The sequence below is a fragment of the Haemorhous mexicanus genome, chromosome 4 (assembly GCF_027477595.1).
Source record: "Haemorhous mexicanus isolate bHaeMex1 chromosome 4, bHaeMex1.pri, whole genome shotgun sequence".
Taxonomy (NCBI): Eukaryota; Metazoa; Chordata; class Aves; order Passeriformes; family Fringillidae; genus Haemorhous; species Haemorhous mexicanus.
In genome coordinates this window covers 68165866-68237320 of record NC_082344.1, presented here as the reverse complement: position 1 = coordinate 68237320, position 71455 = coordinate 68165866, and the positions used below count along the sequence as shown (strand labels likewise).

Below are 71455 nucleotides of genomic sequence, written 5' to 3'. Positions count from 1 at the left end.
ATGTCACCTAGAGGCCAAAGCTCACTGCAGGACAGTCCAGTCACTGATAATGAGAAATAAAGAGAAGTTAGTGGTTGTGATCCTGGTGCTTAGATTCTAGATCTGAGTGAGCCATCACCTTGTGAGCCTAAAAGGCAAGCCCCTGTGGCTTCATCTGGGCTTCTGGGCTTTTGGCTCTTCAGCACCTGCTGGGCTTGTGCATCACTGGAGAGTGCATGTGCACAGCACATGTGATCTACAGAAACAGAGACATCACACAAGTTGTATATTTCTGTGTGATTACTTCAGTTTGGCACATTTGTCACAAGTCCAGTTCACTAATTCATTAGATTCAGAGTTGTCCCCAGGAATCCAGTTTGTGACCCTCAGAGCTTTGTAGCCAGAGAGAACCTTTACAAGAGAAACTGAACTTTTTCCTGTATCCATCCACCCTGTCTATTCCTGTGTACAATATTTTGCAGGTGTTCCAGACACTGCATAGCACTGGACAATCCTCCATGGTCCGTGACTGGGTGATGCTCTCTCTCTCTAATTTCACACAAAGAACACCCGTGGCAATGGCAATGTGGAGTCTTTCCTGTTTTTTTGTCAGTGCTTCCACCAGTCAATGGATTTCAGCAATGTATCCTAAAAAGATTGAATGTGTGCCATTTCTGGGTAATTATAGTGTAAAGCCTTGAAGGATAAGAGTACAAGTGTAAGACACAAAAAAGGCAGTTTTACTGCAGATAGTAATGGTGTGTATTGCTTTGTGCTGCTGGTACCTCGGGTTTGTAGGGAAAAAAGAGAAGATCTAAACAGATTATGAGAGTAAAGTTATCTAAAAGTACTGCTTTAAGATCAGTTCCTTTTGGCTATGCTAGTTGATTGGGAAAGTCCTTACTTTGAAGGACTTTTTAAAAGCTTTATCAAGATAGTATTGCTGTGACCTTTTAAAACTCTGTATTCCTTCTGCAAGATAAAATATATTGAAGAAAATGAAAGAAGCCGACAAACTCAAAATCAAGAGAATTATCCTCTACATCCAAACTGTATTTTGCAGTTATCACCCTGGCTGTGCACTGCAGTAATAGTGGGCTTTGGCAATGGAATTGCATTGGTCAAATAAATTGGAACAGACTTGTTCCTACCTACCTATCTATCTATCTATCTATCTATCTATCTATCTAAAAAATATGTGTGTGTTATATTAGTGCTGGGTTTATTTAAAAACAAATAAACAAAGCCCTGAAACAAACAGAAAAATCACTAGTGCATTTTGTGTGCAGACAAAAAAAATGGCCATTTGTCATGTTTGAGACATTCTAATGACTCCCAACCTCAGCAGTGCTTTTTGGCTCTCAGCAGTTGCTGATTGCATCATTTGCTCCAATGGATAAAGAAAACTACTGCTAGCTTGAAATTAATTTCTGAGGATAAGAAATTGTGTGATGTTAAGGAAGAAATAGGATTTATGTAGTAGCAGTTAATTTCCAGATGACAGCATTTTGCACTTGAGCATTGTTGGTGAACTTAAGAATAAGCTGTTTTAGTGGAGAGCAGAGTTTAAACTGCTAAACTAAAAGAGAGGCAATGTCTGTCCTTTTATGACCTTAACTTGTATTTCAGTCTTCCACATATTATCAGCAGAATGGGAAAATCAGAGCAGGTGGATGTTAACATCTTCTGTTTGGTGGCCATAGACTTCTACCGACACCAGATCGATGAAGAGTTGGATCGGAGAGCCTTCCAGTCGGTGTTTGAGGTGGTGGCATCTCCAGGAACCCCATACCATCGCCTGCTGACCTGTTTGCAAAATGTCCACAAGGTCACAGCATGTTGAACATCCTGATGTGTAGTGGAACTGCATGACTAGTGTTGGAATATGAGTTACGAGGAATGCAAGATGAAGAAAATACCTGGGGTTGCATTTGTGATAAATACGGACCTGTCAGTTTTCCTTCCAGCATGCATGGACAAGTGCTCTGCAGCACTGGAAATCACCTGAGAAGTCAAGTGTAGTTGTTGTTGACACCAAGCACCTCTAAGTGGAATGAAGTATGTCAGTGTTTTTCAAGTGATGTTGGGGACTAAAGAAGCCACACATCCAAGCTGTAAAATATGAGCTAGTACCACATGCAAGGTATCTGGTATTCCTCTTCTTCCCAATATGCAGCTGAAGCCACTGTGGTGCAGCCAGTGAAGCACTGATAGACTGTTATTGCAACATGCAGTCATTAGCCAACTTCATAGTTTTATGTACCTGTATATACTGTTGTGTAGTACAGAATAGAATTTGTTTCCTAATGTCGCTCCCAAACAAGGAAAAGAGAATTTCTTTTATGATTTACACTTCCAGCATGTAATTTCTCTCTGGATTTTCTGATATCCAGTGGTGTATGTGTTGGTGATACCAGAGATATAGTGCACATACGTAACCACGCGTTTTTCTTTTTTCTTCTCAGGATTTCAAATTTGAGTACAATATATCAGTGAAAGAAATTTTAACTTAAATATTTCTATATTATGTACAGTATGTAAATTGTAAGATGTGTGGTGCATGAGCTGTGCTGTAATGGGAGATGAACAAAAGCCATGCTACTGAATGTCTTGACATCTGTATTGTCCTCATTTTTTTTTCCTCATTCTTGAATTCATGTTCCTTTTGGAAATCCATCTTAATGTACAGATTACATCTTGTTTTGCATCTCACTTTTTCTTCAAGTGCTTTAAAACTGGAATATGTTGAATAATTTGTCTTGAGAAACTGTACTAAGGAGGCATTCTTCTGATCCACTTTACTGTAGCTTCTTTGTAATTCCTTAATTTTGAGGCATAATGGTAAAAAAGAGGACTAGTCACTCTCAATCAAACTTTAGATACCTAAGAAACTGCTCTTATTTGCTGCACAGCATTTTCAGAGACAAAATGGTGCAAGCTCCCCAGTAGTCAACAACCATTTGAGCTTTCCTAACTGAGACCATGGAGTCATCTGGACCACTCTCATGTGAACAAATATGTGGTAGCAGTAAAGAATCAGAAGGCTGCTGTGGTCTACTTTGGGACTGGCTATAGTGTTAGATTACACAACCTCTTTTATTACCTGTTGTATCCATAATGCTTTAGACACAAAACACAATGATCCATGAATTTCAGGACACTACACAGGGCCAGATTTAGCTTTTACTCACCACCCAGGGAATGCCATTGATTCCTAAGCTTTACATGAGGAAATCTAGCACAGCATTTGTCTCTAGTTGTATTTAAGTCTTTCATGATATAGAAATGATACCTTGGTTCTCTGTCAGATCCTACATTCAACCTCTCTTCATTTTCTTATCACACCTTTTGGTGACACTTGGAAAAATGAGATAGTGTTGTCAGGAGGAGCATGTACTGTATGTATTTCTGTATATAATGTATATGTTGAAATTATACACATGTGACAACATTTAATGTATACAGATGTGTATATTTGTATTTATTAAACCCATGTATTTAAACTAATTCCAATCTAGACCAAAAATTGTTGCTTCTGCCCTTAAATTGATTACAAAGGAATTGTCCACTGGTGTCGCTTCCTTTTAGAAACTGGTAGAGGAAATTGATAGTATGGGCAGTAGAAACAACTGTAGATGTTGCTGTATTTAGCTCTCTACAGGTCTTATTATCTAGAGCAATTATTTCTGTCCTTAGTTGGGTTACTCTTCTTCCTTGGGCCACAGCACTGTGGTGATTTTTAAAAGAAACTGAACAGGGTTTCAGAAAAAGGTTTAATAAAATAGATACTGTTTGAAAGTTTTTGAGTTATATTGGAAATTATCTTAATTCTGATAAAAGTCTAATTCCAGGCCGTGAGATATAATGCCCTGTGTTTGCATTAAGGGGTAGTATAGATCACTCTTCCCTTTTGTAATCACCAATAATCGTTTTGTACTGTAAACCCACACACCAGTCAGTTTTTGTATGATATATAGTTTAAGTGAAGATATTTTTGTAAGCTATTTTCCAGAATTTAAAATAGATTTTAATATATTTTTAAAGCATCAGGTTAGTCAAATTCTCACCATATAACAGTATATGTTGTGTTATGAAACTGTTAAATTCTTCATAATTTTAAGCTCCTCATGATTAACACAGACCAGCTGATTACTTTACCTTGGGATCACAGGAGCTAGATCCTTTCTGAAACTTTCCAAACCAGCTTGGGACTTGCTACAGAATCTTTCAAGCCAGTGAAGAAATACATTGAATTAAGCAGTCAGCACAGCTGGGCCAAAAACATTAGATGTGACAGATTCCCGTTCCTCAAATGCCTCTTGCCAGCCTTAGAGCAAGTACTTGCATTACCTGAATCAAGACAAGCTCTAGAGCTGATGCACTCAGTTCTAACCTCACACAGATTCACTGGTAATAACTTCACCTGTTTGAACCTCTCTTGGAGATTTGTGTTAGTGTATGTACCTCCTGTAATGTGTCCCAAGTGTCTAAAGAAGGGCACCTCCTCTTAGGAAATTCTCTGTGACCTGAAGGAGTTTAGCTTAAGGGTCTTCCTAGTGTGGGAGCACACTGCAGTAGAGCTTCAGTTCAGACATTTCACTGCAGCACACTTTCTTCTCTTCTTTCTAGACATTCTTTCCACACCCTCAGTTCTTTGGGAATGAAATCATACCCAAAATCACTCCTGTCTGCTTTTAGTGACACGAGCCACAAGGTGTGCCATAGGGGTAGTGTAACAGCAGAACAGTGGCCATTAAGGGATTCTGATGTTGCATTTAAAGGAAATAAAAATACTGCTTGTCCTTTGAGACTGACTCTATGCAAGATTTTATTTCACAATGTTTTTAACTTGCTGTAAACAGAAAGCTAATTCTGAAAATCAGAAAATTTTTTCATTGAGATCAGGGTAGAAATGTGTTTGGTTTTTAGACATAAATTTGTTGTCCTGGCTAAACAAAGCAGACAGCATCTTTAATGTGCTTTGCAGTAAAAGTGGCTTCTTTGCAGCCTTACAAGATGAGAGGTATGGCATGACTGGGAGCATACTTGGGACAGATTAATATTTAAAACTTCAGTTACAATTCAGTTGTCAAAGAAACTACATTACTAAATCTATAATGTGGCCCTCCCCTAAGAGCACTCTATGCCAGCCAACTTGTTACAAATAGCTTTTGGACCAGCTACCCACTGACCCATTAAATAAAGTTTGCTTTGTGTTTCATTTCAGCCTGCCCCCTCCCTTGTGCTAAGTGCAAGAGTGAGGAGTTGCAAACAACAACTTATTGTAAACCTGTTCTTATTTGTGGGATTCAAAGTGGTTTTTTTACTATTTATGTTGTTTTCCGGTTGCAATTGAATGTGAGTTTATTGAAATCTTCTCTGAAGTGTATACTCAGATGTCATTTCTTGCCTAAAGCACCTAGTAGATGACTGTGTGTTATTTTTGCTTTGGTAGGAATGCCTTCTTAGCACCAAGACATTGCTTGTTTTTCAACCACCAGCAGCATTCTGAAAGCACTGAGTAATGAGTGAACAGATTTTGGTCAAATCAGGGAGGAACAAGTGGAACCTTTTGGGTTAAAAGTAATTTGTTGATATCTAGTAGCTTTGCCTTAAGAGCATTCTGTCTTGCCATTCTCCTTTTTCAGAAGCTGTTAACTATATAGCAGATAAGGAGGTTGTGTTAAAAGCACTGCAAAGACACTTCTCCAAGAGCAGCAGACCTGGTTTGTCTTAGGAGTTTGTGGAGCTGTCAGAGTTGAGCATTTATGCTTCCATAATATAAGAAATTTTAGGGTATAGTGAGCAATAAATAATAGCAATAAGCAGTTTAGTTAAATTCAGTCATTCAGGATCTTACCCGGTCTTTGAAAGGGATGGGAGAAGATGGGGAACTAATTGAGTACATTCATTGTGTAAATCAGACTTTTTCCATGTACAATCCCAACTAAACTTTCTGCTAAAGACAGAAATCAACTGAGGGACAATGGAAGGTGCTTTGCTCTTAAAACAGTTTTGGTTATAAGGACACAATTGCTGAAAGTTACAAGAGGGCAAAATACTTTGCTCGTTTTTAAGTAGTTCAAGTGTTTTAAAGTGATAACAAGCTGCTGTAAAAACTAGAGTAAGCAATGTAGCAAAATCTGGAGGAAATTAATGATGTTAATTTAACCTAATACAGAGATTTTGGGTGAACTCATTGTGCATGCTACCTAAAGTATCCATTTAAAAATCTTGAGAATCCCACAGTCATACCCAGGAGAGCTTCTACGGTATATCTTGATAAAGTTTTTAGCTGCATTCAGGTAACTGGGTATAAATGCTGCAGAGCATTTGTGAAGCATGTGCTGCTTTAGTCATGTGCATTTTGTGTGAGCTTATCATTCCCATCAGTCCGTGTATACACGCCATCGAGTTGGATAAACTTGACAAGGATAAGGTAACGCACCCTGTGGTGGGATATAGTTTGAGGGCAATGATGAGCAAAAGCTTGGAGCCCCAACCTGAAGAGCAATTGTACTCAAGGGAAAAGAAAAGCATATAATTTTAGATGTATGTTTAAGTTTAAAGACAAAATGCTGAAAATACTGCACATTGAAACTAAAAGAGAAAATAAAATGCAACTATTACTGTAAGTGATTTTTCTCTGGTTATTTAAAAAGAAGGGCTTGATGCATTCTTACTACAGTTTTTCCCCAGTATCTCCTCTTTTCAGCAACTATCAAATACTGAGTATTATTAGGATATGCAGGAATACTTGAACTCTCTGGAAATGTAGCTACGCTGCACAATCACAGTGCTGTTTGCAATTAACCAAGAGCTATCACGGCTGAGCTTTTAATTGTATCTAACAGTCATGCTTGCCAAAACTTCTCTGGGATTCTAGATGAGATCAGAAAAGGCAAAATTCAAGTGTACAGCTGTATTTGTGAATGAGAGTGTATTTATCCACAGCAGTCCTGGGGAGGGATAATGTTACACAGGAGAAGAAATGGTTTAACTTGCTGAAGCTTGGTTTCCCAGCTGTTGGGCTTGCATCTTAAAAGAAATTTCTGGGTGGTCCTGCTGCTGAACACTGGAGGATCTCTTGCAGTACTCAACGGCTCACAGACATCTTGTTTTGATTAACTTTGCAGCACTTGGCTGTTCCCTGGAAACTCTGGCATAAAGTTTGAAGTAGTAGCTTAATGTAGAAAGCACGTGCTGGTTTTGTCCTGAGTCAAAGTAACTTCTTTTACATCTTGTTGTTCCTTGTCGGCGTTGGTGGCGGCTGATCCACCGCTGTGTCACCTTTTAGTGCAGCCGTGGAGCTGAGGGACAGAGCTGTGCTGTGGTAAGTGCCTTTGTCTGCAGAACTGGACACTTGTTTGAGCCATAAAGTCTTCATCTTTTTGTCACTCAGAGGAGAAAAAACATTTAATTTCTGGAAATATTACCCCTAAAGATGAATTGCCAGGCGCAGGCAGATGAAGTATTGCACTTAGTAGACTAGAACTTTTTAATTTGCTAGAACTTTTTTGCTTTCCCCACTGCCTTTCCTGCCCTGTACAGGTATTATGCTTTATTCTCTGCTTTTTAGGCAGTGCAGCTGTAAAGAGTATTGCAGCCATCATTTGGGAATTGGCATGGCTCCACCCCAGTTACAAGACAAAAGGCTTTGATTGCCTGTAGAATTAAACATAATTATACCATAAGTTTTGCATAACTGTTTGAAGAGATGAAAAGATTTGTAACTTGTAGGTTTGTTAAAAAGTTGGAAGTAGAAACATGAAAAAGTTCATACAGTTTATATAGAATGTTATCTTTGGAGTGAGCCAAGCCTTCTGCTCTTCTATTGCGGCCGTAATTCCACCTTAATTTTCTTTCTGATCTTTCCCATGGTGTACACATCCAAATATGGCAGAGCAGTCCCTTACCCCAGGTGCTATTTTCTTATCCTTCAAGCTGCAAACGTCATGGGTAGATTTTGATCAAGTGCAACCTTATTGTTTTATCTCATTATTTACATTTTGGAGTTCTTTCAGCCAGGCTGCAGTGTTTGGGCTCCAAGCAAAATGCATCCCTGAGGACTGGGTTTGACCAGGTACCAGCTGCCCACAGAGCTGTGAGCCAGATTAAGTCAGGCCATTTAAATACAAGGTTTTTGCTAGTCTAGCTCATCTTGAATTCTATGCACTGTAAAACTTCAAGTCAGTGTTGAAATAACTTCTCCAAATTAGAATCTTAGTCTTTTCCACCCCTTTCTTCCCCTGAGGAAGAGGCACTAAATGTGTTTTCATCCCTGTCTTGCTGTTAAATGGCTCTAGGATTGAAGCATCTGTCTTGTCCAATGGAAAGGCAAGTGTAAAGCTTGCTCACTTAACTTTTCTTGGTGTGTCTTGGTAATGTTGACATTTCAAATATCATCTTTGGCATTTGATTTAACATCTATGAAAATACACAATTCATTGTTTAACTTTTATTTCAGGCAAGTTTGGGCAGATACTCTTAATTACACTTTGTTCATAGTAATTTTTCTTTGCCTTCTTAACTGAGTCAAACTACCACTGTTTTAAATGAACACTGGATGCTGCAGATCTGGGAGGTATTTTTAAGTGCTTTCCAGGCTTCTGATCCTTCCATCTCTTGGTAATGTGGCTTAAGCTCATTCCTTCTCCTCCTGTCTTCTTTCCTCTGCCTTGGCTGCCAGAGTAAATATTTCACCTGTTGAATGCTTTAAAATAAAAGTTGTATGTCATCAATAGATTGGTATGTGACTAACAGGATAAGGCTGAGTGATCTGAAGTACCTGGAGTTTATTAATTAATTGGGAGTCCTGAAGAAGTGAACCTTTAGAAGGAGAGCAAATAACCTGCAACTTTTTTGCTACCTAAGTAGCAATCTAAGAATATTGTTCAGATGTTTACCTTCATCAGTGCCAAAATCAAATGCTTTCACAAATGTTTCAATCTGTACTTTACTGCTTTTGTGGTTGTCTTGGGGATGGTTCTATCTGTGCTTACTGAAGCAACATATTTATATACTGCAGTTATTTAAATGTGAGCTTGTGGATAATACCTGTTCCCATTGCAGTGTGATCTGATAATATTACCAAAAAAAAGTGAGAAACATGATCTGGCAGCTGGGAAACTTGCAGGCAGCACTAACAGTAATAGTGAAAGGACCTGCTGCTTCAAAAAACATTATCTGGGACCAAGTCACACTCTCAGTGGTAAACAGAGGCTTGTGTTGTGCTGACAGGTTAATTTTCCAACTCTCCCACTGTGGGGGTTGAGAGTATTCCTGTGTGGGAAAGATTCAGCAAACCTGGTCTGATTTGAGTTGAGTTGTCTCAGATGACAGGATTAAGCAAATCTATGCTTCTTAGATCCATAAAAATCCAAACTGCACATTGTGCCTTTGACAGCAATGATGAGTCCAGGGGTGATGCTGGAGCATTGTAAGAAGTCACGTTGAGTTATCATGTTACACTTGGAAAGATTGCTGCCCCATGGCTACTGGGGAAAGTATGAGGTGCTCAGTTTGCTGCAGAGAGACTTAGAGTGCCCAAAGTTCTTTTGTGATTTTGCTGATGGGTTAAATATAGTCCGATTGGTTATTAATTATTAACTTAGTGAGCTCTGCCTCTCCTTTGTCTGTGCTGCTTTTGTTCTCAGTTTGACTGCATTAACTCTGGAGGAAACATAAATGCCAGTCCCAAATTAACAATGATTAAATTGTATTATTCTCTGTAGCTTAATTACATGAAAAAAAATCAGGACAGGAGATCAAATTTATTATTTCATGTGTTCTCGGTCATGTTTTATTGGCTATAAAATCTCATGTAGACAGGATAACTTTAGAAGCTGAGTAGCATAAACAAGAATTTAGCCCTAAATTACATATTTTGAAGAGATTTTCAAAGCCTGTCATGAGATGGGCATTCATTCAGAAGAAAATAATTTAAAGTTAACATTTTAGCAGGGCCCAAAAAGGGGTAGTGATGAGGGTTGTCTGACATATGTTTTTTCCCTTGTGCTTTTCTGCTCTAAAGCTCCAGGATGTGATGCAGGAAGAAAGGATAGGATTTGTGCAGCAGCCTGGTGTGTGCTTTTTGTGAGTAAAGGGCCTTTTGTCTGCTGAGGGCCAGTTATGAACAAGGAAAAGTATCCATGTTTGTTAAAAAATTCCCAGCCACCAGCATTTGCATGGTGCATTGCTGCCTGTTGCAGGTTGTTACTTTTTCTCTGTGAAAATATCTGATATATCATCACTGGCTATATCTTATATAATATATCACCATCCAGGCAGTTTGTGGACCTTGAAGAGGTCTCCTTGGAGACCAAACAGCTGTGGTGCACCCAAGGACAGAGAAGCATTTATGACACTTTTAAGGGCATTGCAGGACAGAGCCAGGATGGTTCCTCCTGGGAAAGGGAGGCTTCATGTAATGTGATTGCAAGATTCAGCCCAGGGACCAAGGGATGGTAGGAAAGAGCATCTTCTCATTCTTCACCTTCAATGGCTTTGTCCACTTCACCATAATATGCCTGAAAATGTTGAAGGTTCCTGTTATTAAAGGTGGGAGAGCATTTTTGATGTTGCTCCCAGCTTTTGTGTTTAGCTTCCTCTTGCACTATGGGTGTTCATAGAGCAGCAAGGGAAAGAAACCCATTTTCAGTAAGCTGTGGTAGTAAGTTTGTTGAGTTATGAGTGAGTCTTGGGTCTTCAAAGAGACAGGAGCAGTTGTTGTTAAGTTGTTTATGGCATGAATACATCAGCCTCAAAGGCAGAGAGTTCAGAGTATTGAAATCTGTGCTAAAAGCTTCTGGCATAGAGTCCTGATGTTCCCAGCAGAAGCTACTGTCACCTTTTTTTGCACTCCAATATTGGGGGATTTTATTAATAAATCATCCAATCAGCTAAAGACACAATTCTAAAACATCCTTCCTACACCCCTCTGAGGTTAATTCTAATGTCTGAAAGTAGTGCCAGTTCTTACACAAAATTTACCCATATAGTTCTATCTGTTCACACAAATAGTTCTCTCTGATCTATCTGGAAATGCAAGCAAGGTTCTGCTGTGTTTTCATTATGTCTGGAGCTAAGTTAATTTTGTGAAAGGTATCACTACTGAACTTAAAACTAGGCTTTAGGGCTTTTTACTAGCTATCACAGCCTCTTTAGGTACTTAAGATATATTTCTACTTACTTAGAACTAAAACTTACACTCTTACTTTAATATATTTATTATTATATTATATTAATATAATATATTATTAATATGTGCTTTAATATATTTCAGTTTCTCTAAAGGTTCCAATTCAATCCCTGCAATCCTTTCTCTCTCTGAGGGACTCAGAGAAGCTTCTATTTCATGCATTCCAACATAAGTTGAAAGAAGGTTGCAAAACTTGAAACTGCTTCTTAGTAGTGTACTTTTTCCTTCGAATTAGACCTTGAGTGTTCCTTTATATTTGATTATGAAAAGAATAAATACTTAATTTTTTCTTTGAACTACAATTTTCCCTGCAAATTACTATTCCAGAGTCAGCCAGAACTGTCTTTCTTCTTTTTATACAGGTGCCTTTCATCCACTTGAGGAAAGCAAATATGCTTTTTTTTTCTTCTTCTGAAAATCAAAAATACTAAAAGTTTTTCTCCTTTTTCTAGTTACAGTTGCATCTCCACATATTGCTGCACTTTTCTCTAGTGAGAGTCTGATGATTTGAATTTTCACAGGTAATATTCTTGCCTTATTTGATTTCTTGATCACATTCCAGAAAGCTTCTTCTTTGAAAAGGTGCTACTTTTAAGTTACACAATTTTGCTGTACCAGGGTTCATTGCAACATGAAGGCTTATCAGGCACATGTGGCAGTTTTTGCAGGGGTCCCAGGATCAGGGAAGAGATGAGAATCTTGACTTCATGTTTCAGAAGGCTGATTTATTATTTTATGATGTATTAAAACTATACTAAAAGAAGAGAAGAAAGGATTTCATCAGAAGGCCAGCAAGGAAAAGAATGGAATGATTAAAATCTTGTGACTGACCAGAGAGTCTGAGACAGCCGGACTATGATTGGCTGTTAATTAAAAACAACCAACATGGACCAATCAAAGATGCACCTGTTGCATTCCACAGCAGCAGATAATCATTGTTTACATCTAGTTTCTGAGGCCTCTCATCTCAGGAGAAAAATCCAGGCAAAGGGATTTTTCAGAAAATATCATGGCGACAGGCCCGGGTTTCCCAGATCCTCCTGCTGGGGGACAGAAGTGATGATGTTCCCAGTCCTCAGGAACCTCCCCTGATGGCCACAGCCTGTGTGACATCAGCCAGGTTCCTCAGCCCCATGGATGCAGCCCACACCATCCTGTGCACTTGTGTTTGCCTCTCTTCTCTGAATGTTCCCCAGTTTCATTCTCTCCCTCTGAGCTTGAGCCTTTGTGGCTCCAGATCTTCCCATGGGTGGAATGGGGGTTCCTGGAATCCTCCACCAAATTTGGTGCTCCTGGACATGAACTTTGGTTTTCATTTTCCTTTCAAAAACATGCCTTTATAATGTTTTTAGTACTTAAGAAGAATGCTGAAGCCAGGCTTTTCTCCCACAGCCCAACAGAGTGCAGGCACAGCCCCACCAGCCCATAGGCCCCCATCCCTGCAGGTCTGCTCCACGCTGGGGCTCCTGCCAGCTGCCTTTGAGGGACAGCCTGTCAGGGACTGTTGGTGACAGATTAAAACCTGAATTCACAGCCAGGTGCTGAAGTGGCCTCTTCCTGAGGTAAAGGCTTTTGTAGCTTTTCCAGTTCACTTTGAGCACTCCTGCCTTTCCTGCTCGCACGGTTTAGCTTTGACTTTCTTCTCCTTATCTGTCACTAGAGAGTAATTGTCCCTTTCATAGGGACCTTGCTTTAACCTTGAACAGCAGTGCCCGTGGCACCTGATGTGCATTATGAACTATGTATACTGATGAAAGAGTGAGGAACAGTCCTAATGTCTTCCTTGATGTTTTCTTTTAAAATCCGTTTCAAGGAGCCCTTTCAGATGGGACATGAAAGCTCCCCCTTTATTATAAAATTCCTTATGAAATATTTTTGTTTTGAAAAAAAGACAGATTTAGAATAGTAGGGTAAAAGCATAGTCTTATCAGGCTGAAGCTGCAATATCCAAGCTGTTTCCAGTTGCTCTTATCTCTCCTTTCATCTGGTTCTAAACATCAAATGGGCATTTCATTATTAAATGCATACAGAGCCTTTCATTCTGGGGGATACTCCTGTACACACTCCAGTGGGGATTTTTGCAGTATGTGGTAACTTACAAGCAAAAGGTAGATGTTTTTATGACAATACTCTGACAGGGAGTGCTGCAACAGGAGTCTGTGCTGAAGAGGGAGAACTCTGCTTCCAGGACATGGCTGAGGAGACTCACTGAATCACAGTATGAGCGAGGCTGGAAGGGACCACAGTGGGCATCTGGTCCCACGCTGCTGAAGCAGGGACATCCCAGAGCACATGGCACAGGATTGTATCCAGAGAGTTCTGGAATATCTCCAGGGAGGGAGACCCCACACCCTCTCTGTGCAGTGTGTTCCAGTGCTCAGAACAGTGAAGAAGTTCTTCCTCATATTCAGGGGGAGCTTCTGTGCATCAGTTTCTGCTCATTGCCTCTTGTCCTGCTGCTTGGTACCCCTGAGCAGAGCCTGATCCATCCTCTTAACACCTTCCTTGGAGATACTGGCAGACACTGATGGGGTCCCCTCTCAGTCTGAGGCTGAACAGGCTCAGCTCCCTCAGCCTTTCCTTACAAGAGAGACTCTCCAGAGCCTTCAGCATCTTTGTCACTGGACCCACTCCAGGATCTCCATGTCTCTCTTGTCCTGAGGAGCCCAGAACTGGACACAGCACTCCAGATGTGTCCCACCAGGGCTGAGCAGAGGGGCAGGATCACCTCCCCTGACCTGCTGCCACTGCCCCTCCTGACTTACCCCAGGACTCCATTGGCCTTCTTAGCCACAAGGACACCCTGCTGGCCCATGGACAGCTGGTGTCCACCAGGACCCCCAGGCCCTCCTCTGCAGAGCTGCCTTCCAGCAGGTCAGCCCCAGCCTGGGCTGCTCCACGGGGTTGTTCCTCCCCAGGTGCAGCACCCTGCATTTGCCCTTGCTGAATTCCAGAAGGTTCCTCTCTGCCCATCTCTCCAGCCTGTTGAGTTCCCTCTGAAGGGCTGCACAGCTCCTTGGGGTACTGGCCACTCCTCCCAGCTTTGTGTAGGCAGGGAACTTGCAGAGGAAGATCCTCTGCAAGTTCCTTCATCAAATTTATTGATAAACAATAAATTTCATCCTGTTCCTTCATCAAAATTATTGATAAACAAGCTAAACAGCACAGGGCCCAGTACAGCACCCTGGGGGACACCACTGGTGACAGGTCTCCAGCTAGACCCTGTGCCACTGCTCATGACCCTCTGGATCTGCCACTCAGCCAGTTCTCAATGCACCTCACTGCCCACAGCTCCTGAGTTTGCCTACGAGGATGTTGTGAAGCCCTGCTGAAGTCAAGGTAGACAAAATCCATTGCTCTCCCCCCAGCCACACAGGCAGTTGTTCTTTGTAGGAGGCAGTCCTAAAGGCTGATTTAGCTTTAGTGAATCATGCTGGCTGCTGATCACCACCTTGTCTTCCACGTGGATATATGGCCTGGGCTCACAGGAATAAAACTGAGTTGTTGTTCTGGAGCAGGTACCTTTTCGTGCTTGCACCCAGTGGCAGGCATGTGCTGTTGTATCTATCTGTGCATACAACCAGAAATTCAGAATTGCTTTGGGAGTGGAGGGCACACTGAAGGCTCCTTAGGCTTTCTGCCTCAGCTGGAAAAGAAATGGGTGCAGAAACTGAGCTTTATTCAGCTTACAAGAGTAAAGCTGCAGAACTGCCAGACATGCAGAAAAAGGAAAAGCAAGAAAAAGAGTAGATGTGTTGTTAAGGGTAATGAGCAATGCACATTCTCTAGCAGGATTAGGATGGGAACAGGAATAGACTTGCCAAGCTAAAGGAAAATCCTATTTTTGAAAAATGAAGGGAAAAAATCCTTTAATGAGTTTTGATAGGAAAATTGACAAGTATTAACAAGAATCAGGAAAAGTAGCAGTTAAATGGCCAAGCTATGCAAGACGTTCACAAATCTTCAAGATGAACTCAGCAGTGATTAAGGGGAATAAAAATTTGAGCAAAAATGCTGCAGAGTACTTGAACTTGGTGTTAGCTCACTGATGTCTGTGATTCTTGCTGGTGGTGTTTGTAGAAGTATAATCTGGGCAGATGTGAGCCCAGAGATCCCTGCAGTGCTGCCCTTGCAGAGCCAAGGCCAGGGTGAGAGGTCCCAGTGAGGAGCAGGGTGTGTTAGTTCTGCCCCAGCACTGCACTGATGTTTGACAGAGCATGGCTACAGCAAACTTTCTTCTGCCCAGAATATCACACATGGATTCTCCTGCCCATCTCCCACAGCCTGCAGGGCCAATGGGGAACTTCTGGGAAGGAAGGGATGCAAGCAAAGGAAATCTGTGAGGTAGCTCAGAGACAATGGAAAGTGCTTTGAGCAGAGCTCCTCTGTTTGTGCAAAGGCAAGACACAAAGACAAAAAGAAAGTAAAATGCAATAAAATGAATAAAGTTAGAGAAGAGGCACAAGTGGTGGCTTGGAGAATCAGACTGTACAGGCAGGAGAAGTGCAAAGCAGCAGAAATGCTCAGTGGAGAGCACAGCAGTGCCATGTGCTCAGGGAAGGCAGCACTGCTGCCATCAGCACAGAGGGCAGGGATGCAGAGATGGACAGGTGGGATCCAGGGCCTTTTGAAATTCCAGCATGCTGGGATTACAGGTCATGCCAAAAATACAGCACTGCTTGACACATGTGAAAGTTGAAACCTACCTATATTAAACTGTGGCCAAATTGTTTTAGCAACACGTATCCAGACAAAGCAGATACTAGTAATTCATGGAATAGTGAAAGCAGCATCCTGAATTCAGTATTTTCTCTAGGCTGGAAGTTCCTCTAATCACCTCCTGTGTGATGTAATAGCTGCACTTGATTAGCAAAAAATAAATGTGGAGTGAAGGAAGCAGCACAGGAAAACAGATCCAGCCCCTGCCTTTGGAGGGCACAGAGGTGAAGGCAGCAGCAGAGAATGGGGATTTATGCAAGTTCTCCAGGGAAGGCAGGGCTTTCCCATGAAAAGCCTTCTTGACCTGAGGCCAAAGACTTCAACAAAGAAGAGACTTCTGCTCCTCATACTACCTTTTTTTCTCTCTCTTTTCTTCCCTGAAGAAAAAGAGGACTGGTGAGTGATCTAAGATTAAAGGTGCAGTGTTGCAATTTTGGGGCATTATGTCAGTTGTGAGAGATCAGACTGTGAATTAGGGGAAAAAAAGTCAATTCAGAGGCATTACCAGAAACCCCTTTATTAGAAAGCCCAGACATAATCTTTGATAAACCCATGAATATTTGCCAAGCAAAAGAAATTCCCCAGTGCATATGAAAGCTTAAGAGACAGCAGGCAGTGCTCTGAGCATGATGAAAAATTAAAACCATTACAAGAGAGAGACCTGGGGTAGTATGTCCTGCAGAGCTAAAACACTGATCCCCAGGGAGCTGCAATGCCAGCCAAGCAGCAGCCCAGTTCTGGGGGAGAAAAAGAGGAAAAATCTGCCACAGATTGTGTAGTTTTGCTGCAGGTGTGCAGCGTGGGCCAGGAGAGGAGGGCTGGCAGGGAGGGCTCCTTGGCAGGGGGAGCTGATGCTGCTGCAGCAGGAGATCATCAGCCTGAAAGGAAAATTGGGCTCTTGTGGAGCTGGATGCTGTGTGCAAGCCAGTGTGAAGTTAGCAATACTGAAAGGGATTCACAGTCAGGAGAAAGGAAATAGATGAAATTCAGGGTTAAAGCTGTACATTTATCCCTGCAGAGGGAAGATGGCAACAAGCACACATAACAAATGGGGAAAGTTACAGTTTGCTTGCTAGGATGTTAAAAGACTGTGCCATCCTCCTGAATCCATGGGGGAAAATTATTGCTGTGTCTGGGGAGTCTGAGGAGCAAGGAAATTGCTTAGCAAGGTAACAGAAAGTATCCAGAGAACTCAGGCTTTAGCTCTGATTCTGAGAGAAGGATCAGTCTCAGCTAAACTGACCTTTTAGTGGCCAGTTCACAGGCACACACTTCGTGCTGCCAGCTCAGGCACTGGAGTCACTGTCCAGCACTCCTTGCAGACACACCCTGTGCATGAAGCTGTGTCTGAGAGCAGTGTCCCAGCCTCCCACTCCAGGCACTGGGATGGTCACAAAGGGGAGACAGATGCCAACAAGGCTGTGGCCAAACCCCAGCTCTGCCCACCTGTCCCTACAGCTGTACCTGCTTGCTGTCAGCAGTACAAACCCTAGGAACACCCAGAGCCTTGCCCTGGTTTGCTTCCAAGCTGGGCTGCAGCTCTGGGAAGGCTCCTTTCACATTCTTTCACACAGGGAAAATCCACCAGGAGCCCTAGGTGATGAGGGGTGGAGAGGACAGCAGCTGCCTTTCACGAGTGCTGTGCTGGCTGGGTTGTGTCCAGGCAGTTTGTCAGCACTGCCTACAGGTACCACTATCCCTGCCCTTAGTTACCCACCAGTAAATCTTCTCTGAGGCAGTAATATGAGTTACTTAAATCTTTTCTGCTGCTTTTATTTAGCCTGGTTTGAGTTGCCAAACAGCTTATTACACTTTGCACTAAACCCAGAGCAGCTGTGCAAGGCGACCCCCCCCCCCCCAGGCCATGCATCCAGCTCTGGGATGGCAGGCACCAGCCACTGGTGAGTTTGGAAAGGGTTTTGAAATGGTTTGTGAAACCCCCCATCGTGTCCTGGTCACTAGTGGGCTGTTCCTGCTGAGCCCAGCCTCTGGCTGGGGCTGGGATGATCTCCAGCCAGCTGCAGCATGGTCAAGCCCAGAGCTGCACCCCTCTGGTGTGGGGGGAGCTCTGCCTCTAGCTTCAGTCAGCATTTCCAAGTCCTGTTAAACCTGAATAACCACAATCAGGACTCTTGCTTCAAATACATTGAGTGATAATGAGGGTTCCCAAAGCTCTAGTGAAGTAAATTTGTCTCTTCAGGATACTGCTCATGCACCAGGATTTTTTTTCCTTTATGAAAGAAATGGATGTATGGATTATAGCTGATAGTGTTAGTGTCTACTCTTAATTTTCATACTTTCACACTGACTACTGCAGATAGTTAAAGGTTTGTGTGAAGGGTGTATTTACAGCTATTCAATCCCAGGACTCTCACAGGGAGGTTTCAGTATGCAAAGTTCCCTACCCTCCCATATACCAACAGCCAGTGACTGCCAGATCACATCTGCATTAAAAGTCACATTGTTTTAAGTGAAGCTTTGAAATTGTCAGTTAAACTAAAGTTAAACTTTGAAATCTATTTAATTACACTGGTGTAAAACCGTTTGTGGATGCTCCTCTGTGCTTTAATTGAAATCTGATTTGCAGTGTTTTTCCTTTTGGAAAAGCTGATTCTGTTTAAGAGTATCCACATGGGTTTGCAATTGGTTTCAATAAATAGAATTAAAACCAGGTTTGGCTTAAATTGCTGCAAGTTTTAATGCAAACAGGGCCTCTGCAAAACTGAAAATCCCCCAATTATTCTGGAGCATTCCTCTCCTCTGTGAGACTGAACATTTTCATGAGCGCCGTGTGGAGGTTCTCCAGTATCCAACCTTTTCCTGAAACAAGCAACCTACTTGGAGTTTAGCAGCCTCTCCCCAGCCCCTGACTGGCTCTTGTGCTTCCAATCAGGCTCAGAGGAAACATTTAAACACTCAGCCCCTTTGCTCAGCCTCCCTGGCTCTGCTCAGAGCAGGAATCAGCCATGCAACTCAGCCCAGGTAAGGCCACACTTCACCATCCCCATTGCAGCCACATTACATTTAACAGGATTTTCCCCTCTAAGTGCCCTGATTTACTCTTTGCCCCCTCGCTGCACAAGGAGAGGAGGAGAGGAAACCCCTCCCGTGCCCCAGGAAGGCAAAGGCATGGTGAGAGCAACTTGCACACAGCTGCAGCTTCACCTGGTGCAGCTCCCAGCAGCAGCTGTCCTGGAGGAGAGCTGAGGCTGGGGTGGGAGAGGCTGGGGATGGGACAGGAAAGCTGCCAGGTGCTCTTGAGTCAGCCCAGGTCCTTATCCCAGCTCTGCACAAGGCTGGGGAGGATACTTTGGGCATGTGGCAGCTGCCCTGCTCACCCTCTGTGCAGCTGGGTGCTGTTCCCCCAGCACTGGGTGATGCAGGGGCAGGGCTGCCACCCACGGATGAGCAGAACCTTTGAAAATCCAGGGGAGCACGAACCTCCTAAAAACCTCCTCTCCTCCATCTCCACCTGCTGTTAAATTACCCCGATGCCTGAGTGTAATCTCCTGGCTGCCCATGAATTACTCAACACGGCATGCTGGATCCTTAGCTGCAGGACAGTTTTTCCAGTTGTTTGTTTTGAAAGCTCTTAAGAGCAATATACTATCAGCTGAGGTTTCTAATTAACTCTGAATAGCTAGTCTGCTGCCACTCAAGTATAATTCTCATTAGCATCTCAGCTAACAAGCTTCAGTGTTTGCCCTCCTAATTAGCTGCTAGTTAGAAGCCTTTCCCTATGCTAAGATGTGCTGTTGTTAATTGCAGCTCCAATTGCTTTTACAGCAAACTCCTGAGAGGCTGCTCAGGCTCTGGTTTGTGAAGCCTGATAGGGATCAGAGTCTGGGATACTCAGCCACAGGTTCTGTGCTCTGCTCTAGGTGTGTGTCTTTATCACGTGTTGTGCAGGGAGAAGGGGGGACAGAGCCACAGCTTTTAACAGGAACGAGGAAGTATTTTGCCTTTTAAACACGTGGTAGAACTCGAAATGAGTCTGCTTAAAGCAGAGTGCAACTTTCACCGCTAATACTGCATAAATGGCTTCCCAGGGCTTTCCCCCCCCCTGCAGCTGTCCATACAATGGCTGATTTTCTGTGCCCTGGGTTTCTAAGGGTTCCTGAGTGCCCACAAAATGCCCTATTGCTGCTGCCCTCAAAAGCCAGTGGATTTGTCTGTTGCCCAGACACAGTTTGTCAGGTTGGCTATTCCTCCTGGGATGGTATTTCTGTGGAATGCTCTCAGCACGGTTTAATGTATGCCTGCGAGCCGGGTTAACCCCTTAGTCCCCACTCCCAGCACTCACAGTTGTGTCAGTGGGCTGGAGCTGTGCCCTGCAGAGCAGAGGGATGGGCTCAGGGGAGCAGGGGCAGGGCAGGGGGATCCCCCTGGAGCACGCAGAGCAGAAAGATGAGTCTTGAGTTGCACAGAGCACCTGAAGCTGTCAAGTGCTTGTTCCGTGGAAGTAAATCCATTCTGTGCCTCTTCTAATCACACATTTACTTCTCAAAGTGGGGAAAATATTGCTCAGCTTGGGGAGATTTACTGGTAGGCTGTTTGCTGCAGACATGCCCAGAGCCCACCTGTTACCACCCCCTACTGAAACCCACTTTTTGCTGAGCCTTCTGAAATGGGTTTAACACATCCCGTGCATCCTGCTGCACTGAAACCAAATACTGAATTTTACCATGGGGTGCCTGGATCCTTCTACCTTGGTAACTTTTTCCTTCTCTTTTTCAAAACTGAGTAGTAAGGTTTTGGTGTTACCAAGACAAATTAGAAGGTTCAGGTGAGTCCTTGTCTTGGCAGAATGACTGTAATCCTGTGATACCTTATCATGCTGTGACTGGAGGGTCTAGAGAACCCTTGCATGCAGCAGAGTCCCCCTGAAGCAACATGCAGGTGCAAGGATGTGCCCCATCAGTCCAACTGTGGTATCCAATTATCTTCTAGAAAGAGAGAAACTCTGGTAATGAATGTGCTTATGGTTCATAACTTAAAAATTTAATGTAAGTATGGACTACTCACACTAATAGAATAGATTTAATTAGTTATAGGTCTTTCAAATCTGCTTTAGAAAAACATGTAAGAGCTTTAGATGGACCTGAGGTAAGTGGGCAAGTTGAAAGGGTGAGAGTGTGTTGACACAATGTTGCATGTCTGGTGCTGCTCATGTCAGGTCTTATATTCTGGTGCCAAATGATTCATTGTGATTTTTTCAGCCAAAAAAAAAAAAAGAAATCAGAATTTAAAACACAGTCCTTGATGAGAAGCTGAATTTTTGATTTGACTTCCTATATCCAATTAATGTGTTGGAAAGTGGGAGTAATGATGGTGAGCAAATCTCAGTGTTTGAATCTCTTTCAGTTATGTATCAAAGAGGCATATTTAAATGAGCTGCTTAACCTCTGTTATCTGTAAAACTGGATTCCAAATCACAAATATGTCATTTACTGTGCTGTACTTCAGTTACAGATGGCACCATAAAGTGAAGCACATGATATGATAGAAGTTTTTTTAGAAGCTTTAAAGCAAAACTTGAGTTTGGATTTAGGGAAAGAAAAGAAATATTTCCAATGAGGGATCTGTAGAATAAGTAATAAATACAGATAAGGGATACAAGGGATTGATCAAAGGTAGCAGAAAGAAGAATTCAGAACAAAGGGTTATTTTGGTAAAGCAGAGAAAGGCATAAAGCATTAAAGTGAAAGTTTCTAGATGTACCATCTATGTCCAGCTACTGAGGGGCTTTACTTTCGGGAGAAAAACCCCAAACCAATCAAAAGAACCCTTCCAGATCCAAACTGTGCAGATGGTACCACCATGTTAGGGTGAGCTGTCAGACACCAATTTGTATGTCTTGCCATTTGTGATAATAATGTAATTCCTTCTTGTAGTAATGTCAACTTTGTGAGGACTTTGATGCTCTTAATTTCTGTGAGGAAAAGCCACCAGAGACCACGAGAGCCTGGGTTGTAACAACTACTGCCCTTGCAAATTGCTGAACAGATAAAGCCAAGTGTGGAAGGCATCTCATGGTCTCTGTCCTCTTTTACATGGTCTGCCCTAAGTATTTTTGTCAGCAAACTAGTTTATGTAGCATTGGCTTATTGCCAGATTTGTCACATAAACTGTTTTTCTTGATGTGATTATAAGCAAAATTGGTGTCATGATCTTTTTTCTCAAGGCAAGCAATAAATTAAATTGTGGGATAGAAAAAGGGTGACAAAGTACCATTTATGCTGACAGCATAGAAAGAATAATGTTGAAACAACTCATAAACACACTGATTGAGTAGGTCCCTCTACCTTGACTCCATTTGGTTCAGAAAATGTTCATGAGGTTGTTTGAGTCTGGAAATGGAAAGGATCTTCTAATCCCAATATCCTAATAGTTCTTTCTTCTAACAAGGCTGATCCAGGCCATTCCTTACAGCAGAACAGCCTTTCTGCACAGATCGTTAGAGAGGGCATCCCCTCAATTATTTATACTACACATACCAGGTGTGCTGATTATGAAACTTCCCTTGAGGCTCCAGAAGGAAATGAAATCCTAATAAATGCATGAGATAGCAGAACAATGCTAGAATCTCCTGGATGAAAATCAGTCATCTGTGTCAGTGATCCTCCTTACAGAGGTTTTCAGGAAGCATTACAAAAGCTAATCTTCTTAGGCTTGTCATCCAAACTGTCCTGGAGGTGTGAAGAAACTGTCCTTCCAGGGAACTTCAATTCTCTGGTGGGAAACAAAGGAAAAAATGGCTAGAGGTATACATTTCTTGTCCTGGGGAGGTGTGGAGGTGGCAGTGTTGATGCTGATGTTGACTGTGTTTGATTTGGTATCGTTGCAGTGATGACTGAAACATGGTCATGAAACTCTCTGGAAAATTCTCCATCAAAATGCTGGCTGAGGAAATGTGAGGGCTCTGTTTTGGGAATATGGACTGCCCTTGCCTTGGCAAGTGGAGCAATTTAATTTGGAGGAGAGACTGGTGTTTGTTTGAAATGTTTGTTCTCCAGAGAGATCAGTGAAGTCCAAGGGAAGAAAGGGCCTTGCTCTGCAGAGGTGAATAGAGAAATACCAAAGACACTGAACTGAGGATCAGAAAAGGAGAGAGACCTTGATGTGAGAGACAGCAGGGAAAGCAATGCAGGGGTGTAAAACAGCATAAAATTGTTCTATGATTCTGTGATTTAATGTAATGGGGAAAGGACAATGCTGATTTAAGCCCAAAGCAATGTGCAATGAGCATGACAAACTCTGTTCTTCTGTCCCTGTGCCAGCAATACAATTTTTAAGAGGTGGAATAGGTAAATATATGAATGATTATATGAATTTTGCTGTTCAAAGGAGCAGCTAAAAGGGTAAGATACTTGCAGAGAACAGGCAGCTGGTGAGAAAACTTTATAATATGAGCTCGAAGAAGTGAGTATCCTCTTCCATCAAAAGGATTGAGGAGGACTCTGAAAAGCTGGTGGTGTTCAGTAGAAGAGCAGAATGATGTTAGGAGTGCAAAGACGTCTTTCAGAAAGTGCAGGTTGTGTTTGAACAGAGAAAATAGAAAAGAGCATACAGACAAGTTAAATAAGGCAAGTTAAACAAGGCAGGTAAAATCAATTTTGAGGAGCAACTTGCAAAACGTATCGAAACAATGAGAAAACCCCTTCAAACACATGAAGGGCAGGGAGCCTGTCCATCAGCAGGCTTGATAGGCAATTGCAGGGTCATAGGAACACTCAAAGTACACAGGGCTGTTACAGCAAGGCTAAATAAATCTTTGCTTTGCTGTTCATTATAAAACATCTCAGGGAACTCTCTTTTCTGGAGAATTTTGGTATCTGAAAGCATTTAAAAGTGTGTTTTAAACTGAAGTGTCAGCAGAACAGGTTTAGAACAATTGGATAAATGCGTAATACTTTTGGTAAAAATAGGTGGTAGCCATGGTAGCCACCCAAGAGTCCCAAATGTGGAGTTTTTAAATTAATGGTTTCCTTTGATATGAACTAAATAACTGAAGTGGCAAGTGAAGGTGGCAAATGCAACTGAAGTTTAAAGGGCTGGCTACACTGCTAAATCGAGCCTGCCCTGATCAAATTTATGGAAAATGAAGACTTGTAAATATGACATTTGGGTCAATGTAAAAATGAATTTTGTAGAAAGAAGCTGTCCCATATCTGTGTGTTTTGAAGCCCAGCAGCCCTTGTGCAGAGGTGATTCAGCTCATAAGGCACAGGTCCCTTAGCAATAGTCATCAAACCCCCTAAACAGTCAAGATATAAAAGGGAATGTGTTCCTGTAGTTTTGAACTGGTCATGCTTCTAATTAGGGAAAGGTAAAACAGAGGGTGGGGACTGAGTCATCCTTTTTCAAATTGCAGGACATCACCAGGTGGTGATGAACCTCTGTTGGGGTCTCTATTGTTTAATTACCTACTAAAGCTCAAGGGAAAAAAGGAGAATTGACAAACTCACCAGTAAGAAATTTTCAAGGTAGGTTAGAATTAAAACTGGCTGTGAATATTCTCCATTTTCTCACCTAATCTAGACATCTGCAAAGAAATGCAGAAAGGGAAAAGAAGCATACACAGGCATCCATTCAGGAAAATATCTTGTGGTCATTGTGAGTAGTTCTTGGGTGGTATCAGCTCAATCCTTAGGAGTGCTCAGGATGATAAATGGGATGTAAAAGACTTCAAAGAAGACATAAAATAAAACCAGGAAAAGGTTTGTGTGTAAATCCACGATGTACCCAAGTGTGAGAACTGTGTCTGGAATAGAGGAGAAGTAGAAATAGGATATATGAAAGCTGCAAGAATGGTCATAGGCACAGAAGGGTTTCTCTGCCAAGAGATTTAAACACAGGTTGGAAAGGACCCCTGTGATCACCGTGTCCAGACTCTCCTCCTGCTGGCACCATGGCACTCAGCTTTTTCATGTGTTTCATGTGTTTCTCAAATGCTGCCAGAGAACTGTCTGGTCCCTGAATGCATAAAGCTTGTTCAGCTCTGCCTACATGTCAGGAGACAGCTGTCCTACTCTTGTTACACCACCTATTGTGCATTCCCCCCTTGTTCAGCAGTGTCACTCATCCTGAAAACTGAGCTAGATTCTAAAACAATTTTTTTTGGGTTGCATCTGAATTATCTATCATATCCACTGAAAAGCTGCCCAATTTTCCCTTCCCCGTCTCTTTTATGTTTGTGAAAATCCTTTTTCATATTTATTTTGACATCAGGGAAGGGATATTTTTGAATTTTGGCATCTGTGGGACATATGGGGAGAGGTAAGCATGTAAAGTGTCTGATGTCTCTGCTGTTTCCCATAGCCCTCATTAAAGGAAGGAAGGTACAGAGGAAATTTTTGCTCATACTGTTCAGAGAGATGGTTGAGACAATCACGGGGAGAAAAGAGTTCATGGTTGTTTCTGTTGCAGAATAGTTAGGCTGACAAAATCCCTCATATAGCCATAGTTAAAGGAATTCTTCCTTTTTGTTATATAAATTTTCCTTACTTTATCTGAGAAACAATTCACATACCAGTGAATCCCCTTTTTTCTCATACTAAAAATCAAGTCTGTGCAATAATGAATCAGTCACAAGAAGAGCACTACCTCACTGCAGCCAGATACAATTTTAATTGAGGATATCTCTTTTAAGTGGGCCAAAATTATTTATATAATCCAGGTAGGAAAAAAATTCCTTCATTTTCACTGCTTGGTGCAGGTTGTTTTCTTGCTTGTAAAGTTCTTGAAACACATCACAAATCAGTGGAAGATGCAATCAGTGGTCCACATAACCATTTTAGATCTACATTATTACAATATATCCTAGGGACTGTTCTATGAGAGTCAGGGCAACTGCTGGGAAGGCTCTGGGCTCTCTGTCTGTGTCAGAAGAGAAAAGGTGAGCTGCTGTCCTGGTCTATGGAAAATACACTTGTAATTCTGGTGCTGCTTCTTGTTTGAAGCACACAGATTTATCTTGGTTAGTGCCAGGCCCAGAGAAGGCATCAATTTGGATCAAATCAAGTAGTATTTAGAATTTGATGCATTTGTTTCAGAGGCCAGACCAGCCTCCTGATGAAGCACCCCTTCTGTCTAGGGACATAGCCTGAATCTCAGTAGAAGCTGTTTTAGCATTCCTTGGGAGTTTCTGCTTCTTAGGGCTGCTGAGTGCTGAACCAACACCCACTGTCTAGATTATGTGGAGATCTCTGGTGACTGACCTAGACAGAAGTGTGAACTAGAGGGGATATTTTGTCAGATTTTGGTTGCATTTTGCAACCACAGAAGCAACTGTGTTGTTGACAGAGCTCTGCAGTGAATGTCCTTCTCACTAGAACATCTGCCCAGGAGCTGGGCTGAAGGGCTGGGAGGTGCTGTAGGCTGGCAGAAGGACAGCCTGCTCAGGGCTGTGGGAGAGCTCCACAGTGCTGTGTGGGAGTGTTGGATTTTCCTCACATGATCTTTGCTTCCTTTCACATTTTGGGAGGATGATGGTGGTCAGTCTGAGAAAGCAAATGCTGCCAAATCGTGGGAAGTGAAATTAATGCCAAGCTCCAGCGCCAGGTAGGAAAATTCTCAGCTGAGATGGGAAAGAGGAAGAATGCAGGGCAATAGGAGCTTGCTTGCCTCTGAGTTAGGGGTGGTGGTGGTGCCAGCCTTGGGCAGCCCATGCTGGGAGAGGGGCACAGTGGGCACAGAGGCTTTCCTCACAACGGGGTTCAGAGGAGGGTGATGGTGTGTGCAGCAGGGTTTTCTGCAGTCTGGGTTCTCTTTCTTTGTGGTGCAGAACACACACTGACACATAACACAGCAACTGCTGTGGATATCAGGCAAGCTTTGATCTGCACCTTGGTGTTCTGTGGAGAAAAAACAAAGCCTGAGTTCAGATAACCCCTGTGGGCTGTGGATCCATCCTGTGAAGTGCACGTGGGAAATCCTTCCCAACAGGCAGAGGGTACAGTTTGTTCAAGCTGAGCATATTTAGAGAGAGTACTAATTACAAAAGCACAACCCAACCCTGATTTGGGGCCAGTAAAACTGCACTCTGTATTGGCATGTGGTGTAATTAATTTTTGGATATTTGATTAAATAATGTGATAGTGCAAGGAGGATTGTCTGGCATTGCTCTCTAAAAGACAAAAGCAATATTAAATTTTGTAAGGCTCCCACACAACTGCAAATGCTGAAAAAAAATAACTGTAGCATGCTCTGGAGACACAGCAGTGTGGAATTTCTTCTGTGCCATCAGGTGCTTGGCTGGATGGATCATAAGCTGTCTGTGTCCTTATGTTCAGACTTAGCAAAATGCAGGATTCCCTCTTCTTTTCCCTTAGATTGAAAATTCAAAAAAAAAGGACTTGCAAAGAATTTAATCTCTGTGCAGCTGTGTACTTTTTCCTCACACAAGTGTCCCCAGCACTTTGTGATGCTCTAGATACAGGATATGAAATTCCAGCAGCAGGAGTGCTCAGAGCTGCGGGGGGCCAGTGAGGAGGTTGTGTTCCTTGGCACAGATTTTTTAATTGTCACCTTGCTAAGGTGAGTGGGAAATTCTGTCTAAAAATCATCAGTGTGGAATGACAGAGAGCTTTACCTCTCACTTTCTTAGTCTGTGGGAGGAAGTTTAGGGCACTTGCTGTTCACTTTTAATGCTGCTGGATAAACTAATGACTGTGTCACTGAGATGAGTCTGAAATCTAAATCAAAGTCTTGTGTCAGATTTTATTTCTGAATGGGCCTGAAACAAATTCTGGAGATCTTGTACACATCTACCTACAAAACTATCTTGCTAAATATCTAAAATGAATTGTAAATATTTCCATTTTCTCAGCCTATTCATCTATCCCTATTTAGAGGGATACCTCCTCTATTTTGTCAAAAAGTACCACTTTTCTACCTCGTACCTCCTATTTTTAGGGTTAGTCTGTTTCTGTGAGATTAAAATGTATTCATTTTCTCAAAATACTTATTTGCAACTTCCAAATAGTGCTGCCTGCCCTTCTCTTCTCCCAAATGTATATCTAAAGAATTGGAAGAATTGGAAGATTTGAAGAAAATCAGGCTCACACTATTTAAAAACACACGTGTAGACTTGCTCTTTAATTAAAGCCTTTTTCCTAACAAAAAAATGTAGAGCTAGCTGATACTTTATTGTGTTGGGCTGTAATAAAAACACATTGGCTAGCAACGTGCTTTTAACAGCTACTCTCAAAATTCCTTTAAGAAATGCCTTCAGTTAAACTTTTGCAGCTAAGCTCTTTTACTTTGAGGATGAAGAAGGTGCAAGAAGCTAACTAGGCACTCAGTCATTGGGAAAACTTACAAAACTTTCCATAGCCTATTGTACTCCAGAGGGTTTTATGATCTGCTTAGCAGTCAAGGAGCCCAGACTCTTTCTAACCTCAGCTTAAACAAATGTTTAAAAATTCAAGGTAAAAGCACTTTGGTGGCGATAAGAGAGATTTTAGTTTGACATTTTAACCCTAAAGTGAGGTGAGGGCTTCAAATGGTGGGAGCAGATGTTGTTTGCAGGATCTGGTTCCCTCCACAGTCCTTTCCTTGCTGTCTGCTCAGACTCCTGGAGACCCTTTTCCCACCTGTATCCCCATGCCAGCTCTCACGCTGTGTCCCGTGAGCAGCTCCCACACTCTGCAGGCTCCAAACCCGGCCAGGTGAGTCAAACCTGCCCCTGCTGCTCAGGTCTGAGCTCACAGCCCTGCACTTGCTGCTTAAGATACAAATGATTGGTGTGGTGGTTTTCATATAATAACTTAATGGTTTTAATATTCATCTCAGAAGTGGTCGAACTTGGGTTTGGGTCCTCCTTCTCCCAAGGGATATTCAAATCCACCTGTCCCTTCCCAGGCTGTAGGCAACCTCTCAGCCCTTCCTATTGAAGTTGTGCCATGGTGCAGAGAAGGATTTGCAGACCCAGAGAGAAGCAAGTGGGGGCCTGACTGTTGCCTACCTAAGGGAGGTGGGGAGCAGGTATCTGGCAGCATTCCCAAGGCTGCTTACTATATAATTTGCATTAAAACATCTCTGGATAAAAATCAAAACCAGCCCTGGAGGCAGAGTCCAAGCCCACTGCCTCTATCCACAGGGAGAGGCTGCAACCACCTTGCCCTGGCAGCAGGAGCTGTTTTGGTGCCACCCCAGCCACACCCTCTTGCCCCAGCCACACCTTAAATGGAACTCGAGTCACTGCTCCCTCACACCCACCCCAGAGCCAGCTGAGGAGAGCTGGCTGTGCCCAGGACTCCCCAGACCTGAGGGGGCTTCACAGGCACCAGTGCTGAGAGGTTCAGCTTGGCCACAATGTCTGGATCTCAGCACGGAGGAAAGGAAACTTGAGGTACCCAAAAATCTTCTTCTGTTGAAAAAGTTGATTCTTATGGACTGTTGGGTTGGAGGAGGGGAGAAGTCATGGCTCATTTAGCTCTGCATTTTAGACTTGGAATTTCCTGTTGTGATATTCTTCAGGTCCCTGTGTGGCTTTGAGGACCTTGCCTGAAGTGAGTTGAGGGTGTTTCATTGTGAGATGTGACTGAAGGATGTGCAAGGTTAACTTCAGCTCTGGAGTGTCCAATTCTCTTCTGAAAATTACTTCAGTTTCACAGTCATTTAGAAGCTTTAGAAATTTCCCCCTTTGCTTGACTCTGCCTTCTCCTTGTGTAAAACAGCAATTACAGTACCTTCAGGACCCACCAAATGTTAAAGGAAGATTTGTGATCCTCTGAAGGGCAGCACTGAGTGTTAACTTACTAATGGAGAAGTTGGGCAGATGAGAAAAGTCAGGAAAAATTAAACCTGCTGGTGCCCTTGGTGAGACTGGAATGACTTTTAAAGAGACATCTTTGGTTGGCAGTGGTGAGATGTGCAGATGAAACGTCTGTCATATTCTTTAGGCTTCAAGTGAGCAGCTTTCAGGGCACAGGTATGAGTTTGTGAAGGCTTATGGGCTGGTTCAGGTTACTTATGATGGGACTGGGGAATGGGGAAGGCCTTTGTTGGTGCAGTTTGAAAGGCTAGAGTTTGAAAACTAAACCATACCAAACCCACCTCTCTAGACCTTTTCAAGATAGCCCTGGCAGAGTGTGGTTGACCCTCTGGGTTGGTAGGAAATGTCCCCTCAGTCCCCTCCCCACGTGGAGCCTTGTCCTGCCAAACTCTCTCTCCCCAGATGTGAAGCCCAGCTCTGGGTCTGTGATCTGCTGTGAGGAGTCCTGCGGTGACTTTAAGGCTCATGGAGGATCTCCTGTTCCTAGGACAGCAGGTACTGAAGCTTTTCTTCCACACCATAAGGTTCTTACAGTTATAAAAGTGCAGGTTTGTGGGTTGAGCCTGTGCTTTCCTTCTGCCCCTCTGAAAAGCTGGGGAAGGGAATGGAGCCAAGTGGTTCAGAGCTGCAACTTGTGGGTGTGTAGAAGGTGCTGTGCTGTCTTCTCTTCATCCAGAGGAGGCCAAGCTGGTCACTGTTTCAGTCCCTTGTGGGGAGTCACTTCACTCAGGAGGTCGGTGCCTCCTGGTCAGAGGAGCCCTTGATGTGAACCTGCTCTCTGTGATCACCCACCTGAGTTTTCAGGGTTTAACTGGCCAGGCTTTGTCCTTGAACCATTTGGCTCCTGATGGAAGGAAGGCTCTGAGGGTGCTCTGTGGATGGATCAGTTCATAGATTTTAGCCAGGAGGATGAAGGGGTGTATTTTAAAATGTGTTGGCCTTTTTCTTCAGTTTTAAGAGTCCAACAACTATTTGTGCCTCATGGGGAACAGGCCTTCTTGCAGGTCCATACTGGACTTATTATTTCCCCAAGCTTTTACCTGCAGAATTCCCTGATGAGAATATTGCTTTAAAGACAGGCAAAATAATTTCTTTTTTGGTGATGCTTATGTAACACTACAGGACACAGAAAAACAACTTGTGGCATGGTTTTGGTTTTTAGTAGTCTTGGTTTTGTCCTGAGATGGTGCAGTCTGTAAGGACATGAAATGCATTTCTGAGTGTTTGGAGGGAAAATATGAGGCTCTTCCACTTTGTGAGGTTTAATGTGCCTGTAGAGACCTTTCTCTGGGCTCTGTGGTGAGCCATGTCTGGTCTTTCTTCAGCTGTTCTTTCTTCTCCTCTTCCAAGACTTACATAGGAATAGCTATTGTTGAAAGCAACCAGGTAAAATAATGTGCATGTGTGTCTATATTAGTATGAAAACTGTGTGTATTTATATGTGTGTAAATAAATAGCAACACAGATGTTGGCTCTCTGTCAAGTTCAAATGAAAACCTTATTCACAAGATTTGCTTACAGTTCTGCTGTGCTTTCATACTGAATTGAGCAATTGGGAATGAAAGACAGTCGGTTTTTTTACCATTTCTGAGAGCACTGCAATCATATTATGTTAATAGTCTAAACCAAAGCTGATCTTGCTTTCTCACATTGGAGCACTTTGAAAGTATTGAGAGGCATCTAAATTATCTTAAAAGTGAGAATGATTCCAGAAACTTTGGCTGATTCCAGAAACTCACACTGCCTGTAGTATTTTAAATGCTTAGATAGGAACTTGTATGTGATGCCTGCCTTAAGGAGTTCTCACTTGTAAGATAAAAAAACATTGGGAGAGGCAGAATAGAATATTGCACAAAAATATTTCTAAAACATTTACAGTAATGAGATGTATACAATACTCTCTAAATAATTCTGATAGTTCTGGTGACCAGCATTCAGGGTTTTCTTCTGCTTTTACAGTAGAAGAGGCTTCAAAATGTGTATTTTTTTCAAGCCAAACACTAGTAAGTGTAAGTCTGATCCTGCTTTTGGTACCATGAATTTTATTACTGAGTGAAGTGTCTGGTTCTGCCATTCCAAGGGGTGTTTTCTTTTGCTTCAAAACGAAAAAAAATATAGCTTTTTGGACCTTTCTTTCAGCTTTCATGTCTGGATAAATGACTCCTTTAACCCTGCAGAAGGCAGGCACTGCAGAAAAAGTACATTAAGTTTTTCATCTGGGGGTCTGCCATGCCCCAGTGGTTATGGCTTTCACCCCGAGGCTGGAGGAAGGCTGGATGTCAGTTGTTGTTATCTGATAGCTGTGTACAATGCCCAGAGAGGCGCTGGCCGGATCAGAGGTCAGGGATGCAGCTACAGATCTGCTGATGGAAGAATTTGGCTATTGTGGAAGCAGGTTAAAGCAGGGATCAACACAAGCTACACTGGCTGGTAATTGGTGGCTGCTTGTGGTATTCTCCAGATTTCAGGCAGAGAAGATCAGAGAATTCCACAGGGATATTTTGTGTAACATCAAGCAGCTCTTGTCAGACTTGCTCCTTTGTTTTCAGGAAGGCAGGATGTTATTTTGGAAAACACTTATCACCATTTTGCTAGGCTGTTTTCTACAGCCAAAGAAATGGATAAAGGTTGGTCTTGTCTCATTTATAGAGAATGTCTGAAGCCCTCATTTCTCACATGTCTGTTGGGTTGTCCAGTCACTCCAGCTTGTGTGCTCAGTGGTCCTGCCAGATCAGCACTTCACTTAAGTTCTCCTTAATGGATTCGCAAAAAGTGATAAAACACTCCAGAAGAGGCCTCAAGGAATGATTAGTTTAATCTTCAATTAATTCCTGCTGAGACTTGATGAGAAATCATTTGACAGAGTAGGTATGAGCTTTAATATAATCTGCCTGTCCAGTTATCATGAAGTGCAGTGTGCAGAGAGGAAAGAAGCTGCAAATGGAGAAAAACATGACACGAGCCCTGAATGTTTTAGACTGCTGCCTGTGATGCATTTTTGGTCTGCTTGAGTGGCTTCAGCCACTGGGATATTGCTACTGGGCATGAAAGTCAGCGTGGGGAATATTTTCATCTGCACAGCTGGTGAGATGCTGACAAGAGGCAGTGGTACTTTTTCTGCCCTTGCTTGGCAAGGATCAGGCTGTTGAGCTCTTTTAAAACCACAGCAAAAGAGGAGCTAAAGCCAGTCCAAGTAGTTTTTACAATAAGGGGAGTGAGGTGGGAGGAGAAGAGGGCTGACTTTTTAAGTCTTTTGGAGTTGGCCAATTGCCTCTAATAGCAGTTGCATGAGAAACACACCGTGTCCTCCTGTTTGCACAGAGAATGGAAAACATTGGCCACTAAAAGAGAATGAGACACTGTGCTGTGAACTGGTTTGATTTTCTGTAAATTGTTTAGTCTTGTTTCTCTGCAATCAGATGGTGGTTACGTGTTTCTTTGTTTAGGTCCCTTGTCCTAAAGTCATTAAAGCTGCATTTTATAACAAAAGAATCCCAACCTTCTGAGCAATTGAAGACTTGCTAAGAACATGGGGATCCTTCTGGCTGTGCAGAAATCTGTCAAGTGAATGTTCAGGGATGAAACAAAATTAGAATTCCCTGGTGCCATTCACATCTGCCACGGATTCCCTTCAGACAGCTTGTCTGTACTTGCATCTTCACGCTGTGTGTCTCCTGCATCTGGGTGGTTTCAGGTTCCATACACTTCAGGTCTGCACTTCCCCCTCAAACATCCCAGCTAGGTTTCTTACTTAAGCTGTATATGCCTGATCCCCTGCGAGGCTCAGCTGGAAACAGTTTCAGCTCTCCAGTACTGAAAATCTGGTCCGTAGCTCTTCAGTTTTGTTACTCTTCAGAAAAATCTTTGCTGACTTACTGAAGGCAGTTTTTCTGCCAAAAAGAAGTAATTTGAGTGCTTGCTAATTTGCCATAGGCGAACTGAGGCCAGTTAATCCATAATTTAAATTAATCCTTTTGATTGCATAATTGACTCAGCTGAGAAATGGATGATGGCAGGTATACTGTCACTCCTTTTGGTGTAGTCTTAGCTTTGCTTGCATTCACATCTGCATCAGGGGAAGTTCAGATTGGACATTAGAAAGGGATTCTTCACTGAGAGGGTGGTCAGTCTGAACAGGCTCCCGGGAAGGTGGTCATGGCACTAAGCCTGGCTCAGTTCAAGGAGTGTCTAAACTATGCTCTTGGTGTTATATGGTTCGGTTTTTGATAGTCCTGTGAATAGCAGGGAGTTGAAGATCCTGATGGATCCTTTCCCTATTGAAATAGCCTATGATCCTGTGAATAACCCCATTGCACTGGGTATTTATAGCCAAGCAAATGATGCTGTTTTCCCTGCACAGACCTACACTTGGGGCACATCCTCTGGGCTACAACACTGAATGCCACCTTGAATGAAAGGCACCAGGCAGGACTTTAAAACCACTGGTGGTACTGGACAGCTGGTCTTGAATCTAGAGAAGTTTGCATCCAAATGTGTTTTTTGGGTGTGCATTAGTTCAGGAGAACTTATGAAAGGAGGCAGATGGGCTTCCTCAGGCTGGCCAAAATGCTCCTGTGCCAGCTGGGAAATGTGTCCTTGGCTGATGGGTTTGCTGGCAGCATTGTACTGCAGCCACGAGAGGAAGCAAGGACACGTTCCTTGGTTTAGTTTAAGCCAGAACAATGGATCAGAGTGGCATGCTAAGGCTGGAATATAAACCAAACCCTGGCGGGTGGAGAGTGATTGGAGCAGAGCAGTGTGTGATAAACAGCAGAGAGCCAATGTGAGGGGAAAACAGCTGGGAGAAGCCAGGAGTCAATGAGGAACGTTACAGCAATTGCAGTGCAGGCGAAGGCAGCCAGGGGAGATGTTGGGTCCTGGCTGGAGGGGCACACTTGGAGGTGAGAGAGGTGGATGATCCCTCCTGGCTTTTTCTGGGATGACCAGGGAACAAGACTCTATCCTTTAACCAAGAGGGATTGATGCCTTAAGCTTTAGCTTTCATATTTCCAGATTCTGTACTGCATTAGTATATAACTCTGAACTTCATATAAAGTGTTAGCAGGTTCTCACAGTTCAGTCAGACAAAACAATCCTTTTCCAGCCCAAGAACCAAAGACACCACTGCAGCTTCAGGTCCAAAAAGTATAAACAACAGTGAATTGAGGAGAGCAATCTGGGAAGATGGCACTTCATAACCTGCATCTGTAATTGGACAATTAACCCCAATACATAAATGGACCAAACCTTATAAAAGTGTGAAAACTCATGACTCAGAGTCTATACTGGATGGAGCCACAGCCCAGCTCTTGTATTGCCCAAGGTGTACCCTTTGAAGGCCTTTTACAAATACCTATTTTATTCCTTTAACACCATCTAGCCTCTGTTCTAGGTAGCCTCTGAAGGCATCAGGATCACAGGACCCCAAATACTGCACACCTGTGTGTTAAAAGGGGCAATGTTAGACATGCATATTGCAATAAACCTTTCTGCATTGAGATGGGTTCTCCTTCTGCCTATCACAAGAGCTGAGAGTTGATGCTAAAGTTCCCAATCCTGTCTTTGTCTTGGAGATGCTACCCAGCACTGTGGTAGCTGAAGAATTTGTGTGGATCATCTGCACAAAGGCAGAAGTCATCCTTTTGGGGCAAGGATGTGCAAACACAGACCACAGAGGGCTTGATAGGCCCCATCAATAACTCTCAGAGAAACTTAACTCCCCTGAAAGAGTTTGAGCGTGGCATTGGGAATAAAGTGTAGTTCACTCAGAGGATGTGTATGCTTCCTGTGTCAGGACATGGATGCTGTGGGAAGGGTGACATTGCTGTCAGCCCATCCCAGAAATGGCATCTGCCTCTTATGGTCTCAGCTTCCATCAGCAACCACTGAAGCAGATATGCTTGTTTTCTATCACAGCATGAGGGTGCTGGTGAATTTGATCTTATGCTTTTGGCAGCTCTCAGATGGGACAGGCTTTTAAGGATACTTTTAAAAGTACTGTCTGAACTTTGTAGGTTGCAGCACTTTTCTTGAATTTCCATTCCTGAGGCTGCTTTGCAGTAATACCCAAAACACCATTTGCATTTTAGTATTTAAATCTTTTATGAACTGATATGAAAATCTCCAGTGCCCTAAATATTTTATCTGAAATATTTTTTTTAAATCTTTAAATTTTCCTCTAAGGGGCTGGAGAGCTGAATGAACCTTTTTAGGGAAAAGGGCTGCAGCTAGGGGTAGGCTTGGGTCCCCAAGTAGAAATGCAAGATAGGCAGGAGCTTTTCTGACTTTGTCCATTTGGCAGACAGCTTAAGATTTTAATGCTTTTTATTTTGAAAACCTGCGGGTGATTAAACTGCAGAGCAGCAGGAGCTAATCCCATGGTGCGAGGTGTTCCCGGGAGCTCACCTGGAGCGTGGCTGTGGCCTGAGGGCAGCGATGGCAAGGGGCTGCTCCAGCCTTCCCACGTCCATTGCCAGCCCTGGCAGGGAGTCAGGGACAGGCAGTGAGGGGATGCACACAGCTGGAGGTGGATGCAGCCGGCTGCCAAGCCAGTAGCAGGCTGTGAGCAGCGAGGCCGGGCTTCAGCGAGCGGATTGCCAGCAACTTGCACTGCAGCTCCTCTGAGCTTGCTGGAAAAGGGCCCACACGCTCTTCTTCGGGAAGAGCAGCGAGCTGGAAGCCGCTTGCGGAAGGCAGCGCTGCCGCTCGCTCCCGAACCCGCCGGGCCGGAGCCCCGCTCGCTCCCGAACCCGCCGGGCCGGAGCGCTGAGCCCCCGAACCCGCCGGGCCGGAGCGCCGCTCGCTCCCGAACCCGCCGGGCCGGAGCCCCCGAACCCGCCGGGCCGGAGCCCCGAGCCCCCGAACCCGCCGGGCCGGAGCGCTGAGCCCCCGAACCCGCCGGGCCGGAGCCCCGCTCGCTCCCGAACCCGCCGGGCCGGAGCCCCGCTCGCTCCCGAACCCGCCGGGCCGGAGCGCCGCTCGCTCCCGAACCCGCCGGGCCGGAGCGCTGCGCTCCCGGCGCTCGGCTCCCTCCCTGCCCGGGCCGGGGCTGGCCCCTCGCTGGAGGATCGATCATCGATCACCTCCTCCCAGCCTTTATGTGAGCACCACTGCCTCCCACGCCGCAGCGAGCACGGGCTGACACCGGCAGCGCTCGGTCCTGCGGGGCACGGCGATGCTGTCAGCAGCAGCAGGAGGCGGCGATGGAGCAGCTGCCTCAGCGCTGTGTTCGCGACACGGCTTTCTCCTCCTGCCCTGCTGAGTCATGGGAACGGCGCTCGGCACAAGGCACACTTGCGCACGACAGGGATTATTTTTCTTCTTTTGTGATATATCTCAAATCCAAACTGGATTAACTCACGGTTTGTCTAAAGCAAAGTGTTTAGGACAGGTTCTCAGAGGAATTTGCTTCTGGAAGAGCAATATTTGCATAGCACTGTAGCAGCAGTTTTTAATGAATTAGACACTTTTCAGCATGTAATTTGCTCAAATGTGCTAAAAACCAAACCAGGCAGGAGGACTTATTGACTAACCCCAGTAAGTAAGCAGGGCCAAAATAATTTTTTTTCAAGTGGGATTTGGGAAACCATTCATTGGGAACTGAGCGATTTTCATTGTAATATGATTTGTTGCTTGCTTGCCAGAAAAGGAGTATGTCTGATACTACATTCTGCAGAGTTGTTCCATATGCTAAAGGACCTGCAAATTATTTTGTAAGAGTAAGGAAATCTAGGAAGTTCTCTGTTTGTTATAAACTGGGAGTATGACACATGTAGAAGTGATGTACTTTGTTTTCAATATTATATAACTAAATGTTTAATAATATGGCCTGTCTTTTACTGTATGCTTGAAAATTTAGGAACATGTGTGACTCAAAGTCCATCTAGTTTGGCATCCTGCCTGCATAATATTGTAAGTGCCAGACGTTTGGGCAGTGATTACTTGTACCTTCTGGACGTAAGGGAATTTTTTTTTCCCCTCTCCAATATGCTAAACTAGGGTCTGTAAAACAAGTGTCTGTGTTTCTGCAAAACTTAAAAAAAAAAAATTAAAAAAAATCTCAGTATTGTAATTTTTAATCTAATATTGTGAACATACCAGTCTGTACCTGGTTTCTCCAAACAGTGAATTCTCTAGGTTCCCTGCAGTCCATGAGCTCCTTCTTCTAAAGCCCCATGTAATTCCAGTTCTCCCCTTTGCCTGCTAATGCTTCCTGATCTGACCACAAAAACTGCTGAAGCCTCATTTCCCAGCTTGTCTGCATTCACCTTGCTGTCTCTCGCCATCCTCTCTCCAACTGAATGTCGGTGCAAAGCTGGCTTCCATGGTTACTACTAAAATAGGCAAAGGAGATATTTTTGGTCAGAATCTGCCAGTTCAGCAAGATCAAAACGCTTTTGGGAAATGTTCTGAACGCAGTGAAATTTAAGCAGGACGTTTCTTGCAAAATGAAATAAAAAACCCACTCCAGCTTCCTGCAGCTCACCTGCACCTTCCCAGAATACAGTCCTCCTGGGCTGCCCAGTGCCCTGCTCCACCATCAGGGAGACCTGCCACTCAGGCAGCCCTGTGGTAGGGCTTTTGGGTGGAAACCTTTATTTTTCTTCGCTTTGTTCTAAGTGTTGTCAAAATCTTCTCTGCCCCATGCCAGCCACGTCAGCCTTCCCTTCAGCCAGCCTCCTCCACAGCACCCATTTCTGCTGTCAGAATTCTGTGCAGGTGTTATTTATTTTAGATGTACATAAAAGCTAGCCAGCCATGCAATGGTCTTTGCTCAGTGATGTGTTGCTGTCACTTGTCCCTTCTGGTCTCTCCTGTTTGTTTCCCTTGTGGCATGTCCCAATTAAGTTGCAGGCCCTCTGAGGAAAGGGACTGCCCTTTTTTATGTATCTCGGGACAGCTACTGTTTTTCCTCAGCCTGAATAATTTTTTTATTCTGTATTTGTAATAGACCTTCCTGCAGTTTGGATACCTCTGGGCTTCCTTTGCTGCTGTATTGTTAAAATTCCCTCACAGGCAGCGGGATGCACGAGCTGAGTCTGTGCTCCATGACATTGATCTGATGGCTCTGTGTTCACAGCCCTGTGGTTTTCTGTCACTTCTGAGCCTTTACAAACCCCCTGACCCCATCACCCAAGCACACTGGCAATCTGCACAGTGCAGAGACCTTGCTGGAGTTCCTGAGCCATGCACCACTGCCTGCAGGGTGCTTCCCTACCTCTGGGTGAGCTCCTCGTTCCCGGCTCATCCTGAGCACAGCAGCTTCATTGTTGGTTTCATGGAGGAGAAAAAAAAGCAGCTTCTCCTCCTGATCATCAGTCCCAGCCTATCTTCTCTGGCCTAGCTTTTCAGAAGTATTGGAAGAATATTTCCTCTTCCACTGAGTATTTCACAGAGTATTTCTTTTCTCATAGAGGATCACAGTATCACAGAGGATCCTGAGTTGGAAGGGATCCACAAGGATGCACCCCAGGACATGGATGTCTCTCCTGTCTGCCAGGGCTCTGCTGACCCATATCCAGTTTTTGCCATTGACCAGGACTCCCAGGTCCTTTTTCACAGTTGTTGCTCTCCACTGCCTCATTCCCCAGCCTGCCTGTACTGGCATTTAATCATCTTTGCAAATTGCAGTAGGCAATAGTCAGAGATACTAAACCCATAATTCTCTGTAAGACTTTAGAGAGGGGGCCTTCTAGCCCAGTGGGTAGCAAAATATGGGGCAGGAGGCAGCCTCCCAACACATGCAGCCTTTTGAACTTACAAAACAGTATCCCCCTCTAATGCAAACTCCAAATGCTTTTAGACAAACACGTACACAGTCCTGCACCCTTTTAAGCAGTTATCAAGGTGTGTCTGCACTGAAATTCCCAGAGAATGAGCACATGCTCTGCATGTGTTACTATCCAGCTTCAAGATTTGTTATTACCCCTGTGTGTTAAGCTCCTGGTGGGCCAGACCACAGGATTGCAAAGAGCAGCGACCAGCCTTTGCTTTGGACAGCCTTGCTTTTAACAGCTTGCCCCAAACACAAAGGGTGAAAGCAGCTTTGGTTGATTGGTGGGTTTTATTTGTTTGTTTGTTTTAGTTTTATTTTTTAAAATAAAAACATTTCTTTCTTTTTTTTTTAATAGTCTGCTGAGGTACCCATGTGTTGTAGAGTTGGACCTGTGTCTTTGAGGGGATATGCTCCTTCAGCAGGAAACTCCTCCTCCTGGTGTCACTGGTGTTTGCTGCCAATTGGCATCAAGACTCTCCTGAACCAAAGCTATTGTTCTTCCATTTCTATAAATCCCTATAGGCAGTGACCTGTGTGTCAGCATCCCTGTAGGCAGCTCCCATGGGGATTTCAGACCCAGAAGTACATTTAGGAGAAGTTGGAGAAATTTCATGGAATAAATTCTGATTTGCACAGAAGTTTCTGCCTGACTTCCACCACAGTCCCCATCAGCAGGATGGGACATGCTCTGCTGTAATCAGGGTGTAATGGCTCAGTTTGTGGGCTGGGCTCTGGTGCTTGAGTGACTGGAGCCGTTATTCCCCTGCAGGCACATGGGAAAACACCATTCCCTAAAACTTGGCTAAAGGAAGTGTTATTTGGCATGCATTAGCCCACCCTTGCAAAGCTGCAGGCTGTATACACAGTCAGTTAGCACAGATCACCTGAGGTTTAGTCAACAGATATGTAAGGATTCATGGAGCTGTCTACACTCTGTGAGGGCAGCATTTATAGGGGAACTTCATTAGATCCACAGCTGCAAATTATAAACCCTTCTACCCTGTTTGAGGTTTGTTATCTTTAGAGATCACCATGAAAGGTGGAACAGCTGTGAGAGCTATTATTCAAGCTGATGTATAATGATTGCAAAAAAGGTAGGGTGTTTAGACAGATGATGTGAAGAACAGATTTGCAAGAAGATCTTTAAATTCATGTTCCTCTGAGCTGGTGTGCATTGAAAGGAAAGGCACAAGTGAGATACTCCAGCACAGTGAGGTGTTCACAAGAATGTCTTCTGAACTTGTCACAGCAGTGCCCATCAGAGGAGGGACCAGGGTGAGCAGGAGAGTGGAGGAGAACAATTTTGCCCTACAGAGGGAAGTAACGTACAAAGGTGTGCTCAGTACCTCAGTTTTGTATGTCAATGGTTTCCAAGACTTGAATATCCTTATTTTATTGATGAGAACAGTTGCAGCTTCACTTGCTTGCGTGGTGCTTGGTGCCAGGTTGGTCCTTGATTTGGAGGAAGCTGGTGCTGGAGGACTCTGCCATCAGGTGTTAGAGGGGAGAGCAGGAGGGGTGTCAGTGCCTTCAGTCTGGCAGAGCTGCAGCTTGCCATGTCAGCAGTTATTCTGGGTTTGCTGACCAGCCAGTCTTTGAGGGAGATGACAAATCTTGACTGGCCTCTAGCTGGAGAGGGGCAAGAGGCAGCTGCTAACAGAGCTTCTCCCAGTGCCCTCCTCCTGGGCAGGCACTGCTCTTGCTGACACAGAGCTGCTCTTCCCCTAAAAGGTTTGCTGGTCCTGTCTTAGCTGTTTGTCCAGGACAAACAGGTCCAGGACTCAGGGACCAGGACAAAGGCCTAATGATGTCTAGGGACTGCACAGATCTGCAGAACATCAGCAGAGGCACAGCCTGGAGATGTGTATTTTCCCTCCCCTGGCTCTGGCAAAGACTGCAGGAATTATTTGGGGATAAAAAAACCCTTCTTGCTTTCAGACCCACATAAGAAAACAGTCACTTTGTCAACCTCTTGGCACATGGGCTTTGGCAAGGCAGAGGAGGCGATGTGGGGCCTCCATAATTATTATCAACGATTTTTTAAAGGAGGAGGGGGTAGAACCTGAGTCCTTGAAACTTAGATCCCCTTCAGGTGCTGAGAGGAGGGGAATAAGGGAGGTATTATTAGAAAGCATTTCTTTTATTTAACAGATGTTAAATAGCACTATACCACTATATCAATCTGTCAAGTACCCTAATAGGAAACAGCATCTAGAAAAGTTGAGATGTGAATTTCACAGGGGAACAATCGCCCCCCTTCTGCAGGATCCTGGGGTCTGGGGGCCAGTGTGGAGCACAAGGAGCAGCCACACATATGCCAGGCACATGTGGATGGAGAGGGGAAGGAAAAGTTGTGGACTATGGCAGAAAAAAGTTGGTGCAGCTGGAAAGGTTTTCACCCACCCTGTCCACGTTGTTGTACTTGAAACTAGATTAAAAATACCCTCAAAGCAGAGACCACACATACCTCTGAGTTTTGACAAGTTGTGTGTGTCATGCTATGGGTTTCCGTGGTGTTAATCAGCATTTTCACAACATAGGTGGTTTAAAGTCTGAGGGAGAAAAACAAGCCTCTAATGGATGATTAAAGGTTGAACAGCAAGCCTGGCTTTACAGCAGTGTGTGATAGTTCCAAACCAGACCCAAAGCCGTGGTGTTTTCCTCTTGGACTCTGCCTTGCTTCCTTAACCTGGTGATGCCCAGCAGTGGCCGTGACCACAGGCAGCCGAGGTTGGTTCGATTTTATTAAAAGAGCTGCCTGAAGCCCAAGGTTAAGTGACAGGGATTTCAAAACAAAACAATAAATTAATAAAATGAATGTGTCATCAGCTGATCCTCTTCTGACCACCATCTGTCCCCTGATCATGTGACGTCTCCCAGCTGGCCACCCAAGAGACAAACCATGCAAGATCATCATCACAACATATGCTGCTATTTACACATTTTTAAAGGTAATAGTTGCTAGGCTGTCATATTAGTAGTTAAAAGCAGTTATTTGGAAGCTAGGGGATTTTTTCTGTATTTCTCTCCTTTTCATTTTTTCCCTTAGGAAGGCAGTGACTCAGCAGGTATATTTCTGACAGAGACATGTTCAGGGTTGGATCAGTGGAAGTTCCTATGTAAAGAACATGTAATTCTACCCCCTCATACCCCCACCTTGTTCTGTGGTGTGCTGTTGTGCCTTTTGTAATATGCAGAAGAATAAATAAAATAGAAAGAAGGCAATGGTCCCACGAATGTCACTGGTGTACCTTTCAGGAACATTATGTGCTCTCTTTGCCATCTCCAGGATGCAAACCAAGCTCTGCATTTTTTAACTATTGTTAAGATCAAGGATGTGGTTATGAGAAGACTTACAATTTATAGGATACTTAAGCATTAAGGATTGAGGCACGGAACATTTCCTGGGGATTAACGACTGACTGGGTGAGCCTCGGGCCATTAACCCCTGCCTGCCATTAATCTTCAGGAAATGCCCTGCAGTGAGGTCGTTATTGCTGTTATATGCTGAAACACAAAAATAATAAGAAGAAAGGTCCGTGGATTATTTATTTATATTTTACATAACACAATTCTATTGGGACTGTAGGAAATGAACATCTTTCTATTTAGCTGGTGGTAGGCTGGAATTAATGCAGTTCCTGCATCTCACTCTTTTGTGGAAGATTATTGTCAGACTGCAGGAGTGTAAGTGGGGCAGGATTTGGCCCACTGCTTGCGTTGCAGTGTTTAATACAATGAATTTGCCCTGCTTCTCTGATATTACTGCTGGCACAATTTAGCCCTATATAAAAACCAGCTCAAAATGCTTGTTTTACAGCAAAGCGATTTATTCACAGTTCTAAGCATCTCGCAGCCTTTTTTTAACTCGTTGAATAATCCTTTTAGGTTGCCCATAAAGCAGGTGAAATGCTTCTGCTGCAGTCCTAAGGCAGAACACAGGCTGCATAAATAGCATCTAAATTACCAGGAATACAAAATACACATACAGTAATACATACCTACAAAGGCAAATTCATACTGACAGGACTGCAGTGTGTGCTTATCAGCAGCAAAACATCTCGGGGAAAAAAAAAAGTGGCTTTATATTGAAATTTTGTATATATTTCTCTCTATATAAACACTTAAATACTATTTTTGCAGGTTCTAAAGCCCAGATGCTGGCTCCTTTTTAATGAGCCTGCCTGCTTAAACATTTATTAGCTTAGAGATGTATAGTTTTCATAAAGCTGGATGATTCTTTTTGCAGAATATCTTTGCAAAAAAAAAAAAAGGTTTTTTTTTTTTTTTGTGTACATGGCCTCAGTCCTTGCAACCTCCTAGAGAGTCTGTCAAGGCACAACTTAAAAGCTCGTTCAGGCGACCATGACCCCCTGCTAGCAGATTGTCTGCCTAAAAGGTAAGGGAAAGCTAAAAAAGAAGTAGAAACTTAAAAGTAGCTTCTCAAAGGCTGCATAGATCTTTTTTTTTTGTTAAACCTAAAGTGTTTAAAAGCTTTAATATTGATGGCCTGTCAACTTTGTCCTGATTCTTTGGCTTTCAGTTAAAAGGTTTTTGTTGTTGTAGCTTATGCAGTTGCTCTGTTGCTATGGAAACGTGACATCAAAATGACGTTTCTCTGTTTAAAAGCTTTTAACTAAATTCCTGCCTGTCAGATGTAGGCCCCATTTTGTGCACTCAAGCTTCAAGCTGTTGCAAAAAGGTTTCATATGTTCTGTTGTCATTCAAATTCTTTATCCACATATGCATGTCTTGCACTACAAAAAACCTAAACTAAAAACTCAATCTATATTAAGTGTCCTCTTTTAAAACCCTTTTAGGTCAGTCAGCAATGGCTGCAGCAGAAATTCCCAGTTACATTGTCTCTTCTCAGACTGAGAAACACAGGAGGGCCAGAAACTGGACTGATGCAGAAATGAGAGGTTTAATGCTGGTTTGGGAAGAATTTTTTGATGAGCTGAAACAAACTAAAAGGAATGCCAAAGTTTATGAGAAAATGGCTAACAAACTCTTTGAAATGACTGGAGAAATTCGCCACGGAGAGGAAATAAAGATAAAAATTACAAATATGACATTCCAGTACAGGTAAGCTTCAGTTAATTCTTTTTATTTTAAGAGATTTTAGCAGGGACGGCGCAGTGATTTTTGCCTTTCAGAAAGAAGTCTCCTGGAGGAAATCTGTCGATAAAAGATTAAAGATTGTTCATATCGCTTTTAAAATTCTCTCTTGCCAATGCTGTTACGTCATTGTTAATTTGTCCCCCCCATTTCATGTCAAACTCTGGGACAACTTTGTTGCTTTAAAATTAGCTGGCACTGTTATGATGCAGAGGGATGGAAATGTATTTAATGGGGAAAAGAGATTTTTTTTTTTTTTTTTTTTTTTTTTTTTGGTCTTTGCTGAGGGGACTGATTGTGTTAGCTTGGCAGCCAATTCCTTGCAGTGAAACTCCTGCAGTTTCAAGTGGCCACTGAGGATCGGAATTGCAAGGCAAAGTTAAAAAAAAAAAAGAAGAAAACCAGAACAGAATAATGTTTGGGGGGGCTGATGCTCCTCGATTTTGGTCTCGTGAGTTGAAGGGTTACACTTCACGGGGCCAAGAATAATTGAATGTCTTATTACTGAGTGACACACATTGCTATAATTATAAGCAGCAGCAGTGAAAGAACTATTATATCTGCAGAGAGAATCAATGTGCACCGTCAATACTGCTCCAGAGGAGTCGGGGGGAGGGCGGAGGTGTCTATGAGGGGATGATAAAGAACAGGCAAGCAGTCAGGAGGGGAAGTTGGCTTCAGAAAATGTGAGACATTTGTGGATTTGTTGTTTGCAGGGAGAAAAATAATTAGAACTTAACAGAAATATTTCCATTTTCTTTTTTCTCTTCTCTTCTCTTTTTTTTTTTTTTTTTTTTTTTTTTTAATTCTTATCTCTGCAAAGCACAAACTGCCTCATACTGGAAATCCTGAGTGGTGATTTGAGCTAGGTGCTTGTAATGCAAGAAAATCAAATATGTGACTCTTTTATTTAATCTCTCCTCAAAGCTCATATTAATAATAAAAAAGGTTATTACAGCAGGCAACCATGTTAAAACTGCTCGCTTTTCTGTAAGGCACCCTTACTGTATTTAATGCAGAGACTGCTCATCAAATAGAAAACTAGGGAAAATCCTGTAAACCCCTTAACTTTGAATGCCCTTCTACATTTCTATGATCCACAAGCATAATGTTAAACATCATTTGCCATGATATTAAACCTGATGTTTTGTGTCAATTCCTAACGTCTCCAAAATGTTTTACCACCCCTGCTGTAATCCCTACAGTTTCCTTCACCCAGACTGTAGATGAGAAAGCTGGAAGTAAGATAAAATTTGTCCAGCATCACCCAGCAATTCCCACTCAGATGCAGATTTAGGAGTTGCAGGCTAGCAGGCTTTTGCTTAGTCTGCTAAATCTGCAGTCCTCCCTGCTGGGAATTGCATCTCGGCACTGAGATTTCACAGGTGTCTGTAGCAGCAACACTGCACGATAGTTAAGTGCTGTAATTGCCAAGTGGAATAGGTTATTTCTGTCAGCCTTTGTTCTAAATTTACAATGTTGTCATCCATCAGAGGGTCTCATTTTTTTCCTAATTAATGTTTTTACTTTAAAGTTGCACAGGGGGAAGGGAAGAAATAAAATCACTTGCATGTATGCACTGTGTGTGTGAGAGAAACCACACTTTTAAGAAATATCCTTCTATTTCTGTGAACTTCTAAGATTGCTTCTGTTGCATGTTGTCAATCTGCTTTTCTATTTTGCAGTGCATGGCAGCTCCCTGCTTATTGATTGAGATGCTAATTTAGGAGAGTTAAAAACTGCCTTGTGCTGTCACAGAGCTGTTTCATTTTGTGCTCTGGAATATAAAATGCATCTTCTTATTGTTTGTTCACATGCCTGTGTGCTTTGCTGTCAAGGTGAGGTGGTATGGAGAACAGGGACGAGCAGAAGCTGTTACTCACAATTTCTAGTTTTCTGGGTACTTTTTGGTGGTGTGTGAGGATGGGGAAGGTTGTGGTGAAAGTGTAAATGATGTGAGTGGCCACCGACTGCTGGCTTTGCTGTGAGGCAGCCGAGTTTGAATTTGTTTGGGCGCCTGCAGGACACTTGAGGAAGATGATTTACATCACTGCATTTCTGAGCAGTGGCACAAACTGGAAAAGAAGCTCCTGAGAGTGGGATAATGCTCTAGTTTGAGATAACACTTTGTAAAGATTACATTGGTTTAGTGAGTGGGACATGGGAGAATGTAGCACCAGTAGCAGGAGTGAGGAGGGGTGTTTTGCACCTAGGAGCTTATTTCTGCACCCACTTCAGGATCCTGCACTTCTTTAGGCAACTTTGAACAGTGCTGCAGAGGTGGAGTGGCCTCTACTCTTCCTTTAACAGAAATAAACTGCATTAAAATATTTAATCAGATCATATTATTTACCTATGTGGCACAATTTCAAAAAGGAACATAAAACCTTTGTTCGACATATTGCTACACATACATATATGGATGAATACATATATGTGTATTTTTTCCTAAAAGGAAAAAGCAGTACTTGAATATTTCTACTTGTCTTTTTAACCAAATTCAGTTTTAAAAGTGCTGTCACTGGTGTATCTTATCCTGGGACGTCTGTTGAAACAGATATTGATGATCTGAATCACACAGAGTTCTGAAACAGAAAGCAGTGAACATGTTTATAATGGTGCTCTCCAGTTTGAGAATCCCATGCATTCTAAGAGGCAGTTCAGTAAATATTTTGTTTATTCTGCTTAGTGCAAGCCATTCATTGAGTAGAAGGTGTCCCAGTCAGGCAAACATATGCCTAAGCAGGGCAGGAGAGTTTCTTGGCCAATACTTACTGCAGTTTCTGCAGCAAGTGCAGCTTGCATGGGTGTACAGGGGCAGGGGGCTCAGAAGGGGCTCCCACCCCAAGGATTCACCCTGGTTCTGGGGGTGTTTGGATCCCATGTGGGATTTTGTTCTGCCAGGTAAAGTTACCTCAGGTGTAGCTCAGTGTCCATGAGCATCTCTCACATAAGCAGTTTTAGGGAGTTCATATCCCATTCTTCCACATCTGAGGTGAAAACATTATTCAGGTGTTAAAATGCCAAAAAGAAATCTCATTATTTCCTCCTTGAATTCTTGTGTTTATTTCTGCCTGCCCTATATTTCAGCGAGGTGACAAGAGAATGAGAAGATGTTTAGAGAATAGTTAGGCTGAGCTGTGGAAAGCTTTCTTTATCAAGAGAAGTGTAAAAAAAAAAAAGTTTGTGAATGCTAAAGGAATTTCAGAGGTGCATACAAATATGCACTATTTTTCAGAATGTAAAGCAGATTTTTTTTTTTTTTGCTGTAATACAAGAAGTTATTTATAAGAATTGCAAGGCAAGAAACGCAAAACTAGTTGAAGTCATATAAATCTGTATTGCACTGCATAATTAGCATGTGGAACTAATTGCCACTGAAAATCAAGACACCAAGAGAGCAGCAGGTTGTTTTAGTATTATTATTATTTTTACTAAAGATTAGATTTATTAAATAAAAAAACAGATGTTGTTTGTCTTCCAATTAAGTAGAGTTATGAAAGGCAGAGAGTTTCAGGATATTACTGGCTGTTGATGGAAAAATAATCATGTGTTTTTATGGATGAATGTGCCCTCAAAAGCTGTCTGTCAAAATCATTCTTGAAGTATTCAGCACTGACCTTTGTCAGAAGAGAGTGGGACAATGGAGTCAGCTGGCAGTGATTCCTGTATTCCTCTGCATTACTGTAGTCCAACTGCATTTGGAGGAAACTAATCAGGGAAAATATACCGTGACCTGAAGTAATTCCTCCTGGAGTCTCAGTATATTAAGGGACCATTTCATCCACCGTGGAAATTGGCTCGGTGGAAAATTCTGCACAACACCATAGGTGGAAGGAAAATTCTTTCTGCAGGTGTATTTGAGTAAAGTTCTGCTTTTAGGGATTGCTGTAAAATCTAAAGTATCTGCTGTGGATAGATCAGCCACCAGGTTTTTAATGTTCTGCTTCAAAGATACCTGTGTGGTGAGCTGCATGAACCTCCCCATTTATCCATCCTAGAAGAAGGAAGGGCTGAGTCAAGCTTCCTGGAATTCAAAGCTGAGCTTTCACATGTGCTGGTCATCAAAAGTTTTCCTGAGATTAGTGTGCCAGCTCTTGAGGTTTAGCATCCCTGAGAGCCTGTGCCCAGTTCTTTGTGTTGTGCAGCCTACTTGGGGCTATCAGCTCATGTGAACCTGTAATTATTCCTTCTAAAAGAAAGCACTGTCCTGTCCCTGCTAATGTGCTGGTCTCACAGTGTCACAGTGCTCTGTGACTGCTGTTACCATATTGCCACTGACACAATGCTTATAAAAAGGAAGCACAGCTTGCACAGTGGTCCACAGTTTTGACTGATTCCTTCTGATGTTTAAAAATAAGAACTGTGTGAATGCAAATTTATTATTTTCAAAAACATCACCCTCCCCAAAGCCTAGAAAACAGGATGCAGCTGTTGCTCTTTGATTTGAATCGCAGTCAATTAATGTTAATGATTGGTAAATTTGAATCAGTCTCTTGATTTGAATGAAAGAGTAGTCTAATTTTTTATTTTCATGTGTACATGATAGCAATTAAACATTTTTGCTTGTGTAATCCATTGCTATACTCTATGACATTATGCAACTGGAAAATTTGACCTCTGTTACAGCAAATGATAAAATATGAGTGCAGCCAAATTACTGCAAAAAGTTGAATACTTTACTATCTTTGTCTTTAATTTCAATAATTTATGGCAGATGCAGAACTTAGCATTGTACTTTCATCATCCTTCTTTTCCTCACCATTGATTGGTTCAAAAACAGTTGCTATTTATTATTTATTTTGAAAGCTTTTCCTAGAAACCCCAGGAGATGGATCTTGTATCCATTCCTTAAGGCAAGTAGTAATATCAAATGCTGCAATAATAATAAAAAAGCAATCCTGCTTTGAGCAAAGTCTAAAAAAAATGAAACAAGTTATAGATTGCTTGCTTTTTGCTGACTAAATAATGATGATTTTCAAAAAAACCAAAACCTCTTTAGAACATAATATTGTGATTTTTTTTTTTTAGAAGGTGGATTAATAGGCACAGAGAATAAAGTCTGAAAAAAGGTCAATGGCAGCACAAATGACTCAACAGTTGTCTCAGTCTATTCAGTGGAGCATTTTGGCAGTGGAATCTCAAAGTCCATTAATTTATTCACTTTTCTGGAACAAGACAAGCAATCACCTTTCAAATTAACTCAGTTGGCATGCTTTGGGTATTTGTCCACTGGAAATCTGACTTTGATCCCTGAGTTTTTGGAGAGAGTTCTCAATTGCCTCTGCTCTCAGCTGGATTTTAATGGAGCCTCATGAAACAGCAATAGGTCCAGATAAACTCAGTGTGAATTTACTTTGCAAGCTCTGCTGACTTTCTCTCTTACCTCTGTTTCTTACCTCATTTTTCCTGCATGGCTTGCTCCCTCAGGCAGTGATGTGCCCAATTGCAAAGTGCTAATGTTTGGTTCATCTTGCTCTCTCATTTCTGGACTATTGCATTCCAGCCTTCCTATTGTCCTGTTTCTTTTAAGGTCCCCATGTTTCATTAAAAGAAAAAAAACCCAATTCTATCTCTGGGAAGCAGCTAAGGTTGCTGTGATGAGTTATGCTAATGACTGAGGGCAGTAAATTAATCTCTGCTTTAGACTCCACTTTTTCCAGGGTTACATTTACCTCAGTGCAGGCAAAAGCTCTCAGCTGTCTAACTAGGTTTTCTGGACTTCTGGCAGTTGTAGAAAAAATATTTAAAAGTCAGTAAATCCTGGAACTCGATATTAGTATTACAAAGGTAGCTATTTGGTTTGTTTTTACCAGAAAGCTAAACTATCAACACTACTGTAGTCAGTGTTCTCCCTATTTACCTCCACCTGCAGCATTTCTGCTTCTCTTCCAAAGGACTGACAGACACTCCCTTTCTCCTTATCTTCTCATCTCTTTCCCTGTTTCATCCTTTTTTCTGTATGTTTGAGCCAGACTCCATACAGGTAGATGATTGCTGCTGGTGCTGCTTTTAAGCTAACACAGTTCTCTTGTCTACCTCCTGGTAGTGATCCCTTTTATTCAGCTCAGAGCTGTGGTAAGCAGTCAGAAGTGGAATTAGTATCCATTTAATGCATTGAGAGCCAGAGAAATCCCTGCATTTATATAACTGCAACTCTACAGCTCTGTGAGCAGACAATAAACAACAGCTCTTCCCTCCAAATTGTCATAGCTCTGTAAGAAAAGGGGGTCTGGGTACACAGCTGAGCTCAAACAACAACAAAAAGGTCCCAACCTACTCAGGCAAAATGTCTACTCCTGGAAACTTTCCATTGAATTAGAGAATGGTTCAGGTTGGAAGGGACCTTTAAAGACCATCTCTTTCCAACCCCTCCCATGGGCAGGGACACCTTCACCAAACCAGATTGCTCAAAGCCCCATCCAAACTGGCCTTGAACCCTGCCAGGATGCAGCATCCACAGCTTCCTGGGACACCCTGTTTCAGTGGCTCACCACTCTCATTAAAATTTCTTCCTTATGTCTAGTCTGAATCTACAATAAGTTCCTCCCAGAGCCTTCTCTTCTCCAGGCTGAACAATCCTGTCTCCCTCAGCCTGTCTCTGTGGCAGAGCTGCTCTGAGTATTTTTGTAGCCTTCCAGGTGGGGTCTCAGGAGAGCAGAGGGGCAGAATCCCCTCCCTCAGCCTGCTGGCCACGCTGCTTTTGCTGCAGCCCAGGAGAATGGTTGGCTGTGTGGGCTACAAGCACATTGCCATGTCCAGCCTCTCACTGACCTGCACCCCCACCTCCTTCCCTGTGGGACTGCCCTCAGTCTCTTCATCCCCCAGCCTGTAGTTAGACCTGGGTTGCCCCCAAAATCACCACAGGGTGATTTAATGGAAGCAGATGCAGCCAATGAGGCTGGGGGGAGTTGGTGTCTGTATTTCTGCCTTCACTGCCCACATGTCCCAGTCGGGTGTGCCTGCGGCAGAGTTATCAGAAATACCAGCAGTAGGAAAGGACTGAGTCAGGAACCATCTCTGAGACTTTGTGAAGATTGAGGGAGGTCTCTAGGGACCAGAAAAAGGCTGTTGAATCTTCAGAAAGGCAGGAACAGGAATTAAGAGTTCTTCCTTTCAACTCCTTAGGAGATCATTGAGCAAGAGAGACTTTGGAAGCAATTTCCAGCCACGGAAAGGAGAAGGTGGTGACTGGGAATAGCCAGAAAGGATTTACCAGCACTGAATCACACCTGACTGACCTGCTTGCTTTCTTTTTTAAAAGACTAGATCTGTGCATGAGGGTAGAGCAAAGTATTGTCTAGCTCACAGTACAAACCCTTTTGACACAGTCCCCAAGAACATCCTTGTAACATCCTGGGATGTTACACTGCATGGGAAGGACTACCAGCTGGCTGGAAAACTATCTGGATCTCTGGTTTGTGTTCTGCCTGGAGACTCATTCCCAGTGGAGGACTGCAGGTGTTTTGTACTGGGACTTGCCCTGTTTAAAATCAACAATCCAAAGGTGAAGGTGGAGTTCACTGGTTTGCAGATGATGCCAAACTGGGGCTGCAGTCTGCACCTGTGAGGGCAGGACTGACACTCAGAGGGACCTGGGCAGGTCGAGGAATGACAGGGACCCCATCCAACTCAACAAGGACAAATGCAAAGTCCTCCTCTGGGATGGCCAAATGCTGGAACAGGAGGGGATGGCCTGGCAGAGCAGCAGCTCTGCTGGTGGGGACCTGGGTGAAATTGGGCTGAGTACAAGCCTGCTCCCAGAGCAGCCAGCAGAGTGTCAGCTCCGAGCTTGTCCTGCCCTTTTTGACACAATGCTTTGCAGTCCTAAGGGCTCAAACCGTGTCCCACGAAGTCTCAGTGCAGCTGCTGGACTTGGCAGTGGCCTGGCTGAGATGTGGTCACCCCTGGCTTTTGCCACCTCTCCCCTGGGGATGTCTGACCACAGTGAATGCACTCCATAATTGCAATTCAGTTGTAAGCCTCATAGCTTGAACACATTGAGAGTTTCAATACAGGCAAACAAATATGGCATGTAGGCTTGGCTATGAGCTTGTAGTGGCATAATTGATCTGTTTTTCATGCAAATAGCCTCAACAATTGAACTAAAAATAATCAATATTAATTGATGGTTGTTGTCAGGCCTGTGTTTAGCTATTTTCTGTCTGTGCTGCATGGGTATGCATGTATTTGTAGGCTGTGCTCAATATTCTCTGACTATGAAATCGCAGCAGTAGGTTGTGAAATATGTATGAAATTAAAATTTTGAATGCATAGAGGGCATAAAAGTATGGATGGCTGTGAGGCTCTGCTTTGCAGGACTATGATGTGCATTTCTAAATAGCTGGAAAAGCTCATCAGACATTGCAAGGACAAGGAGAAAAGAATCCTTAAATGGCTTTAAAATCTAAGCAAATCTTACTGCCTTCTTTTCTCACTAGTGGATTTCCCCTTACTCGAGGCTGACAGCATTTTAAAAGGAAGAACTTCAAGTTCTCACTTTTAAGTTTGGCACCATTGTTTTCATGTTTACATGTTATTTAATTCTACCCCTTGCAAGACTGGTGTGGGAAGATGGATTCTGAGAAGGAAAAACCTGAAAGGCTTCAAAAAAAAAGGGGTGGGCCAGGTGTCCAGGAGTAGTGTTTTTTGGGATTTTTTTTTTCTGCAAATGCAAACCTCTAGCTGTGAGAATCAGATTTGGTTCAGCTTTTTGTTAATTTGAATGAAATCTGGTTTATGAAAATGGGGCATTTGTCATCGGTCTTGCCTTTCCTGTTGTGTTCCCTTCCTGCATTTTGATTTAGAGTAACAAGATCCAAACTGGGAGAGGCAAATGAAAAGAAAGTTTGGGACTCTAGTTGGGCTGTGGAATTTCTTTGAGATGTATGCTACATCTATATACCTCAGTTTTATATTTCTCAGTAAAAGAAAATAAAATAACACTGGGTAACTACTGGGATAGCAGTGAACTTGTCTGAGGACTGAATAATAAATCTCATAAGATACATGTGAAAGGGTCATGGTTGATAGTCCACTGTAATGTAATGATTTTGTGCATGCTGTTTCTAATGCATTATTAACTGTTTTAGGGGTTTTTTTGGGTGGGTTTTTTTTTTTTTTTTTGGTAAATTAATGAAACTCTGTACTTCTCCCTACCCTGATCTTTATTCTGTAACAAATGAACAGACCTCTGCATCTCATGGTTGTTATAAGGATATTTACCAAGGCATTTCAGGGCTTTTAAGCCATATTAGAAAAAGGATATGCATTATATTTATAGCCACTTGTATTCATTGTAGAAAATAAATATTAATTCTTCAAAGCATGAAAGTGCAGGGCTGCCCTCAGTTCAGTAAAGGCTGTGGTGGGTTGCTTAGTCCAGTTGCCAGGGACTGCTGTCAGGTTGGTTAGTTGGGTATTCTATAAGGGGAAGAAAATTATTCAGCCACCAACACAATCCTGTTTTTGTTAGAAGTTGTAATGTTCTTTATCTGTATTGAATTTCTTTTGGGGTTTACATGCAATGTTTTATAACAGGTCAAACCTAGGAAAAGAACATGAAAGGCTTCACTGGAAGTTAAAGAAGAAAAGTGTCTAATTTTTTTCTCATTAAAAGCATTCAGTTTGACTCCTAAATGTGACCAGAACAAATGTTATGAGATAGATCTGTATGAAAAGTACTTTTGTAGGAAAACAAGCTTTAATGTTGTGTGCCTTTTCTTACAGGAAATTAAAATGTATGACTGACAGTGAAACTGTGGCACCTGACTGGCCTTACTACAAAACCATTGATAGGATCTTATCCAAAGTGACAGACCACAGCGATGTGAAAATGCATGAAAATCAGCAGCCAGGTCCTTCTACATCACAGACAGAGGCCTCGCAGTCTCCATCAGCCAAGTCTACACCTCTGTACTTGCCATATAACCAGTTTACATATGAAGGAAGGGAAGAATGCTTTGAAGATGAACATTCAGAGAGCTCATCAAGCTTGCTTTCTTACAAGCTGAGGTAGCATCTATTTTCCCCTCTTTTTAGGATTTTGCAGAATGAACCGAATTTGCTGTGTAAAGGGAACACCCTCCCACATTTTTCTCTAGCAGCTCTTGAATTTTTTCTGTAAATCACAAATGGGATCTGTTCCCCAATCTCAGTCACTTTGCTGAATTAGGGCATTTGCTTTATTCCTTTATGAAAGACTGGGAGGGAGTAGGAGAACTGGGCAAAAAGTTGTATATTATTGCCAAAACTCAGCATGCATGTCACGGCTCACATCAGGGAGAGTGTTCATAAAATGAGTACAGGCATGTTCAAGAGAGTCCTGCGGTGCAATCAGAGATATAACATACTGCTTAGATGATTTTTGGCTTGCTCTAGTTCTGCTTTTGATATGACTATGAAATTTCTCTGGCTTCAGTTATTATTAAAACGGTGAAAAGATGCAAAAAAAATATTTCTGTGGACACTAAAAAGCTGCTCATGCAGTTTGAAAGTACATGGCATCATTTTAAATACAATTGAGAATGTGATTTTTTTCAAAGTAAATCCTAGTTTGAGATGCAAACATGTGATTCCTTTTTTTTTTTTTTTGGATATGATTGGAGTTCCCTGGAAGGCAGCATTTTAACAAAAGGCAGGGCTGTACTCTTGATACAAATTTCAGACTTTACTGGTCTAATTTTTCATCCAGAGTGGTGTGAAATAAGAGCTGATTACAGTTTTCTGGCAGGAAAAAAGTTGATCCTAGAGATCCTTATCATGACTCTGTGAGGCTTTAACTGTAACAATAAAATTACCTGTCAGTCATGCAACTGTAAAGAGGCTGAGCTGGAAGAACAACCAACTGAGCAAGTTGGAATTATTGTTTCCAGACCTACTCTTGGATGAATAAAACTAAGTTAAATTCATTCAATCATTCAAGTAGATATTTCTTGAATAACTGATCATTTAAAAAACATTTTATTTATTTTTTTGGCAACAAATATTTACTAGGGTGCGTAACTTTTGAACTATAGCAACTTTTTTGTTCACAAGCAACAATTTTTTTCATCCTAGTCCATTGTAAGTAGTTGATATTCCTGATACAAAAACTTGCTTGACTTTAGGATTTGCAAACTCCACAGTCACATTTCAGATGCAATAACTTTATTCCCAATTGGATTTACAATAACATTATTTAATATTTAATTAGAAGGTCACATTTCCACAAACATTGTGGAGTTTATTCAGTTGACTACTTGATAACATCAGGCTTTTTAAAAATATTGGATGTTAGGATTTTTCAGCTTAGGGAGAGCTCCAGGACAACACAGATTTTGTACCATAAGAGAGGACAGAGGTCACCACTCCAGGCTTCACTATAGAACACAGACATTCCTCACAGAGATCAAGTTAATCAACCCCAACCCCACATCTGTTGTGCCCACAGTTTGCAGGCGGACTCTCACCTCATGTAGGTGCTTTCATTTACAGCCAAAATGGACTTAAATCAGTCACTAAATTATAAGCTCTGGAAAATTTAGGCTATGATGCATTTTATCCAGCTTCAGGTTCTGGTTTGTTTATTTATTTGTAATTTTATTCAAGGAAATACCCTAACCTGTTCTACTAAAAAGTATTTTAACTTTACTTGGCTAAATTTAGAAACTGCTTCTCATTTAAATCTAGCCCCAAGTGGCACAGGCTGGCTCTCAGCTGGCTGCAAGTCTGGGGCAGGCAGTGCCACTCAGCCCCTGCAATGCTGCTGCTGCCTGCTAGGAGTGGCTGTTCTGGATGGCTCAGGAGGGTCTGGGAGCTGCAGGGAAGGGCAGGGCAGCTCTCAGGATACCAGGACCTCCATAACTTTTAGGAGTTCAGCCATGGTCTCACAGTCTCCACCATGAAAGAATTTTGTGCAATAGAATATTGTGCATATTACTTAACAGCAAGATAGTTACACAGTGACAAGTTGAAACACAGTTCCCCTGTTTTAAAAGAAAAGGAGAAGTTGAGCAGTAGATGCCACATGAGAGATCAGTGTAATATTCCAGGTGAGCATCGTGATTGGATTAAAAATTAGAAACCACTTGTGATAATGGGGCATGTGTCTGGAAGGAGAAAAAGTGTTATTCCAGTAGTCCTAGGGGGTTTGAAAAGCTTCTCCAGCTTTGACCTGTTTAATTTAGGCAGATGAATGAGAGCTGAGTAGGGAACCCTTTCTTGGCCAGAGAAAATACATTGCTTGCTAGTGATACCACATGGGTTAAAATCACTTAGAGCTGCCATGTTAGACAAGGAAGTTAATTATTTAACTAATGGAACATTATGGACTGAGGAAGCAATTTATAGCTTGAGCAATTAGTGTCTCATCCTGTATTTGAAAAACACTTTGAAATAGCCAACAAGAGAGAAAAGAATTAGCATAAAAATTTTTGGTCTGTCTTGGCTTTTTTATCAATGCCTTTGCCTCTGAACAGCAGACAATTGATCCAACAGATTCAAAAAAAGAACAAAAGACAATTCTGGGAATTGAAATCAAAAGAATGTTTTAGGTCCTCAATTTCCCTATTTTGAAAAACACACACTCATGTCTATATGAAAATACAGATGTGTTTTGCAGCTGTATATTTTACAACTTACATTACAGGATTTTTTCTTCAGTAATAAAAATCCTAATGTTATGGCAACAGTTGACAGGGAAGAAAACTTTCAAACAGTAGTTCTTTCTAAATAACTTTTAAACTTCTGAAAACTTTTCTGTTATTCCTTTAAACTCTCCAACATAGCTTTAGACTGCCAGCTTTGTGTTTTCCACAGTATCTTTGAACATAGCAGGAGTCTACTTGGCTATATAAATTATACTTTAAAAAAAAATTCAATTGAATGTTTTGCTTTCATGATAGCAAAAAATGTCAAGTTTTATACTTCAATCAGTACATACATATTGTCAAGCTAAAAATAGTTGAAACTGGTTTTCCTTGCATTCTGTTTGAAAAACTTTGTGTTCAGGATCTTCTTACAAAACCTAAATTTTGCTGGTTAGTGATAATACAATTAATGTGAGATAAAATTAACTTGAATTTTTGTTTCAAGTGTGTAGATGAGGAAAACATTTGGAATCCCTTTAAAGGGGTGCCTGTAATTGTTTAGTATTGTTCTAACACTGCTCTGACACTGTTATACAGTACAAAACATCTGACAGTAATAGAATTATTCTATTATGGTCATAAAATAGAATGCAATGTGATGGAGTCTTGTACTGCAGCTTAAACTTTTAAAATCCAAATTCCTGACGCCACTATAAATGACTTTTTATCTAATTGAAAACAGTGTTTTTTCACCCTGTGGATTAATTTATGGTCTTTGTTTTCATAGTAAAATAATGACAGAACATATTTATACAGGCTGTGAATGTAGTTCAGACTTCATGTGTTCTGCCATTTCTATTGTACTGAAAATGTGAAAGAGTTACTTTCATAGATTAAAAGACCATAATAAAACCACTGTGCCATTTAGTCTGACTTCTTGTTAGATACCATTTGAATTTGGTCATTCTGATGTGGAGTTCAGAAATGTTGTGGAGAGGGTTCTTCCCTCAGCAGGGCACTTCTGCACTCAGGAGCCTCCTGTCTCTGCTGTCCTCCACTTTGTTTCTTTGATTTGTTCCACTCTGGGAAATACTAAATGTCTGGTCTAGACCTGATAAACTCAGAAGATGGAGAATTCACTCTTCACTTCTTTCTAGTGATAAGCAAACCCTTGCTTAAACCAGTCCCTTGTTTCTAATGTAAATTTAGTGAATGAAACTTTCAGATGTTATTTCTGCTTACCTTTCTTTTCAGTATATTGGAGAACCTTTCACTATTTTTTTCTTTCTGGCAAGGTGGTTGTGTGCCATGATTGTACTGTCTGGTATTTTTTAATTTTTAAATGTAGATGAATTAATTTGCTGCAGAAGTTTTACATGGGAAGAAAAAGTAAGAATTGCCTAATTCATAATAACAATTATATATTATATATTAATAATAATAATTAATAACATTAACTAGCCAAGATATGGATTAAAAGAAGTGCAATAAAACTTGGTGATGATGCTAATTTGGGAAACAACATATTTGGCAAAGACTTTACTATTTCTAAAATTATGCTACGGCTATTTAAATTTGAATGGGCATCATTTACAAAGAAGTCTGAGCTTTAGGCTATATGCATTATGTAGTGCATCTTAACTCATTATGCAGACTTGTTATCCTAGCAAGGTGCTTTGCCCAGGCTCCAAGCCATTTGTGGTTCTTTTCTGTGCTTTACTTCAAGGATGAGTCTCATTAAAACCTGAATGCATTTGAATGATTGAATGAGCCTAGTTTACCAGAAGATCCACATTGCCTCATCCTCTGTCCTTATGCTCTGAATATCTTTATATAATCTCTAATACTAATATTGATTATATCCAGAAAATTGTTAATTCTTTTACTAAAGACATGGATTATGGAGGTCTGCTCAGATTTATATGGAGCTAAAAACCCCAAACCAGTGAGAAACAGGTTTTAGGTGTTAAAAGCCATAAATTCCAAGAACTGATGGTACTGCAGACCTGTTTGCCATGAAGAAGTCAGAAATGAGGAATTGTTGTTAAGGTTTTGTGAAGATAATACATTTTGATAAAGAGAGAACTCTTTGTATTCAACTCCTGCTTCATTAATTATTCACACATGTCCCTGAAACAAGCTGTATTGGATAAGTGTAAGCAATCAATCAAGGAAATTTTAATTGAACAATGAATTAAATTGGTATTAGGTAGGCAGACAGCAAATGCACTTGAGACTTGCCTAATACGTTGCCTGATTGTTTCTGGAGGTTTTGCTTTGTTCCCCCTCATGTCCATTACACGCAGTCATTTCTGCTCAGTCTCCTAGGTGAGATGGAACAATTTCTTTTTGCTTTGAAAGGTTTCTTCTTCTTTCCAAGGAAGGTTTGCTTCCTTGGAACCCTGCCTGTTTTACAGCATAGCAGGGAAATACTTTGTGAGGCTCTGTTTGGAATATGGTCTCAGTGCCAGAGCCCTTCCACACTTGGTTCATGTGGTCAGAGGAATACCAATGCCAATCTCTTGTATACTCTGCTGTAGGCACTGGAAGCCCAGCAGAAGAGTACAGCCAGATTGTACTTGAGGTCCTTACTTGCCCAGACCCTTCTTTCCTGACATTTCCTTCAAAATCTACCTTCAGAGACTAGGCTTGGCAAAGAGGGAGGTGTTCCTTCAGCAGCTTGTGGATGCTGTCAGGATCTGCTGCACCCCTGTTGTCTCAGAGGTGCTGGCTGCACAGGAACACACCATGGAGAACAGGCAACAGGAACTGATTGATGCCACAGCCATCATCAGTAGATCCTTATTCTTGTGCCCATACACTGGCAAAGGAGACATGCTCCTAGCTGGAACTGTTTGAGGATACTGGAGCTGCTTGGCTTACTTGGTGCTGAACCCATATTCCTGCTTGTCTCTTGAATTTGTTATAAAAAATTACTGACAGAGAAGGGTCTCTGATATGCTGCCCAGGACACCTAGAACTTCTCAAGAAAGGTGGCTCAGAATCTGAGGAAACACTTCAGAATTCAAGTAACTCATCACTGGATGGGCATCAGTGGACATTTTCCATTGTTTCATGTTGCAAGTGCTCTTTGCTTGTAAATTAGATTCTTTAGAGCCTTCTTTTGTAGGGCCCTTCTCAAGAGCGCCCTTTCAGAAGCAATTCTGTAGAGGAGAGGATTCTAAGTGCCAATTCCTTACTGTGAACTTGTGAGTGACCATAGAACCCTTTTAGTATCAGTCAGTGGAGAGAAAAGGAGATTGGGACCATCACCAACGCTTGGGCTTTCTGAAAATTTCTGAAATAAGTTTTTTTTTTTTTTTTTAATGAAGGCTGATTACCAAGTTGTGTTTGTTATTGTACACAAATGTAGGGAGTACTCAGGAGACCTTGAAGAATCCCTGGGTCATTGCTTTTGGGAGCACTTCTCTGTGCTAAAACACAGTTCTGAGCTAGCACTCTTCATACTAGTGAGTATTTTTTAGTTATTAGCAGACTGCAGATACTGCTGACATAGTAAAAATTTGCTGCTCCTTTCTCTCTAGAGCTGTGCAAGGCACTTACTGTCTTGGATGTATGGTTTCATGTCTTACAGTTCTTTGATGGATTTAACTGAAAACCAGGTAAAATCCTTTACAGACTCTAGAAAAACACTTCAGAGATTGTTTTCTCTTAAAAATAAGGCTTATTTTAGAACTTTCAGTCTAAATCATTGCATCTTGGTTTTTTATGTTTTTTTGTTGTTGTTGTTGTTCTTGTCTCAGATGAAATTGAAATCCAAATGGTGGCTACTGTTACCAAGAAAGACACACAATGCTCAGTGCATCTCAGTACCATTGACAAGCTCACATTTTCTCTCTCGTTCCTTATTAAGGACCATTCTCACCAGTGCTTATGTTGACAACACACAAGCCCTCTTGTGGAGTGAGTTCGTACTGATTTTAAGACAAGAGGTTTTACCACAGCTACTTTCTAACACTGTATGGTGAAGAGAACAGAGATTCATCAAGTTTCCAACATTTAAATCCTCTGTGAAGACAAGTTTAAATTCAAAAGGTGGCTTTGGCTAAAATAATATCACCATTTCAGAAAGTTTTTCCCTACCAGAAAGTAAGCATTCTTTGTGAATGTGACTACAGTGATGGGAACCTTGGAATAACAGATTCAGTGCTGTCCTTTGACTGCTGTAGATCTTTTCCACTTGCTTGACCTCTTTGAGAACCTCATTAAAGTAATTCTGGCTCTTAGAGTTAAGGAAGACAAACAGAATTTAGTGTTGGCCAAGACCCATTCTCACAGGGTTGTGAGACTGATAATTTCAGTGATCAGCAGCAACCTTGACCCACAGTTTGAGCAGAACCACAGTTTGAGCAGAGCAGAATGTATTTATTTTATTCACATTTATCTGATGCCCCAAATCAAATATGCTATATAGAACCTGCAAAGCTGAGTTTATTGTATACCTTCCAAAGCAGATAGTATCTCACCCTTTTTGGGTCACTGCACTCTTAAATGTCAAGGGGCTTGTGTCTTTTTCTTATATTTGCATTAAGCCTTTCAGGTGCTAAGGATTGTTTATCTCTCCTGCTGACAGATCTGAATGTCACAGTGGCTGCTGCACAAAGCCTGTCAAGTAGGATAAGAACATGAATCAAATTGTGATACAAATCTGTCACAGCTGAGTGACCTCACCCCCACTACCCTTCTTCACATTAATAAAACCACATTTCTCAAGAGTTCAAGTTGTGCTTCTTCAAGGATGTCTTAAAATCTGCAGCATGTTGACATGGCATTCTAGTCACAGCTGTACTATCTCATTATTGCTTTTCACCTAGAAAGGATACTGCATTTGGCAGAACACGACTGAGATTGCTGTTTGTGTCAAGGGACTTCAAGACACATCATCAGATATCTTTGATGTCGGGGACTCCGGTCTGGAGTTACAAAAAGTGTAAATGAAGACATGGTCTCTCACTTAAAGTTAGGAAAGGAGTTATCCAGCTCTAACTGGAGGTTTCTCAGATGTGTACACTTAGATATTTGCCTTTCTTCCTCTTTCACAGTTTAGTGTGGTTCCTTCTTAGGCTGCAGGTTAAGAGACACAGATCTGTGTGTGTGCCCTCACTTGTATGCCACATGGGCTGGTTTTGACTGTGTGGCTCTGTCACCCCAAGCTAGAGCAGCCCTGTGACCTTTACACCTTGAGAGCACTGTCTTTATTGCCATGTTTATATCTTCCAAAACAGAAACCCAGCATGATAAAGCGTAGAGGAAATTCTTAAAATGTTCCCCAAATTCCACATGGCAGCTCTGCATATTTCACATGAAGATGTCCATTGCCCTTCTCTGGACACACTCAAGCCCCTCAATGTTTTTCTTGTCGTGAGGGGCCCAAAAATGGACACAGGACTGGAGGTGTGGCCTCACCAGTGCCAAGTACTGGGTGACAGTCACTGCCCTGGTCCTGCTGGCCATGCTATGGCTGGTCCAGGCCAGGTGCCATTGGCCTTCTTGGCCACCTGGGCACACCTGGCTCATGGTCAGCCACTGTCAACCAGAACCCCCAGGTATTTTTCTGTCTTTTCAGGCTTTTATGTTGTTTGTAATGTTTTGTGGTGGAATATAAAAAAAAAGAGTGGTCATTGCCACTGCTGTGTCTTGGCACAAAGGCAAATTCTGAGACTCATATTCTGGAGTGGGACCAGATACAATGCTGTGAGATAGTACCATGTGTAACCATGCAGCACTTTCTCTGGATTGGGATGGTTATTGCAGCTTTAAAATTGGAGTTTCAATGGCCACAGAAGCCAAATGTCTCTCCCAGTACAGTGTATAAATTCAATGTGCAAGACATGTCACAATTAAAAAAAAAATAAAGCCTGGTATTCTCCAGGGAAATTTCTTATTAAAAACATTGAGATGTAAAATCTCTTTTTCTCTCTCTCTCTCTTTTTTTTTTTTTAAACAATCTGTAACACTATGCAATAATGCATTAAATACTTATGTTTTGGCACAAACTTGAGAGGGAATTTATTGGAGAACACAGGGGTTTAAAAATATGACTAGGTTGTAGCTTGGCCAAGAATACGCTATCGAATTTTGGGTTCTTTCATTTTATAAATATGGCTCTAATTTCTAACAAATATTCACATTTCAGAGCTGAAGAAAGACCAGTTAAGAAAAGAAAAATGCAAAACTGCAGTTTCCAAAAGAAGAAGCTAAAATTAATGGAAGCCATGTTGGAAGAACAAAAGAAGTTGAGTAGAGCTATGGAAGAAACCTGTAGAGAAGTGCGCAGGATCCTGGATCAGCAGAACATCATTCAAGTTCAGAGCTTACAGTTACAGGAGAGAATGATGAATCTACTGGAGAAAATGATCTCCAAGTCTAATGTGTAGTTTCCTTTGTGAATGCCTCTGAGATTACTATTACTATTATAGATAACCATTTATTGCACACCATATGTGTGTCTGTTGCCCTATTCCCAGGTTTTCCATGGAAATTAAAACCCTAGTGTAATCCTAGTTCAGCAAAGAAAACATAATGCAGGGTGAGAGCTATCCAGTATGATAAAATTAGTGCAATATATGCCTAAGTTGAATTATTTTTATACAGAAATTTAAGGGATAAATAGCTCGGGGAACTGAAGTACTATTTATGCCTAAGTCAGGTATTGTTTTGCAAACAGTGGTGTTGTATATTGCTTCACATCAAGGACTGCAGCTTAATCTGTTTTAGGAGAATGAAATAGTGCATTTCTAAACATGGTTATTGCACCTTGACTTTGCTGATGATTCAACCCTGTTTTGAAACATATGCCTGATTGTATAAGTGACCTATGGTTCTTGGGAAGAGCTAGTTGGGACCATGAGATACATAATTTTAAACTCCATGCCTGATATGAATAGTACTCTAAAGTATGAGGGTAAAAATAGTCTATTCAAATACTTTTTTTGATATAAAAACAAACGCCCCAAACCACCTTCCTATATACTGAATACTAAAAAGTATAGAAGATACTTGAAGTTGCTTTTGATATTAAACATTTAAATTTTTTCATTATTAACTGGAATCTGTTGACTTAACAAACAACCAGCAATGAAAACTTTCATTTATTCTCTATCACAAAAGAAAAGTATTGTACTGTGTGTATATACATATATATAATGTCTATCAAATGAAATAAAGAAAAAGAAGAAACTTACTGCTTTTTGCGGGGCAGATGGTGTGCTTTGGGACAGCAAAGGGACTGGGAACGATGAGCACAGTGAGAGGTTCACAGTCACTGATGGCAGGGTGAAGATCCGCCGTGCTGATGCCCAGATGGACGGGGATGCACCACACGAGGGAGCCGCAGGCACAGAGGATGGTACCCAGGGAGCTGAGAAGCAGCACCAGCTCGGCATGGCTCCTCCATGAAACGTGACATTTAAATAATCTTTCACCTAAATTCGAAAATTGGCCGGCAGAATTTCCTATATGCCTTTTCCTTTTGTGTTCTCCTTAAAAAAACCCCCACATTTCTGCCTGTTTTACTGTATAGGCAAGAGCAAAGGTTAGATTCCAATATAAAAACTAAAGAATTGGTACAAGGAACTCAGGCCATTTTCCATTCTCACTATTGAATAATGTCCCCTCTTAAAACTTTGTCTTTGAAGGTGTTTGCATTCTCTTATATAATTTAATGTGTTGTTGCCTAAAGGTGAGCTAAAATATTTTAAATCCCTGACACAACAAATAATTCTCTAATTATGCTTGCTGAACAGGATGAAGGTTGTACTCACCAAGCAAATTAATAATATGTGGAAATATTTCTTAGAAAGACCTCTGGGTATGACGAGTAAAAGTTATTAACTATCTAAATGTGGCCCATTCCTACTGATTTTAATTAATGATAACAGGATAAGGCAAATGTGATAGAAGACTGAACTTGGAGAAAATGGTGGCTGCTGAAATATAAACAAAGTAACTGTTCCTCACCCCACCTTTACTACAGTGATTGGATGATTGGAAAAATGCCAAGTTTCTTTTCTGATTCTGCAAAGATAGTTTTACACATTTCAAATGTAGATCTGTCATGCATTCAGGTAGGCTACATGTTCAGTGCCTCCTGACACTTTAACTTGTTTACAGCAAGATATAAAGAAATTCTCCCCTGACTCCACAGGAATTGATAGTATTTACTCTTACTATCTACTTAAATCATATAGCAATTAAATCCAATTAATGAGCAGTAACAATGGCAGCACAAGTGAACTTTGTACTGAGAGGAGGGTAGCCCCCCCTCCTTCCCTGTTATTACAGCTCCAGATCTGTGGGAACACAAGAATGGAGAAAATCTTATTCCTTGCCTGCTACCACAAGGAGTCATGTCGTATAATCCCTTTTGTAAATGTGTGAACCTGTATCCTAAAATGAGTTAGGTGTTTTGTCCCCAGAATTATATGAAGACCTGCATTACAGACAGGTAAATGCAGTTTATAAAATTACTTCTAGGATTATTCCTGATTAATTTATACTATTTTTTTTCTTGTATCAATGCTGATTTTGTTGCTTTATATAGTATTTACTCATGAGAGCTAGAGGTTATGCCCCATGCAACCCTTCTTCTGATGGATAATACTCTTTTATAAGGTAGGATTTTGATGGCTGTTTTGCTAATTTTGCTCTTTTGAGTTCATCCATTTTAAAGGTGAATGCCCAGAATGACTCACAGCATTCCAGATGAGACTCCAAACATTGTCTTACATAACTGCTTTAAAGGAAGTGGTGTTTTCTAGTGGTTCTGAGATTTTTTTTCCTATATAATACATTACTTTAAGTAGTTATGTTTAGAAGTTCAAAATCATCATCTCTTTAACAAAAGGCTTTTTTCTCATCCATGCAGATTACCTGTGTACTAGCCCTGTTTCTGCCTAGAGAGTGAACACAGCAAAGCTTCAGACAAATATTACAAGTTTCATGTATGACAGAACTTTTCTAATGCTTTTTTGACAAGGTAAAAATTCCCCACCTACCCATAGTTTCCTTCTGCTGCTGTTTCTTTTGTTTCTGTAGAGACTGAAGGTTTACTTGAAAAAATAGGTTGAGTGTTTTTTGAGGGGATTTCTTTCTTTGTTTAAGGTAGTCACAGCCTTTTCATCTGTATGGGACAATTAGCTGCAGGTACAGGTATTTGAATGTTTGTGATATTCAGACAAATTATACTTTGAAAGACCAGCCTAGAATTAAAATTCTTGGTAGAATTCTTGGTTTTGCAACCAAATTCCTGGTTTTGCTTCTGTGTCTGTATGAGTAGGGAGCTGAGTATAGTAAGTATTCAAGGGGAGCACACGAGGAGTTACCCAATTTTATAATTTTAACTGTGACATTAAAGGAACTCCCTCTTGGCTTCTAGAAGTGTGATCAACAAAGAAACTGTAGTATAGGAAAACAAATTTCTTATTTTCAGGGCAGTAATGGGGTCAACTCAGTTTGATATCACTTTCACCAAATGAAGTGCTTGTATTACATGTACACACACAGATGGTGAAAATGGAAAAGATTAAATAGGGGAGGAAATAGACTGCCTGGAGGCAGGTGACTTTGTAAGTGATGTGACAATAAAGGAAAAGGAACCTGAGGAGGCAGATGAAAAAATGAGACATTGAGAAACATGCAAGCAATTGAGAAACAGATTTTGATGAAAGATGGGAAAAAATATGTTGGACGAAAGGGCAATGTAAATGCCTCCAAAAAACCCAGAGAGGGATAAGGGAACACAACACTTTAGAAAGTGAAAATGAAAGAGAAAACATAAAGCTGAAGGAGAAAACTTTGAGTATGAAAAGCTAATGCTAGAGAAATTCTGTATATTTTTAGTAGAGAGCCCCTACAGTTAACAAGTTACAAACAGTGTAGAGCAAGGAGTGACAGTTTTTCCCACGAGAGAAAAATAAGTTTCTGAACAAACATTTGGAATCAAGGATATTTTTCACAGAGGGGAGAGGTTAAGTAATTTGTAGGAGGATCCTGTAATAATTAAGCAATATTTTCTCATGCTGGTGTTAAAAATTTGCTGGGTAAAAATGTTTGTAAATTTAAAAAAAATTATTTTTACTCCTTGACTTCAAACTGGAGAAGCATTTTAAGACTTCAGTTTATTTCAGGCCCTGCCAAGTTTAACAGTTATCCACCAGACCAGGAGTTTATGGACAGGGAATGTCTTTTATCATATCCTCCATAAACTGCTCTCTCTTGAAAAGGAAAAAAAAAACAGAACAAAAAGATGTATACAGGATTTTATTTTATTTTATTTTCTTCATAGACAGCCTGCCCAAATCCGTGTAGGCAAATAGTTTACCACTCTGTAGACTTACCCCAAGCTGACAGCCTGGTTCTGTGAACACTCAATGGGACTAAAATGGTTCTAAAGTCAATGGGACTATCCAAATGAATAAATATATTGAAATCTTTATGTATATGTTTGCAAGATCAGTTCCTATGCTGATAATGTAATGTGAAAGACAAATTTAAAAAAGAAATTTAGGAACATTTGGTGGTGTTATGTCAGCAAGTAAATACTAACCATCTGCTCTCTAGATTGCTAATCTATTTCCCCTGATTTTATGGTAGCATGCTTCCTGTGTCTGCAAGCTTGAGACTACATCATTAAACTTTTGTGTTGATCTTTTTTAGTGTTTTAACAGAAACATTTGAAATACTTTGCCATTTTGGGTGCGAAATTTTCTTCCTATGCTTATTTTTTCTGGCTGGAAATTTTTCATTCTGATACAGCTTATTTTAATGTATTTATTGAACCACATTTCTAATAGGGATGAATAATTTCAGGTATGTTCTTTAAAAAGCAGACCAGTCATCCACAGTGAATGACATCCAGTTATGTAGGGATGACTAATTACTACTGGTAATTAGGCTGTAAGATCTCAGTTTGATCCTAGTATCACACAGTACCAGTTTAAAGGGACCCTGGTCCAGCCTTTCATGGCTTTCTTTGCTGCAGCAGCAGCACCCTGGTCACTCATCCTGAGCTTGCTGTCTACCAGGACCCTCAGGTCCATTACCACAGAGCTGGTACCCAGCCAGACAGATCCCCACCTGTGCTGCACTCCTGGATTGCGTTTTCCCAGGTGCAAATTCTTGTCCTTGTGCAACTTGTGCACCAAGGAAAATATAGGCTGGATATTAGGAAAATGTTTTTCATGGAAAGAGTGATAAAGTTCTGGAATGATCTGCCTGGGGCGGTGGTGGAGTCACCATCCCTAGATGTGTTTAAAAAAAGACTGGATGTGGCACTCGATGCCATGGTTTAATTGAGGTGTTAGGGCTGAGTTGGACTTGAGGATTTTTAAGGTCTCTTCCAACCTCGTGATTCTGTGAATTCTGTGAACTTCATAAAGTTCTTGGCAGCCCACTCTTCCTGCCTATCCAGGTCTTCCTGCAGGGTGGCTCTCCCTCCCAAAGTGTCCACTTTCCCCCTCTGCTTGGCATTATCAGCAAACTTCATCAGGATACTCTTGATTTCATCCAGATTACTTATGAAGATATTAAACAGACAATATCGATCTGGAGGACCCCACTTGTCACAGGCTGCCAGTTTGAAAAGGAGTTATTTACCACCATCCTCTGGCTGTGTCTGGCTAGCCAGTTCCCCACCAACTGCATGGACCAGTCTAGATCCTAATGCATCCAGTACTTTAGGAGGAGTCTCTGGGAAAACATACTGAAAGCCTTGGAGACAATGTCCATTGCTCACCCCACATCAGCTGAGCAGGGCATTGTGTTGTCAGAAGGTGATCAGGTTTGTCAAGCATGACTTGCCTTTGGTGAATCCCTGCTGGCTTTTCCCAATCATGTGCTCCATTTGACTTGTGAGAGCCCGCAGGAGAATTTGTTCCCCAACTTTCCCAGGGAATGGAGTAAAACTGACAGGCCTGTAATTTCCTGGATCCTCCCTTAAGCCCTTCTTGTAGATGGGCTGACATTAGCATTCTTCCAGTCTTCTGGGACATCCCCAGATATCCACATCTTCTCCAAGATTATGGAGAGCATCCTCAAACAGCTCTGTTAAAACCCTTGGATGTGTAACATCAGGACCCATCAATTTGTAGGGGTCAGGCTCCTGTGATAGTTCACAGACAAGCTCTTCTTTCACTGACAGTGTCTGTTGGTGTTTTTATAAACCTGGATTTTTGATCCCGTGACCCAAGCTGAAGACAGAGGTGAAGAATGTATAGGGAATCTCTGCCTTTTCAGCACTATGGGTGACTAGTTCACCTCTGCTGATGAACAGTGGGCCAATATTTTCTTCTGTTTGTTGTTCATGTACCTGAAGAACCCCTTCTTGTGCTTTTGACCTCTGGCCAATTTCAATTGGGCTGAGCTTTTGCTTTTCTAACTGCATCTGCTCACCCTGGCAATGCCCTTGTAGTTCTCCATGGATTTTCCATCTCTGGTATGCTTCTCTTTTGGTTTTGAGCAGACCCAAAAGCTCACATTTAAGCCAAGGGAGTCTTTTATTCCATGTACTTTCCTTACCCTTAGAGAGCATGAACTGGTTTTGTGCTTCCAGGAGAGTGTCCTTGAAAAACTGACAGCCCTCACAAGTTCCTTCATCTTTCATGCAACCCTCCCAGGGAATCTGTCCCAACTGAGCTCAGAGCTAAATTTCTTGATTGCAAGCTGTTACCTTAGGGTAAGCTCTGGATTGCTATGCATTGCAAGGAAAAAAATGAATTGGTGCATACCATTTAAAGGTATAAAATTTCCAACAGACTGAAATGTTGAGAAGCACTTATCACAGCTTGAGGAGGGCTTGTTTCACTGAGGGAAGCTATAGGAATATCAATTTTCTACAAACTGCAAAGTAAACATATTTTAAAAATTAATTAAAATTACTATAAAAACTCTCCAGGATCCTCATTCTTCTCCCTAGAGGTTTAACTATAATTTATCTTTAATTCAATATAATCAGCTCAAATGCAATCTCTTTTACGAATGCATAAAACCTTGCCCACATGAACTTATGTTAACTATAATGCCTATGCCTTCTTTAAACTTACATGAATAAGATTTTCTATCTTTCCTTTTCATTTAACTTAGAACTTCACTAAATGAAATATACCAGTGTTAAATCTTTAACAAAACTAACTGTCCACATAGGGTTTAAATCTACAGCTCATCTATTCAATGATTTAAGCATATTTAAGCATATTTAGAGCTCACACTGGTTAACATTCAGTAAAAAATGAAACTGAATTTCACCACAGTTGAAATGGCCTAATACAGATTTTACCAGAAATGATGCACTTGTTCTGTGTCTCCTTGCTGCCAAGAAGTTCTTGTGATTTGGTTTGTGCATTCTCCCGAGAACAATCCATGGCCTTATTTTAGGAAGCTGGTTAAAAAAGGCATACTATACATTGGAGAACTTTATTCTTAAGCAGACTTTCCTTCTGTAAGATTATCTGTATGTGTTCATTCATGCAATGAACTCCTTGCAACATCCCACAGGCATTGTCGTTTGCTGAAGGGTACCAGCACCTTCAGCTGACAGCCCTGTGCTGAGACACCAGGAACCAGCTACAGCTGTGCCTCTCAATCTCTTAGCTGGAGACACTGCAAATTCTTCTGATCTTGTCTCGCCCACTCCAAATGAAAAGGAAATACTTTTCATGTGTAAAGTATGTGATTTAAGTCCACTATTAAGAAAAATGCATCTTATGAAAAAATGCATGGGCTAATTTTCTATTTCAGATGAAATTAGGATGTTATGCTAGGCAATAACTTGGGGGATGCCAGTTGTCAAGGAAAGAATGTGAAAATGCTTACGGAAGACCAGCCATAATCACCAGGACTTCACCGGGAACTGCCTGGGTCACCTGGTTCATGCAAGTCACCACAGATGTTGTAAACTTAAGAAGGTGAAAAAGGAAGTAGGCTGCCACAGGTTGAAATAAATAATCCATCAACATTCAATTTTTACCATGGAACTGAAATTTTAATAGGAGGCAAGACCTTAACCTAGTTCTGAGAGGAACTTAAGAAGTGATGGTGAAGGTACTCAGAAGAATTCCACTCGTGCTGTCAAGGCCAAAATGACTCTTAACAAATGAACTTTCATTTCAGAAGGTCATTTAGACCTTCCGTTCTTAGATGAAACTAAAGTCTTGGTGGAGCACAAAAAAATTATCCTCTTCTAAGTAAGTATTATGTAAGTAAGTAAGTATTTTATATATATATATAGTGTATTTTATATGAGTTTTAATTGCTGAAGTTATACTAATAATCATGATGTTTATTTCCTGGAATGAGAA

The 71455-nt window shown here is 41.8% G+C and overlaps 2 protein-coding genes across 7 annotated transcripts in view; both read left to right on the top strand.

The window, feature by feature from the left end:
* Window positions 1-6614, top strand: part of HTT (huntingtin) — an 80576-nt gene extending 73962 nt beyond the window's left edge. For all 3 annotated transcript variants that reach the window (XM_059845272.1, XM_059845271.1, XM_059845273.1), the window contains 2 exons: window positions 462-622; window positions 1609-6614. In XM_059845272.1, the coding sequence (XP_059701255.1) occupies window positions 462-622; window positions 1609-1822 (375 nt within the window). In that variant the 3' untranslated portion in view covers window positions 1823-6614. The remainder of the gene's footprint in view (window positions 1-461; window positions 623-1608) is intronic.
* A 22476-nt stretch (window positions 6615-29090) lies between these two features.
* MSANTD1 (Myb/SANT DNA binding domain containing 1) lies at window positions 29091-64344 on the top strand. 4 transcript variants are annotated; one of them, XM_059845266.1, is made up of 5 exons: window positions 29091-29252; window positions 30081-30173; window positions 44274-44538; window positions 54301-54585; window positions 63298-64344. In XM_059845266.1, the coding sequence occupies exons 3-5, from the start codon at window positions 44285-44287 to the stop codon at window positions 63536-63538; spliced, it is 780 nt and encodes a 259-aa protein (XP_059701249.1). In that variant the 5' UTR covers window positions 29091-29252; window positions 30081-30173; window positions 44274-44284; the 3' UTR covers window positions 63539-64344. The 4 variants fall into 4 exon arrangements, with proteins under 4 accessions (XP_059701249.1, XP_059701252.1, XP_059701251.1 ...); XM_059845268.1 differs by lacking the exon at window positions 29091-29252 and adding an exon at window positions 29563-29834; XM_059845269.1 differs by lacking the exon at window positions 30081-30173.
* Window positions 64345-71455: the final 7111 nt, after the last annotated feature.

What these genes read in the sequence shown, in the direction of transcription:
- MSANTD1 (XM_059845269.1), top strand. Translation starts at nt 44,285, where the DNA reads ATGGCTGCAGCAGAAATTCCCAGTTACATTGTCTCTTCTCAGACTGAG. An exon ending in AATATGACATTCCAGTACAG is followed by an intron (nt 44,539 to 54,300) that starts GTAAGCTTCAGT and finishes CTTTTCTTACAG; the next exon opens with GAAATTAAAATGTATGACTG. An exon ending in TTGCTTTCTTACAAGCTGAG is followed by an intron (nt 54,586 to 63,297) that starts GTAGCATCTATT and finishes TTCACATTTCAG; the next exon opens with AGCTGAAGAAAGACCAGTTA.